This window comes from Haliotis cracherodii, unplaced genomic scaffold (assembly GCF_022045235.1).
Source record: "Haliotis cracherodii isolate W230 unplaced genomic scaffold, xgHalCrac1.p SCAF_8, whole genome shotgun sequence".
Classification (NCBI taxonomy): Eukaryota; Metazoa; Mollusca; class Gastropoda; order Lepetellida; family Haliotidae; genus Haliotis; species Haliotis cracherodii.
The window spans coordinates 6,561,801-6,633,212 of NW_027266341.1; the positions used below are offsets into that span (position 1 = coordinate 6,561,801).

The window sequence follows — 71,412 nt, forward strand, 5'->3', positions numbered from 1 at the left end:
ACTAAAATTTAACAACTGTTTTTATCTGTAAAATATGTTCATTTTGCTCAGAGCCTAGATGTTAGTCCAGAGGTCAGGTGGACGTTCTAATCCACCAATCAGCGTCTTTATTCACTAATCAGCACCCTGATCCACCACCAATCAGCGTTGAGGCTTCTACATTTTCGGTTTGAGTGAGTAAAGCATTTGATTTGAGCATGTCAGAAGTCCAAAACTTGTCCTGAAGAGAAGAGACAAGATGTCAGCAATTTGTACATGTCTGATAGTTTTCATACATAACTAAACAAAAGCTTCCGCCAAATTTTAAGTAGACCGAAAAGGACCCTCGTCCTTTCGTCCTTTGTCTTTCGAAGGATATCGCCTGAGTAATGAGGTTTCAATGTGTAGTATTGCCGCGCTGAGTGGGTTACTGCATAAATTTTGAGAAACCGCTTTACGTTTATCTGACCCTTAATGTAAAATATTCTTATGAACAAAGTTTGTTTGGAAATATAGGATACGTTTTGATATTTTCAAGTTTTTGTATTGTTTTTTCTCGGTTTCTTGCAATTATTCGTATGCGACAGCGACAGCGTGAGAAACTGACTTTGCTCAGGCCTGAGAACAAGAGGGGCTATATAGGAATGGCAGGCTCGTTATTGAGGACATGCCAGCTACTACTCTGGAAGGTGATAAGCATCAGTTGTCGGCTCCAGTCGCAGATCGCGACTCAAGTGGAACATCGTCAACTGTGGATCAGGAGCCGTCAAGGTCAAAGGTCAAGCAAAATCATATCTGACATTGCAAGGAATACAGAAGATTTAATCAACAAACTGTCCGACATTGGCTTTGTTTCTTTTGTATCTGAACAAGACATTATTGTTTTATATGAAACATAGTCAATAGAAAGTAACTTTCGTGATATTTTTCCAGAATATAGACAATTTTTGTTTACCAGCAACAAAAAGGACCCAGTTCGGCAGGTATTCGGGAGGAATGCTTTTGATAAAATACTCACTGGTAAGATATTATATTGATGTTCGATACAGAGAACATGCTATTACTATTCTGTTGGATAAAAGTATATTTGGTTGCAGTTGAGCTACATTATGTGTGCTTACATATATCAAGCCGGAGAGACCGGCCTGGTGTTATAACAAAGATAGACAAAATGGGATAGAGATTTTGCTGTATTTTTGATGGAGTACACTGGAAGAGTACCCAGCTGTTTCTATCATTGTACTTGGATTTGTTTGTTTGTTTGTTTGTTGTTTAACTACACACTCAGCAATATTCCAGCTATATGACGGTGGTCTGTAAATAATCGAGTCTGGACCAGACAATCCAGTGGTCGACATCATGAGCATCGAATAACGCATTAGGGATACAATGACATTATCAACCAAGTCAGCGCGTCTGACCGACCTCTCCCGTTAGTTGCCCCTTACGACAAGCATAGTCGTCTAATACGTCAAGCATGGGTTGCTGAAGACAAGCATATTCTACCCCGGATCTTCACGGGTTATTAAAGATGTACCGATAGGGATTTCCATGACTGTAGCGCATTTAGACTTCGTGCTGTTTGGGTATTCCAGCTTTTTCAGTTTCGTTCTGTGGCGATCTTCGATTGAGTGTTTGATCATTTACATTGTTCGTAGGCATCGCAAGGCCACATAAACACGTCATACATCAATACTGGACTGAGAGAATACCTATTGTGGGACCGACCTAAGTTCTGCCTCAGACCTGCCCTTTCAGCTACATTGTAGTGAAAGATGCTGACGTAAAATCTTGAAGCCTCGATGTCCACGTGAATTGAACATCTGAGCGACGCTACAGGATATCACATAATTTGGGACAGTTGTCCCTCGATAAGTGAAAACCAAATGGAACACAATCCTTAAATGTGTCCCCTTCATGGACTGAAACAATAATTTGATCAGGTGTATGTGCTCTTGGTCAGATTGAATTGTGACATCGAATCATTCATAATTCAATAACATAAGTTTAAATAAGAATTAGATCTAACAAAAACTTTACATAATAAACTTAAACACGTTGTCATGACTAGAAGGACAAGATAGCGGAATGTTGATGATATTGTCTAAGAATAGCATCAATTTTATTTATCTATTTATTTATTTGTATATATATATATAGTAAACCTCTGATGATATGATAATCAACACAACAATTTTGTTCGAAGTCCAAGATATCCAGCTACTGTTGCCTCAAACCGGAAAAAACGCCTTCAGATAGGAAGTGCATAATTTATTTGTGTGGCGGTGAACGCTAACAGTATGTGAACATGGGCTCTCAGATAGGAATTGTTGTCATCAGGCTGAGCAAGTTATAGACACGTGTATATGATTTCTGGGACCGAGCGTAATCTGCCTTTAGATTTAATAAAGTAGCGACAAGCATAGTACTTTTCTTTTCCGATGATTGTGTAATCCTCAGGTCAAATGACCGGTTTATGCTTGTTATTGATAAGTGTAATCATCTGGATTCATCAAATGTCGATGTGTCATGCGGATATTGAAAGCGAACCGAACATTGAGGAAGCAAAACCACGCCTGCAAGACGGTGTTATTCAGTGAACAAAACACCGCAGCTATACCAAACGTCCTCGCTGTTAACACCAGCTACACCTTGGTGATGAGATTACTGGTTCTCACCCTCACTGTACATGTTCTGTTTGAGATATCATCAGGTGAGAGTATTTATCAGGTATATTATCTGAGCGACTTAGAAATTGTTGTGGATAAATGAGGGTAAAACAGATATCACGAGAGTGACAACGCTTTGTTCATTACTTTCAGGGACAGACCTCTGCTCAATAAGTGAGACTGATGTAGCCTGTCTTCCATGCTGGGTGATGTGTCCTGGACGGGAAGGGAAGTGCTTCAGATGCCCAGATGGATGCGGAGAAGGTTGCAGATCTACTTGTGGGGACAGGTGTCTACACGGAGCGTGCCATTACACAGACACTGCACAACTTCAGTGTTCTCATGGATGTAAAGAAGGGTGGGCAGGGATATCCTGTCAAGAAGGGTGTCCGCCCAACTGCGTTCTGTGTGATCAATTCAGTTCCACGTGTCTGTCGTGTGTGGATGGGTACCAAGGTGACAACTGTACCCACATCACACCTACAGAGGCTGAACACAGCCCAGGCACAGGGACCCCCACAAGTGAACACGAGACAACACAAGGTGAGACAGACAGCACAGACTCAACCATCACAGCCACCAGCAGTGTGAACTGTGTAAAAGAAGATCCGGCAACTGGAGCGACTTCCAACAGGAGTGAGGACAGAAATCTGAGATTGAACTGCAGTGACCAAAGTGATTCAAGTAGGTGCAATTACTTAACATTGATTTACATTTTACACGTGCATCTGGGAAAATAAGTACATAAATATGTTGTTATGTGTGCTGCATTACGAGGTTAGGGGCCTGCGGGTCATAGGAAACAGGATATTAATAGTATTTAATTAAAAAGTCCATAAACACGTTTGACATCAATCAATTTGACGGGTTAAGAGTCAGTCTGCCTGGAGAGCGGAAGGTCTGTGGTTTGATTACCAGTTGGGTCATACTAAATACATTAAATTTGTTTGTTGTTTAACGCTGCACTCAGCAATATTCCAGCTATATGACGCCGGTCTGTAAATAATCGAGTCTCGACCAGACAATGCAGTGATTGACATCATGTGCATCGATCTACGCAATTGAGATATGATGACTCTATACATGATTATATTCCAACAGGAACAACCGACCTATACCCTTCGCCTCTATGGCAGGGAATTAACATTGGCATCGGTCTGGCAGTTGCTGCGGTTCTTCTTCTAATCTGCGGTGCCATTGGATATAAACTGTACAAAGTGCACGGAAGTCTTAAACGGTAAATTGTTTCTGTTATATTGTCTCTTTTAATTCTGAGTGAGAGAGTGAGTGAAAGTTGTTCAACGCCGAAGTCATCAATAATTCAAGCATATTACGGCGGCATCTTCATAATTTGGACCAGGCAAACCAGTGACTGAATGCACGAGCCTCAGTCCACTCAGCACTCAGGGGTTAAAGGTTAAAGTCTACCCCGGAGTCTTGATGATGATATAAGAAAAAAAATCATCACAATTTGCTGGCATATGTACTATGCCAAAACATTAGGGGATATTTTGTTTTGAGGTGAAAGAACAGAAAATTACACCAATGTCTGGCAATGAAAGTAAGTGATTTATGTGGCAAGGGCCCGAGGAAATCAACTCCCAAACACAACAGTTTGTCATGAAGCACGTGACCTCGGACAGGAGGTGCAAGGGTTGGTATGACAGATTTACCATTGTTACCAATCATTAATAAAGCAACAACATTGATCATGTGACGTTTGCAACATGCTAAACGTTTATATCTTATGCATTTCCTACATGTAAACACAGCTTGCAACTGTCCAACTCCAAAGCTCATATGTCTTATAAACAAGTTCTATTGTTTCTTGTTTGACGCCGCACTCAGCTAAATGACGGCGCTCTGTAAATAATCGGGCGTTTTGCCGGTCTCTAAAGTCTGTCATTTAAGGGGGCGGTCGGGTAGCCTAGTGGTTAAAGCGTGAGTCGTCATGCCGAAGACCCGGGTTCGATTAATGGGTACAATGTGTGAAGCCCATTTCTGGTGTCCCCCACAGTGATATTGCTGTAATATTGCTAAAAGCGGCGTAAAACCATACTCACGCACTTACTGTCATTTCTCCTTACAGCGAACATGCGTTGCGTAATAAATGGACCTAATGAATAAATAATGGACCTTCAGACGTAGGTGATGCACAGAGCCACGAAAGGTTAACAGTCAAATTACTATCTCATCCTACTGGGTACCCATTCACTGCTGGTTGGACAGACATATTGCGAACATAGTCACTTGCCTAAGGAGACACCACATGTGTTACATGTGCTTCAGTTCGGCAGGAACGAAGCCCTAATAATCCTCAGTAGTCGAGCTACCGAACCAATAATTAGTTAATCCTTACATTTGCTTGTGTTTCAGAGACACTGAAGAGGCCATTGATCAACCAGTCCCTGCTCGACCGGTTCAGGTTGCCATTGTGGATGATGACAGGGAATCCGGAATATATTCCTACGTTGTTGTCAATGAAAATTGCTAGCAGGCAACATTCTCATTACCAGTTTGATCATCACAAGAAAAAATAGTAATAATGTTGATGTTCACGGGGCAGAAGTAAATAACTCAACAATAAACATGTCTGCTGTCGTCTTAAACTTCACCCCTGAGTTTTGTCTTCCGTCTCCACCCTGAGCTACCATCCGAGGGCAAAATCTAAACTCTTGGACATATCTGTAAATAATATTCCTTATTGGCGCAATGGATTGTTTTCACTTTATAAGTATTAAGCATGCATGCAGCTATCTTCGTTGATTAATCATCACCATATTTCGGGATTCTATTCTAAGTGGCGAGGACTATGGGCTCCTCAATTGTTTCCTAATATTTCACAAACCTGATATCAAAATGGAAGCAACTGGGAGCAATATTCGCAATATGAAGGGAAAGTCGAGACGGTTCGTTTGCCAGGGAATGGACACTGGTTGTTCTCTCGCGTTTGTTTTTTAACTGGAAGAAGGAAATAACTCCTTGCAATATATCTTTTTTTAAATACATGACTCGAAACGATTATTGATTTGTCTTCTTCGTTGTGTCCTTCTTATCAGAACACTTTCCGGGTGTGTTCAGATTCAGCTGTGTAATTAATACTGTCGGTCTACCGTCCGGGTAATTCCACATACATACATTTACATATTCAGGGTGGCCCAAAGTTGAGAAAAGCTGTAATTAATGCTAACAGCATTCATAAGGCTAAACAGTGGCTAAAACGACTTGAATACGGGTGTTTGCGTCGTAAATGAAGACATTATGAAAAATGTAATTCTTCTCTAGTAGCTTAAGGAGAACGCTTCACTTGTCTCTTGTATAAGCTGGATGCTGACATATTGAAAAATGGAATATTCTACGATCTTCCCATAAAGTTATAGAACTCAACGGAGTGTTATTGTACACCTCCGGCCCATATACAGTGGTTAAGGTCATGTCACATTTACAGTACAACACATATTTTAAGGACCCGTGAAGATTCTGGGGTAGAATAGGTCTTCAGCAACCCATGCTAGCCGTAAAAGGTGACTACGCTTGTCGTAAAAGGCGACTATCGGGATCGGGTAGTCAGGCTCGCTGACTTGGTTGATGCATGTCATCGATCCCACTTGCGTGGATCGATGCTCATGATTTCAATCACTGGATTGTCTGGGCCAGACTCGATTATTTTACAGACCGCCGTCATATAGCTGGAATATTGCTGAGTGCGGTGTTCAACAGCAAACAAACTAACAAAACATATTTTAAGAATCCCTTTTCCAACACGACATGACCTGATGTGTGTGCAAGGTTATGTGGAGTTTTATATTGCGAGAATGGGAGTTTTCTACAAAGGGGTTTCTGTAGACATTTGGCAAGTAAAGACCTCGGATAAACCTTTGTCTCAGCAGTCTTTATTCAAGTTAAAAGGAAATTCCTCTTCAACACTAAGACTCACCCTAAGAGGGTATATAAGTCCCACATCATTCAAAGTATTTTTATGCATGCCAGAATTTTAAAACGAAGTATTTTTGTCATTTTAATATAAGGCTTAACTGGTAAACTATCGCCAGTGACTGAAGGGTTGATATGAATCCTGCCAGGGTCCATGCAGGGAGAAAAGGTACTGTAAGTCCCCATGGTCCCTGGTGTGGTGATCTCCCTTTAGTTACTGACGATCTCTAGTCCATTTTTATATTGTGTTTTTTTTTCTACTTTTAGATGTTCCTCAGCTAGTTTTAAATCTTATCTGTGATATCTAGTTATCATACTGTCCTTCGATGACAGGTTTTTATAAAGTCTAATGTGTATATTTAATGTATAACTTCTCGTCACGGTATGGCTGAAATATTGCCGATGTGACGATAAATATTAACTCACTCACTCAACACTAAGACACAATATGCAGATGTTTAAGCAATTCTCATTTGACAATCTTCTGCCATTGTTTTAATATTGCACGATATTCTCACGGGCACGGTTGGTCCAGTAGTCTGAAGTGCAGAGTTGAGTACCTTTGGCGTGCACGAAACCTATGATCGTAACAATACAATTTAAATACGTGAGACGGGGGTGGGGATGGGTAACAATACAACTTAAGTACGTGAGACGGGGGTGGGGATGGGTAACAATACAACTTTATTACGTGAGGCGGGGGTGGGGATGGGTAACAATACAACTTCAGTACGTGAGACGGGGGTGGGGATGGGTAACAATACAACTTAAGTACGTGAGACGGGGGTGGGGATGGGTAACAATACAACTTTAGTATGTGAGACGGGGGTGGGGATTGGTAACAATACAACTTTATTACGTGATGCGGGGGTGGGGATGGGTAACAATACAACTTTAGTACGTGAGGCGGGGGTGGGGATGGGTAACAATACAACTTTAGTACGATAGACGGGGGTGGGGATGGGTAACAATACAACTTTAGTACGTGAGACGGGGGTGGGGATGGGTAAAAATACAACTTTAGTACGTTAGACGGGGGTGGGGATGGGTAACAATACAACTTTAGTACGTGGTGCGGGGGTGGGGATGGGTAACAATACAACTTTTGTACGTGGGGCGGGGGTGGGAATGGGTAACAATACAACTTTAGTACGTGAGACGGGGGTGGGGATGGGTAACAATACAACTTTAGTACGTGAGACAGGGGTGGAGATGGGTAACAATACAACTTTGGTACGTGAGACGGGTGGTGGGAATGGGTAACTATACAATTTAGTACATGAGGCGGGGATGGAATTCGCTTACAATACAAATATAGTACGTGAGGCGGGAGTATGGGGTGGGGATAAATACAATCGTAATACGGGGTGGAGATGGGTTAATAACATAAATGTAGCACGGGTTTTAAATACAAATGTAGTATGGGTCATCAAACATATGTAGTATGGGTAGTGATATGAATACAAATGTATGACGGATGGCAATATCAATATACCTATAGTACGGGTCAGACTCGCTGACTTGGTTGATGCATGTCATCGATCCCAATTGCCCTGATAGATGCTCATGATATCAATCACTGGATTGTCTGGTTCAAAGTCGATTATTTACAGATCGCCGTCATATATCTGAAATATTGTTGATTGCGGCATTAAACAATAAACCAACAACGTTAGTCGCCTCTTACGAACGGGATCAGGTGCGTCGTTTAAACAACAAACAAACAAACTCAAGGAAGTACGCCACACATATCGTCCTACATCACAACCTTGTCATTTCTATTTACTAAGATTTTGTGTACGACCTTTTATCAGACGTCTGCTCCCGTTCCCGAGGGCGCGGAAAAAGGAAATATTTTAAGTCAGACTCTTGTAACCAACAGTTTCTGTTCTTAAATGAATAACAAAAACCTACCCGATGGCCTGCATTATTCAGCATTTGCTTACGAATGTGTTAACATCATTATTGACTTTAGAAATAGTGTTTAAAAGTATCATGGTCAAATAATTCTTGTACACGCGCGCGTGCGTGCGTGCTTGTGTGCGTGCGTGCGTGAGTGTGTGTGTGTGTGCAAAATGAATAATTTAATGAACCCTTTTCGATCCAACTCTTTTTTATCCTCGTTGTGATTGACCCCGTGTGTTATACTTTCAATGTATATATGAAATAACACGTTGCGATCATCTCATAGTCTGTTAAAATTGGTATTGTTACTGTGCAACAGAAAACTATGAGATAAACATATTCGTGACAACAGTAGCTACAGTAAACTAAGGTTATAACGAACTCAAAGGGACAACTAATTAATGGTTCATTGACTGGAATGCTTGAGGGCATTGGAGTAAGTGTGTAGGAGTGAGTGAGTGAGTGGGGGCAATGCATGAGAGGGAAAAGTGGCTGTTTGAGTTTGGGTGAGTGAGTTGGAGAGTGGTTGTTTCAAAGTGGGAGAGTGAGCGAGAGGGGGAATGCATGAGAGGGAAGATTGAGTTTGGGTGAGAGGGGAGAGTTACTGAGAGGAGTGTGTGTGTGTGTGTGTGTGTGTGTGTGTGTGTGTGTGTGTGTGTGTGTGTGTGTGTGTGTGTGTGTGTGTGAGAGAGAGAGAGAGAGAGAGAGAGATCGGGATGAGAGAGTGGTTCCTTGAGTGTTCGGGAGTGAGTGAGAGGCGAGAGTGAGTGGTTGTTTGATTGTTGGGGAGTGAGTGAGATAGGAGAGTGACTGAGTGGTTGTTTGATTGTGGGGAGTGAGTGAGAGGGGGAGTGACTGAGTGGTTGTTTGATTGTGGGGAGTGAGTGAGAGGGGGAGTGACTGAGTGGTTGTTTGATTGTGGGGAGTGAGTGAGAGGGGGAGTGACTGAGTGGTTGTTTGAGTGTGGGGAGTAAGTGAGAGGGGGAGTGACTGAGTGGTTGTTTGAGTGTGGGGAGTGAGTGAGAGGGGGAGTGACTGAGTGGTTGTTTGAGTGTGGGGAGTAAGTGAGAGGGGACTGACTGAGTGGTTGTTTGAGTGTGGGGAGTGAGTGAGAGGGAGAGTGACTGAGTGGTTGTTTGAGTGTGGGGAGTAAGTGAGAGGGGACTGACTGAGTGGTTGTTTGAGTGTTGGGGAGTGAGTCAGAGGGGGACTGACTGAGTGGTTGTTTGAGTGTGGGGAGTAAGTGAGAGGGAGAGTGACTGAGTGGTTGTTTGAGTGTGGGGAGTGAGTGAGAGGGAGAGTGACTGAGTGGTTGTTTGAGTGTGGGGAGTGAGTGAGAGGGAAGTGACTGAGTGGTTGTTTGAGTGTGGGGAGTAAGTGAGAGGGAGAGTGACTGAGTGGTTGTTTGAGTGTGGGGAGTGAGTGAGAGGGGGACTGACTGAGTGGTTGTTTGAGTGTTGGGGAGTAAGTGAGAGGGGAGAGTGACTGAGTGGTTCTTTGAGTGTTGGGGAGTGAGTGAGAGGGGGAATGACTGAGTGGTTGTTTGATTGTTGGGGAGTGAGTGAGAGGGGGAGTGACTGAGTGGTTGTTTGAGTTTTGGGGAGTGAGTGAGAGGGGGAGTGACTGAGTGGTTGTTTGATTGTTGGGGAGTGAGTGAGAGGGGGAATGACTGAGTGGTTGTTTGATTGTTGGGGAGTGAGTGAGAGGGGGAGTGACTGAGTGGTTGTTTGAGTTTTGGGGAGTGAGTGAGAGGGGGAGTGACTGAGTGGTTGTTTGAGTGTTGGGGAGTGAGTGAGAGGGGGACTGACTGAGTGGTTGTTTAAGTGTTGGGGAGTGAGTGAGAGGGGGAGTGACTGAGTGGTTGTTTGAGTGTTGGGGAGTGAGTCATAGGGGAGAGTGACTGAGTGTTTGTTTGATTGTTGGATAGTGAGTGAGAGGGGGAGTGACTGAGTGGTTGTTTGAGTTTTGGGGAGTGAGTGAGAGGGGGAGTGACTGAGTGGTTGTTTGATTGTTGGGGAGTGAGTGAGAGGGGGAGTGACTGAGTGTTTGTTAGAGTGTGGGGGAGTGAGTGAGAGGGGAGATTGACTGAGTGTTTGTTTGAGTTTTGGGGAGTGAGTGAGAGGGGAGAGTGATTGAGTGTTTGTTTTAGTTTTGGGGAGTGAGTGAGAGGGGGAGTGACTGAGTGTTTGTTAGAGTGTGGGGGAGTGAGTGAGAGGGGAGATTGACTGAGTGTTTGTTTGAGTTTTGGGGAGTGAGTGAGAGGGGGAGTGACTGAATGTTTGTTTGATTGTTGGATAGTGAGTGAGAGGGGGATTGACTGAGTGGTTGTTTGAGTTTTGGGGAGTGAGTCAGAGGGGAGTGACTGAGTGGTTGTTTGATTGTTGGGAACTGAGTGAGGGGGAGAGTGACTGAGTGGTTGTTTGAGTTTTTGGGGAGTGAGTGAGAGGGGGAGTGACTGAGTGGTTGTTTGATTGTTGGGGAGTGAGTGAGAGGGGGAGTGACTGAGTGTTTGTTAGAGTGTGGGGGAGTGAGTGAGAGGGAGATTGACTGAGTGTTTGTTTGAGTTTTGGGGAGTGAGTGAGAGGGGAGAGTGATTGAGTGTTTCTCTGATTGTGGGGGAGTGAGTGAGCGGGGAGAGTGACTGAGTGTCTGTTTGAGTTTTGGGGAGTGAGTGAGAGGGGACTGACTGAGTGGTTGTTTGAGTGTGGGGAGTGAGTGAGAGGGGGAGTAACTGAGTGGTTGTTTGAGTGTGGGGGAGTGAGTCAGAGGGGAGAGTGACTGAGTGTTTGTTTGATTGTTGGAGAGTGAGTGAGAGGGGGACTGACTGAGTGGTTGTTTGATTGTTGGGGAGTGAGTGAGAGGGGAGTGTCTGAGTGGTTGTTTGAGTGTTGGGGAGTGAGTGAGATTGGAGAGTGACTGAGTGGTTGTTTGATTGTTGGGAAGTGAGTGAGAGGAGAGTGACTGAGTGGTTGTTTGATTGTTGGGGAGTGAGTGAGGGGGAGAGTGACTGAGTGGTTGTTTGATTGTTGGGGAGTGAGTGAGAGGGGGACTGACTGAGTGGTTGTTTGATTGTTGGGGAGTGAGTGAGAGGGGGAGTGATTGAGTGGTTGTTTGATTGTTGGGGAGTGAGTGAGAGGAAATTGACTGAGTGGTTGTTTGATTGTTGGGGAGTGAGTGAGGGGGAGAGTGACTGAGTGGTTGTTTGATTGTTGGGGAGTGAGTGAGAGGGGGACTGACTGAGTGGTTGTTTGATTGTTGGGGAGTGAGTGAGAGGGGGAGTGATTGAGTGATTGTTTGATTGTTGGGGAGTGAGTGAGAGGAAATTGACTGAGTGGTTGTTTGATTGTTGGAGAGTGAGTGAGAGGGGGAGTGACTGAGTGTTTGTTTGATTGTTGGGGAGTGAGTGAGAGGGGGAGTGAGTGAGTGGTTGTTTGATTGTTGGAGAGTGAGTGAGAGGGGGAGTGACTGAGTGATTGTTTGAGTGTGGGGAATAAGTGAGAGGAGAGTGACTGAGTGGTTGTTTGATTGTTGAGGAGTGAGTGAGAGGCGAGTGACTGAGTGGTTGTTTGATTGTTGAGGAGTGAGTGAGAGGGGAGAGTGACTGAGTGTTTGTTTGATTTTTGGGGAGTGAGTGAGAGGCGAGAGTGACTGAGTGTTTGTTTGATTGTTGAGGAGTGAGTGAGAGGGAAGAGTTACTGAGTGTTTGTTTGATTGTTGGGGAGTGAGTGAGAGGGGAGAGTGACTGAGTGGTGGTTTGATTGTTGGGGAGTGAGTCAGAGGGGAGAGTGACTGAGTGGTTGTTTGAGCGTTGGGGAGTGAGTGAAGGGGGGGGGTTGAGTGAGAGGTTGTTTGAGTGTTGGGGAGTGAGAGGGGAGAGTGAGTGAGTATTTGTTTGAGTGTTGGGGAGTGAGTGAGCGGGGAGAGTGACTGAGTGTTTGTTTGATTGTTGGGGAGTGAGTGAGAGGGGGAGTGACTGAGTGGTTATTTGAGTGTTGGGGAGTGAGTGAGAGGGGAGAGTGACTGACTGGTTATTTGAGTGTTGGGGAGTGAGTGAGAGGGGAGAGTGACTGAGTGGTTGTTTGATTTTTGGGGAGTGAGTGAGAGGGGAGAGTGACTGAGTGGTTGTTTGATTGTTGAGGAGTGAGAGGGGAGAGTGACTGAGTGGTTGTTTGATTGTTGGGGAGTGAGTGAGAGGCGAGAGTGACTGAGTGGTTGTTTGATTGTTGAGGAGTGAGTGAGAGGGGAGAGTGACTGAGTGTTTGTTTGATTGTTTGGGAGTGAGAGGGGAGTGACTGAGTGGTTATTTGAGTGTTGGGGAGTGAGTGAGAGGGGAGAGTGACTGAGAGTTTGTTTCTGGGGGAGTGAGTCTGAGGGGGAGTGACTGAGTGGTTGTTTGAGTGTTGGGGAGTGTGTGAGAGGGGAGAGTGACTGAGTGGTTGTTTGATTGTTTGGGAGTGAGTGAGAGGCGAGAGTGACTGAGTGTTTGTTTGAGTGTTGGGGAGTGAGTGAGAGGGGGAGTGAGTGAGAGGTTGTTCGAGTGTTGGGGAGTGAGGGAGAGGGGAGAGTGAGTGAGTGTTTATTTGAGTTTTGGGGAGTGAGTTTACTTGTGTTCAAATGAGCTCCAGATTCTCAGTATCATGTTTGTGTCCCAGTAGGGATTTGAGGGCACAACAGAGACTAAGTACACACGGTTTGTCGTAAGGGTCCGCCAAAGTGTATCTGTTGTACACTGTATACAGTGAAACCCCGTTAGTCCGGAAACTTCGTCTTCTGTATGAATTTTAGAAACGACTGTCACAACTGAAACGATGGGTTAATCCGGAAAGGTCGATGAAGGATAAAGGCCTTTTTTGATTGACAGGATGTGCAAAATTTTAGAATATATCAAATCGTGTAGAAATTGTTGTGCAAGTTATCGCATGTGTTCATATGAATGAGAACTAGACTTTTGTCATTTCAAACCACTGTCTGTTTGGGGCAGCACAACATGCATAGATAAGGATAAAATGTGTCATTCTAATTGTCTTACACTTGAACGTGAGCAAGTCTTTCACCAAAGCTTACTTCATAAGAGATTAGATAAACTGTAAGTAACGTTCAACTTGGGTTACAGGCCTAAGATTTTCTTTTCGAGTTCGACAAATCGGCCTTTTTCACACATTATATCCATATTTATTTATTTGATCTAATCTCATTAACATCAGATCTCTGCGTGAAGATATGACATTTCAATAGGAGGTCAGGTTAGTCTGTCCTACAGACCCTGAAACAAATATATCCAATATAGCTCTTGTAAGCCTATAATATTTGGCAAGTTACTGCAGTATCCCGAATCAAGAGAATCTCTGGGCTCCTTTTTATTATATTTCAAAACTAAAATTTAACAACTGTTTTTATCTGTAAAATATGTTCATTTTGCTCAGAGCCTAGATGTTAGTCCAGAGGTCAGGTGGACGTTCTAATCCACCAATCAGCGTCTTTATTCACTAATCAGCACCCTGATCCACCACCAATCAGCGTTGAGGCTTCTCCATTTTCGGTTTGAGTGAGTAAAGCATTGGATTTGAGCATGTCAGAAGTCCAAAACTTGTCCTGAAGAGAAGAGACAAGATGTCAGCAATTTGTACATGTCTGATAGTTTTCATACATAACTAAACAAAAGCTTCCGCCAAATTTTAAGTAGACCGAAAAGGACCCTCGTCCTTTCGTCCTTTGTCTTTCGAAGGATATCGCCTGAGTAATGAGGTTTCAATGTGTAGTATTGCCGCGCTGAGTGGGTTACTGCATAAATTTTGAGAAACCGCTTTACGTTTATCTGACCCTTAATGTAAAATATTCTTATGAACAAAGTTTGTTTGGAAATATAGGATACGTTTTGATATTTTCAAGTTTTTGTATTGTTTTTTTCTCGGTTTCTTGCAATTATTCGTAATAAGCGACAGCGTGAGAAACTGACTTTGCTCAGGCCTGAGAACAAGAGGGGCTATATAAGAATGGCAGGTTCGTTATTGAGGACATGCCAGGCACTACTCTGGAAGGTGATGAGCATCAGTTGTCGGCTCCAGTCGCAGATCGCGACTCAAGTGGAACATCGTCAAGTGTGGATCAGGAGCGGGTGCTGCCGTCAAGGTCAAAGGTCAAGCAAAATCATATCTGACATTGCAAGGAATACAGAAGATTTAATCAACAAACTGTCCGACATTGGCTTTGTTTCTTTTGTATCTGAACAAGACATTATTGTTTTATATGAAACATAGTCAATAGAAAGTAACTTTCGTGATATTTTTCCAGAATATAAACAATTTTTGTTTACCAGCAACAAAAAGGACCCAGTTCGGCAGGTATTCGGGAGGAATGCTTTTGATAAAATACTCACTGGTAAGATATTATATTGATGTTCGATACAGAGAACATGCTATTACTATTCTGTTGGATAAAAGTATATTTGGTTGCAGTTGAGCTACATTATGTGTGCTTACATATATCAAGCCGGAGAGACCGGCCTGGTGTTATAACAAAGATAGACAAAATGGGATAGAGATTTTGCTGTATTTTTGATGGAGTACACTGGAAGAGTACCCAGCTGTTTCTATCATTGTACTTGGATTTGTTTGTTTGTTTGTTTGTTGTTTAACTACACACTCAGCAATATTCCAGCTATATGACGGTGGTCTGTAAATAATCGAGTCTGGACCAGACAATCCAGTGGTCGACATCATGAGCATCTAATAACGCATAAGGGATACAATGACATTATCAACCAAGTCAGCGCGTCTGACCGACCTCTCCCGTTAGTTGCCCCTTACGACAAGCATAGTCGTCTAATACGTCAAGCATGGGTTGCTGAAGACAAGCATATTCTACCCCGGATCTTCACGGATTATTAAAGATGTACCGATAGGGATTTCCATGACTGTAGCGCATTTAGACTTCGTGCTGTTTGGGTATTCCAGCTTTTTCAGTTTCGTTCTGTGGCGATCTTCGATTGAGTGTTTGATCATTTACATTGTTCGTAGGCATCGCAAGGCCACATAAACACGTCATACATCAATACTGGACTGAGAGAATACCTATTGTGGGACCGACCTCAGTTCTGCCTCAGACCTGCCCTTTCAGCTACATTGTAGTGAAAGATGCTGACGTAAAATCATGAAGCCTCGATGTCCACGTGAATTGAACATCTGAGCGACGCTACAGGATATCACATAATTTGGGACAGTTGTCCCTCGATAAGTGAAAACCAAATGGAACACAATCCTTAAATGTGTCCACTTCATGGACTGAAACAATAATTTGATCAGGTGTATGTGCTCTTGGTCAGATTGAATTGTGACATCGAATCATTCATAATTCAATAACATAAGTTTAAATAAGAATTAGATCTAACAAAAACTTTACATAATAAACTTAAACACGTTGTCATGACTAGAAGGACAAGATAGCGGAATGTTGATGATATTGTCTAAGAATAGCGTCAGTCTTATTTATCTATTTGTATATATATATAGTAAACCTCTGATGATATGATAATCAACACAACAATTTTGTTCGAAGTCCAAGATATCCAGCTACTGTTGCCTCAAACCGGAAAAAACGCCTTCAGATAGGAAGTGCATAATTTATTTGTGTGGCGGTGAACGCTAACAGTATGTGAACATGGGCTCTCAGATAGGAATTGTTGTCATCAGGCTGAGCAAGTTATAGACACGTGTATATGCTTTCTGGGACCGAGCGTAATCTGCCTTTAGATTTAATAAAGTAGCGACAAGCATAGTACTTTTCTTTTCCGATGATTGTGTAATCCTCAGTTCAAATGACCGGTTTATGCTTGTTATTGATAATTGTAATCATCTGGATTCATCAAATGTCGATGTGTCATGCGGATATTGAAAGCGAACCGAACATTGAGGAAGCAAAACCACGGCTGCAAGACTGTGTTATTCAGTGAACAAAACACCGCAGCTATACCAAACGTCCTCGCTGTTTACTCCAGCTTCACCTTGGTGATGAGATTACTGGTTCTCACCTTCGCTGTTCTCTTTGAGATATCATCAGGTGAGAGTATTTATCAGGTATATTATCTGAGCGACTTAGAAATTGTTGTGGATAAATGAGGGTAAAACAGATATCACGAGAGTGACAACGCCTTGTTCATTACTTTCAGGGACAGACCTGTGCTCAATAAATGAGACTGATGTAGCCTGTCATCCATGCTCGGTGATGTGTCCTGGACGGGAAGAGATGTGCTTCAGATGCCCAGATGGATGCGGAGAAGGTTGCAGCTCTACTTGTGGGGATAGGTGTCTACACGGAGCGTGTCATCACACAGATTCTGCACAACTTCAGTGTTCTCATGGATGTAAAGAAGGGTGGGCAGGGATATTCTGTCAAGAAGGGTGTCCGCCCAACTGCGCTCTGTGTGATCAATTCAGTTCCACGTGTCTGTCGTGTGTGGAGGGGTACCAAGGTGACAGATGTACCCACATCACACCTACAGAGGCTGAACACAGCCCAGGCACAGGGACCCCCACAAGTGAGCACGAGATAACACAAGGTGAGACAGACAGCACAGACTCAACCATCACAGCCACCAGCAGTGTGAACTGTGTAAAAGAAGATCCGGCAACTGGAGCGACTTCCAACAGGAGTGAGGACAGAAATCTGAGATTGAACTGCAGTGACCAAAGTGATTCAAGTAGGTGCAATTACTTAACATTGATTTACATTTTACACGTGCATCTGGGAAAATAAGTACATAAATATGTTGTTATGTGTGCTGCATTACGAGATTAGGGGCCTGCGGGTCATAGGAAAAAGGATATTAATAGTATTTAATTAAAAAGCCCATAAACACGTTTGACATCAATCAATTTGACGGGTTAAGAGTCAGTCTGCCTTGAGAGCGGAAGGTCTGTGGTTTGATTCCCAGTTGGGTCATACTAAATACATTCAATTTTTGTTGTTTAACGCTGCACTCAGCAATATTCCAGCTATACGACGGCGGTCTGTAAACAAACGAGTCTCGACCAGACAATGCAGTGATTGACATCATGAGCATCGATCTACGCAATTGAGATATGATGACTCTATACATGATTATATTCCAACAGGAACAACAGACCTACACCCTTCGCCTCTATGGCAGGGAATTAACATTGGCATCGGTCTGGCAGTTGCTGCGGTTCTTCTTCTAATCTGCGGTGCTATTGGATATAAACTGTACAAAGTGCACGGAAACCTTAAACGGTAAATTGTTTCTGTTATATTGTCTCTTTTAATTCTGAGTGAGAGAGTGAGTGAAAGTTTTTCAACGCCGAAGTCATCAATAATTCAAGCATATTACGGCGGCATGTCCATAATTTGGACCAGGCAAACCAGTGACTGAATGCACGAGCATCAGTCCACTCAGCACCTGAGGTTAAAGGTTAAAGTCTACCCCGGAGTCTCGATGATGATATCAGAAAAAAATCATCACAATTTGCCGGCATATGTACTATGCCAAAACATTAGGGGATATTTTGTTTTGAGGTGAAAGAACAGAAAATTACACCAATGTCTGGCAATGAAAGTAAGTGATTTATGTAGCAAGGGCCCGAGGAAATCAACTCCCAAACACAACAGTTTGTCATGAAGCACGTGACCTCGGACAGGAGGTGCAAGGGTTGGTATGACAGATTTACCATAGTTACCAATCATTAATAAAGCAACAACATTGATCATGCGACGTTTGCAACATGCTAAACGTTTATATCTTATGCATTCCCTACATGTAAATACAGCTTGCAACTGCCCAACTCCAAAGTTCACATGTCTAATAAACAAGTTCTATTGTTTCTTGTTTGACGCCGCACTCAGCTAAATGACGGCGCTCTGTAAATAATCGGGCGTTTTGCCGGTCTCTAAAGTCTGTCATTTAAGGGGGCGGTCGGGTAGCCTAGTGGTTAAAGCGTGAGTCGTCATGCCGAAGACCCGGGTTCGATTAATGGGTACAATGTGTGAAGCCCATTTCTGGTGTCCCCCACAGTGATATTGCTGTAATATTGCTAAAAGCGGCGTAAAACCATACTCACGCACTTACTGTCATTTCTCCTTACAGCGAACATGCGTTGCGTAATAAATGGACCTAATGAATAAATAATGGACCTTCAGACGTAGGTGATGCACAGAGCCACGAAAGGTTAACAGTCAAATTACTATCTCATCCTACTGGGTACCCATTCACTGCTGGTTGGACAGACATATTGCGAACATAGTCACTTGCCTAAGGAGACACCACATGTGTTACATGTGCTTCAGTTCGGCAGGAACGAAGCCCTAATAATCCTCAGTAGTCGAGCTGCCGAACCAATAATTAGTTAATCCTAACATTTGCTTGTGTTTCAGAGACACTGAAGAGGCCATTGATCAACCAGTCCCTGCTCGACCGGTTCAGGTTGCCATTGTGGATGATGACAGGGAATCCGGAATATATTCCTACGTTGTTGTCAATGAAAATTGCTAGCAGGCAACATTCTCATTACCAGTTTGATCATCACAAGAAAAAATAGTAATAATGTTGATGTTCACGGGGCAGAAGTAAATAACTCAACAATAAACATGTCTGCTGTCGTCTTAAACTTCACCCCTGAGTTTTGTCTTCCGTCTCCACCCTGAGCTACCATCCGAGGGCAAAATCTAAACTCTTGGACATATCTGTAAATAATATTCCTTATTGGCGCAATGGATTGTTTTCACTTTATAAGTATTAAGCATGCATGCAGCTATCTTCGTTGATTAATCATCACCATATTTCGGGATTCTATTCTAAGTGGCGAGGACTATGGGCTCCTCAATTGTTTCCTAATATTTCACAAACCTGATATCAAAATGGAAGCAACTGGGAGCAATATTCGCAATATGAAGGGAAAGTCGAGACGGTTCGTTTGCCAGGGAATGGACACTGGTTGTTCTCTCGCGTTTGTTTTTTAACTGGAAGAAGGAAATAACTCCTTGCAATATATCTTTTTTTAAATACATGACTCGAAACGATTATTGATTTGTCTTCTTCGTTGTGTCCTTCTTATCAGAACACTTTCCGGGTGTGTTCAGATTCAGCTGTGTAATTAATACTGTCGGTCTACCGTCCGGGTAATTCCACATACATACATTTACATATTCAGGGTGGCCCAAAGTTGAGAAAAGCTGTAATTAATGCTAACAGCATTCATAAGGCTAAACAGTGGCTAAAACGACTTGAATACGGGTGTTTGCGTCGTAAATGAAGACATTATGAAAAATGTAATTCTTCTCTAGTAGTTTAAGGAGAACGCTTCACTTGTCTCTTGTATAAGCTGGATGCTGACATATTGAAAAATGGAATATTCTACGATCTTCCCATAAAGTTATAGAACTCAACGGAGTGTTATTGTACACCTCCGGCCCATATACAGTGGTTAAGGTCATGTCACATTTACAGTACAACACATATTTTAAGGACCCGTGAAGATTCTGGGGTAGAATAGGTCTTCAGCAACCCATGCTTGCCGTAAAAGGTGACTACGCTTGTCGTAAAAGGCGACTAACGGGATCGGGTAGTCAGGCTCGCTGACTTGGTTGATGCATGTCATCGATCCCACTTGCGTGGATCGATGCTCATGATTTCAATCACTGGATTGTCTGGGCCAGACTCGATTATTTTACAGACCGCCGTCATATAGCTGGAATATTGCTGAGTGCGGTGTTCAACAGCAAACAAACTAACAAAACATATTTTAAGAATCCCTTTTCCAACACGACATGACCTGATGTGTGTGCAAGGTTATGTGGAGTTTTATATTGCGAGAATGGGAGTTTTCTACAAAGGGGTTTCTGTAGACATTTGGCAAGTAAAGACCTCGGATAAACCTTTGTCTCAGCAGTCTTTATTCAAGTTAAAAGGAAATTCCTCTTCAAAACTAAGACTCACCCTAAGAGGGTATATAAGTCCCACATCATTCAAAGTATTTTTATGCATGCCAGAATTTTAAAACGAAGTATTTTTGTCATTTTAATATAAGGCTTAACTGGTAAACTATCGCCAGTGACTGAAGGGTTGATATGAATCCTGCCAGGGTCCATGCAGGGAGAAAAGGTACTGTAAGTCCCCATGGTCCCTGGTGTGGTGATCTCCCTTTAGTTACTGACGATCTCTAGTCCATTTTTATATTGTGTTTTTTTTTCTACTTTTAGATGTTCCTCAGCTAGTTTTAAATCTTATCTGTGATATCTAGTTATCATACTGTCCTTCGATGACAGGTTTTTATAAAGTCTAATGTGTATATTTAATGTATAACTTCTCGTCACGGTATGGCTGAAATATTGCCGATGTGACGATAAATATTAACTCACTCACTCAACACTAAGACACAATATGCAGATGTTTAAGCAATTCTCATTTGACAATCTTCTGCCATTGTTTTAATATTGCACGATATTCTCACGGGCACGGTTGGTCCAGTAGTCTGAAGTGCAGAGTTGAGTACCTTTGGCGTGCACGAAACCTATGATCGTAACAATACAATTTAAATACGTGAGACGGGGGTGGGGATGGGTAACAATACAACTTAAGTACGTGAGACGGGGGTGGGGATGGGTAACAATACAACTGTTGTACGTGAGGCGGGGGTGGGGATGGGTAACAATACAACTTAAGTACGTGAGACAGGGGTGGGGATGGGTAACAATACAACTGTAGTACGTGAGACGGGGGTGGGGATGGGTAACAATACAACTTTAGTACGTGAGACGGGGGTGGGGATTGGTAACAATACAACTGTAGTACGTGAGACGGGGTGGGGATGGGTAACAATACAACTTTAGTACGTGAGACGGGGGTGGGGATGGGTAACAATACAACTTTAGTACGTGAGACGGGGGTGGGGATGGGTAACAATACAACTGTAGTACGTGAGGCGGGGGTGGGGATGGGTAACAATACAACTTTAGTACGTGAGACGGGGGTGGGGATGGGTAACAATACAACTTTAGTACGTGAGGCGGGGGTGGGGATGGGTAACAATACAACTGTAGTACGTGAGGCGGGGGTGGGGATGGGTAACAATACAACTTTTGTACGTGAGGCAGGGGTGGGGATGGGTAACAATACAACTTTAGTACGTGAGACGGGGGTGGGGATGGGTAACAATACAACTTTAGTACGTGAGACGGGGGTGGGGATGGGTAACAATACAACTGTAGTACGTGAGACGGGGGTGGGGATGGGTAACAATACAACTTTAGTACGTGAGACGGGGGTGGGGATGGGTAACAATACAACTGTAGTACGTGAGACGGGGGTGGGGATGGGTAACAATACAACTTTAGTACGTGAGACGGGGGTGGGGATGGGTAACAATACAACTTCAGTACGTGAGACGGGGGTGGGAATGGGTAACAATACAACTTTAGTACGTGAGGCGTGGATCGATGCTCATGATATCAATCACTGGATTGTCTGGTTCAGACTCGATTATTTACAGACCGCCGTCATACATCTGAAATATTGTTGATTGCGGCATTAAACAATAAACCAACAACGTTAGTCGTCTTTACGAACGGGATCAGGTGCGGCGTTTAAACAACAAACAAACAAACTCAAGGAAGTACACCACACATATCGTCCTACATCACCACCTTGTCATTTCTATTTACTCAGATTTTGTTACGACCTTTTATCAGACGTCTGCTCCCGTTCCCGAGGGCGCGGAAAAGGGAAATATTTTAAGTCAGACTCTTGTAACCAACAGTTTCTGTTCTTAAATGAATAACAAAAACCTACCCGATGGCCTGCATTATTCAGCATTTGCTTACGAATGTGTTAACATCATTATTGACTTTAGAAATAGTGTTTAAAAGTATCATGGTCAGTTAATTCTTGTACACGCGCGCGTGCGTGCGTGCGTGTGTGTGTGTGTGTGTGTGTGTGCAAAATTAATAATTTAATGAACCCTTTTTGATCCAACTCGTTTTTATCCTCGTTGTGATTGACCCCGTGTGTTATACTTTCAATGTATATATGAAATAACACGTTGCGATCATCTCATAGTCTGTTAAAATTGGTATTGTTACTGTGCAACAGAAAACTATGAGATAAACATATTCGTGACAACAGTAGCTACAGTAAACTACGGTTATAACGAACTCAAAGGGACAACTAATTAATGGTTCATTGACTGGAATGCTTGAGGGCATTGGAGTAAGTGTGTAGGAGTGAGTGAGTGAGTGAGTGGGGGCAATGCATGAGAGGGAAAAGTGGCTGTTTGAGTTTGAGTGAGTGAGTTGGAGAGTGGTTGTTTCAGTGTGGGAGAGTGAGCGAGAAGGGGGATGCATGAGAGGGAAGATTGAGTTTGAGGGGGGAGTGAGAGAGTGGTTGTTTGAGTTTGGGTGAGAGAGGAGAGTGAGTGAGAGGAGTGTGTGTGTGTGTGTGTGTGTGTGTGTGTGTGTGTGTGTGTGTGTGTGTGTGTGTGTGTGTGTGTGTGTGTGTGTGTGTGTGTGTGTGTGTGTGTGTGTATGTGTGTGTGAGAGTAAGTGAGAGGGGAAGTGACTGAGTGGTTGTTTGATTGTTGGGGAGTGAGTGAGGGGGAGAGTGACTGAGTGGTTGTTTGAGTGTGGGGAGTAAGTGAGAGGGGGACTGACTGAGTGGTTGTTTGATTGTTGGGGAGTGAGTGAGGGGGAGAGTGACTGAGTGGTTGTTTGAGTGTGGGGAGTAAGTGAGAGGGAGAGTGACTGAGTGGTTGTTTGAGTGTGGGGAGTAAGTGAGAGGGGGACTGACTGAGTGGTTGTTTGAGTGTGGGGAGTGAGTGAGAGGGGGACTGACTGAGTGGTTGTTTGATTGTTGGGGAGTGAGTGAGAGGGGGACTGACTGAGTGGTTGTTTGAGTGTGGGGAGTAAGTGAGAGGGGAAGTGACTGAGTGTTTGTTTGAGTGTGGGGAGTGAGTGAGAGGGAAGTGACTGAGTGGTTGTTTGAGTGTGGGGAGTAAGTGAGAGGGGGACTGAATGAGTGGTTGTTTGAGTGTGGGGAGTGAGTGAGAGGGGAAGTGACTGAGTGGTTGTTTGAGTGTGGGGAGTGAGTGAGAGGGGAAGTGACTGAGTGGTTGTTTGAGTGTGGGGAGTAAGTGAGAGAGGAAGTGACTGAGTGGTTGTTTGAGTGTGGGGAGTGAGTGAGAGGGGGACTGACTGAGTGGTTGTTTGAGTGTGGGGAGTGAGTGAGAGGGGAAGTGACTGAGTGGCTGTTTGAGTGTGGGGAGTGAGTGAGAGAGGAAGTGACTGAGTGGTTGTTTGAGTGTGGGGAGTGAGTTAGAGGGAAGTGACTGAGTGGTTGTTTGAGTGTGGGGAGTAAGTGAGAGGGGAAGTGACTGAGTGGTTGTTTGAGTGTGGGGAGTGAGTGAGAGGGGGACTGACTGAGTGGTTGTTTGAGTGTGGGGAGTGAGTGAGAGGGGAAGTGACTGAGTGGTTGTTTGATTGTTGGGGAGTGAGTGAGGGGGAGAGTGACTGAGTGGTTGTTTGAGTGTGGGGAGTGAGTGAGAGGGGAAGTGACTGAGTGGTTGTTTGAGTGTGGGGAGTGAGTGAGAGGGGGACTGACTGAGTGGTTGTTTGAGTGTGGGGAGTGAGTGAGAGGGGAAGTGACTGAGTGGTTGTTTGAGTGTGGGGAGTAAGTGAGAGGGAGAGTGACTGAGTGGTTGTTTGAGTGTGGGGAGTAAGTGAGAGGGGAAGTGACTGAGTGGTTGTTTGAGTGTGGGGAGTGAGTGAGAGGGGAAGTGACTGAGTGGTTGTTTGAGTGTGGGGAGTGAGTGAGAGGGGAAGTGACTGAGTGGTTGTTTGAGTGTGGGGAGTGAGTGAGAGGGGGACTGACTGAGTGGTTGTTTGAGTGTGGGGAGTGAGTGAGAGGGGGACTGACTGAGTGGTTGTTTGAGTGTGGGGAGTGAGTGAGACTGGGACTGACTGAGTGGTTGTTTGAGTGTGGGGAGTGAGTGAGAGGGGAAGTGACTGAGTGGTTGTTTGAGTGTGGGGAGTAAGTGAGAGGGGAAGTGACTGAGTGGTTGTTTGAGTGTGGGGGAGTGAGTGAGAGGGGGACTGACTGAGTTGTTGTTTGATTGTTGGGGAGTGAGTGAGGGGGAGAGTGACTGAGTGGTTGTTTGAGTGTGGGGAGTGAGTGAGAGGGGGACTGACTGAGTGGTTGTTTGATTGTTGGGGAGTGAGTGAGGGGGAGAGTGACTGAGTGGTTGTTTGAGTGTGGGGAGTGAGTGAGAGGGGGACTGACTGAGTGGTTGTTTGATTGTTGGGGAGTGAGTGAGGGGGAGAGTGACTGAGTGGTTGTTTGAGTGTGGGGAGTAAGTGAGAGGGGGACTGACTGAGTGGTTGTTTGATTGTTGGGGAGTGAGTGAGGGGGAGAGTGACTGAGTGGTTGTTTGAGTGTGGGGAGTGAGTGAGACGGGGACTGACTGAGTGGTTGTTTGAGTGTGGGGAGTGAGTGAGAGGGGGATTGACTGAGTGGTTGTTTGAGTGTGGGGAGTGAGTGAGAGGGGAAGTGACTGAGTGGTTGTTTGAGTGTGGGGAGTAAGTGAGAGGGGGACTGACTGAGTGGTTGTTTGAGTGTGGGGAGTGAGTGAGAGGGGAAGTGACTGAGTGGTTGTTTGAGTGTGGGGAGTGAGTGAGAGGGGAAGTGACTGAGTGGTTGTTTGAGTGTGGGGAGTAAGTGAGAGGGGGACTGACTGAGTGGTTGTTTGAGTGTGGGGAGTGAGTGAGAGGGGAAGTGACTGAGTGGTTGTTTGAGTGTGGGGAGTGAGTGAGAGGGGAAGTGACTGAGTGGTTGTTTGATTGTGGGGAGTAAGTGAGAGGGGAAGTGACTGAGTGGTTGTTTGAGTGTGGGGAGTGAGTGAGAGGGGAAGTGACTGAGTGGTTGTTTGAGTGTGGGGAGTGAGTGAGAGGGGAAGTGACTGAGTGGTTGTTTGAGTGTGGGGAGTGAGTGAGAGGGGGACTGACTGAGTGGTTGTTTGAGTGTGGGGAGTGAGTGAGAGGGGGACTGACTGAGTGGTTGTTTGAGTGTGGGGAGTGAGTGAGACTGGGACTGACTGAGTGGTTGTTTGAGTGTGGGGAGTGAGTGAGAGGGGAAGTGACTGAGTGGTTGTTTGAGTGTGGGGAGTAAGTGAGAGGGGAAGTGACTGAGTGGTTGTTTGAGTGTGGGGGAGTGAGTGAGAGGGGGACTGACTGAGTTGTTGTTTGATTGTTGGGGAGTGAGTGAGGGGGAGAGTGACTGAGTGGTTGTTTGAGTGTGGGGAGTGAGTGAGAGGGGGACTGACTGAGTGGTTGTTTGATTGTTGGGGAGTGAGTGAGGGGGAGAGTGACTGAGTGGTTGTTTGAGTGTGGGGAGTGAGTGAGAGGGGGACTGACTGAGTGGTTGTTTGATTGTTGGGGAGTGAGTGAGGGGGAGAGTGACTGAGTGGTTGTTTGAGTGTGGGGAGTAAGTGAGAGGGGGACTGACTGAGTGGTTGTTTGATTGTTGGGGAGTGAGTGAGGGGGAGAGTGACTGAGTGGTTGTTTGAATGTGGGGAGTGAGTGAGAGGGGGACTGACTGAGTGGTTGTTTGATTGTTGGGGAGTGAGTGAGGGGGAGAGTGACTGAGTGGTTGTTTGAGTGTGGGGAGTAAGTGAGAGGGGGACTGACTGAGTGGTTGTTTGAGTGTGGGGAGTGAGTGAGAGGGGAAGTGACTGAGTGGTTGTTTGAGTGTGGGGAGTAAGTGAGAGGGGAAGTGACTGAGTGGTTGTTTGAGTGTGGGGAGTAAGTGAGAGGGGGACTGACTGAGTGGTTGTTTGAGTGTGGGGAGTGAGTGAGAGGGGAAGTGACTGAGTGGTTGTTTGAGTGTGGGGAGTAAGTGAGAGGGGACTGACTGAGTGGTTGTTTGAGTGTGGGGAGTGAGTGAGAGGGGAAGTGACTGAGTGGTTGTTTGAGTGTTGGGGAGTAAGTGAGAGGGGAAGTGACTGAGTGGTTGTTTGATTGTTGGGGAGTGAGTGAGAGGAGAGTGACTGAGTGGTTGTTTGAGTGTGGGGAGTAAGTGAGAGGGGAAGTGACTGAGTGGTTGTTTGAGTGTGGGGAGTGAGTGAGAGGGAAGTGACTGAGTGGTTGTTTGAGTGTGGGGAGTGAGTGAGGGGGAGAGTGACTGAGTGGTTGTTTGAGTGTGGGGAGTAAGTGAGAGGGGGACTGACTGAGTGGTTGTTTGATTGTTGGGGAGTGAGTGAGGGGGAGAGTGACTGAGTGGTTGTTTGAGTGTGGGGAGTGAGTGAGAGGGGGACTGACTGAGTGGTTGTTTGATTGTTGGGGAGTGAGTGAGGGGGAGAGTGACTGAGTGGTTGTTTGAGTGTGGGGAGTAAGTGAGAGGGGGACTGACTGAGTGGTTGTTTGAGTGTGGGGAGTGAGTGAGAGGGGAAGTGACTGAGTGGTTGTTTGAAGATGGGGAGTGAGTGAGAGGGGAAGTGACTGAGTGGTTGTTTGAGTGTGGGGAGTGAGTTAGAGGGAAGTGACTGAGTGGTTGTTTGAGTGTGGGGAGTAAGTGAGAGGGGGACTGACTGAGTGGTTGTTTGAGTGTTGGGGAGTAAGTGAGAGGGGAAGTGACTGAGTGGTTGTTTGAGTGTTGGGGAGTGAGTGAGAGGGGAGTGACTGAGTGGTTGTTTGAGTGTGGGGAGTAAGTGAGAGGGGAAGTGACTGAGTGGTTGTTTGAGTGTGGGGAGTGAGTGAGAGGGGAGAGTGACTGAGTGTTTGTTTGATTGTTGGAGAGTGAGTGAGGGGGGACTGACTGAGTGGTTGTTTGATTGTTGAGGAGTGAGTCAGAGGGGAGAGTGACTGAGTGTTTGTTTGATTGTTGGAGAGTGAGTGAGAGGGGGACTGACTGAGTGTTTGTTTGTTTGTTGTTTAACTACACACTCAGCAATATTTCAGCTATATGACGGTGGTCTGTAAATAATCGAGTCTGGACCAGACAATCCAGTGGTCGACATCATGAGCATCGAATAACGCATTTGGGATAGAATGACATGTATCAACCAAGTCAGCGCGTCTGACCGACCTCTCCCGTTAGTTGCCCCTTACGATAAGCATAGGCGCCTTTTACGTCAAGCATGGGTTGCTGAAGACGTATTCTACCCCGGATCTTCACGGGTCCTTTGTACATGAACAGTAGAATCGGTGTGACGCGGGACTATGTGGAGAACGATGTTATTCACCATGTTGAAACTTTAAGTAATAATTACTTAGTAGATTTTTGTACACAATTTGAGATGGAAAGATATTCTTGTGATAAATTTCTAAAGAACTTTGGAAAAACTCTTTGGAAATGTGTTCAATTCTGAACATACATATTGTGAATGGAAGATTTGGAACGGACTATCAAATCGGTGACTGTACATTTATTAGGCATTTTGTGAGTGAGTGAGTTGGGTTTAACGCCGCTTTTAACAGTATTCCAGTTATATCACGGCGTGTCAGCTTAATATGGGAGGAAAGCCCGAAGTGATGCAGGTCTCAGACGTTTACCACTTCGGTGAAACCCACGAGCACGGGTATGGTGCTGACAAACCTAGAAACATAATTGTGGCGAACCGGGATTCGAACCCACAATCACAGGTTTCTGGCGAGCCCAAGGGACACAACTCTGCACAACGAATTGCGGCGCCTTAGACGACTGGGCCACCAGTGCCCCCTATTAGGCATTAAGGCTGTAGTGTGATAATTTTTTGTTTAGCATCGAGTGATGATAATGATGAATGTGATTGTAAAACAGATAAACGGTGCCATTATTTAAATGCGTTCAGAAGAAACTAAAGATAACCCATAACTTATTAAGTAAAGTAAGTTTGCAATGAGCACAGATAACTGTGTGAAATCAAGAAGGACCAGTTTGCACAATGTTTAAGGAGAGACCTAGAAAATGCAGCAGCGGTAGACTTAAAACGTTTCTGGGACATCATAAAACGTATGTCTTGACGACCGCAACGACCCAACCCTATTGATATACAAGACTGGGGGGACTATTTCTCGTCGCAGAATTCTGAACCAATGGGTATTCAGGATAATCTTGGTGGGGTGTAGGACATGGTGACATGTCAAGGTTATGTGCAAGAACTGACAATTGACATATTAGAATCCCAAATCACCAATTCCGAACTTTCTGAAAGCATCAGTGCCAAGAATCATAATAAATCACCTGGCCTTGACGACATCTGTGGAAGCAATTGTACATACATGGTTTGCGTGCTATTTACAGTAATGTATAGGCTTGTGTTCGTTCAAACAATTGAGTATCTGGTATATTTGTTGCTTCATGGGTGTGGGGTGGTGAGGTGAAATGGGGTTTAACGTCGCGTCCAAGATTATTGCACTTATATAGCGACGTGCATGCACGTGTATGTATGTGTGAGGCAGCTTGTACTAGTCCGGACTAATGCCGATTTATAGTGCTAGCTCACTGAAATACCATGCCGCAGTTTAACATGAATACCCCACTCAGACTCAGTATATTGACTCCGAGCCGACCAGTCCTTGTTTTAGCCCCTTAATGCCGAGCGCCAGACAGGGTAACAACAAGTACCATCTTTTAACGTCTTTTGGTATGACGCCGCCGGGGATCGAACCCCGGACCTTCCGCTCTCCGGGCGGACGCTCTGCCACTTGACCACGGAGGCGGTCATGGGTGTGAGGCAAGGGTGTTATGCTTTGCTGAAACAAAAATAGTTGTTTATCAAAAATAGGGGAGGTTTATCACGTTATGAAAAAATGGTATTATGATGGACATGCGTATGAAGTAGTTACTGGATACAGTTATCTGGGCTTGTATTTTAGTAATAGATTATTCGATATTCATATATTTCGATCAAATTTCGTATTTAGGTACAATGTATATTAGGACTCAACCGAATAGGTTTTTTCACCATCATGGCAATATAATCGAGGCATCTGATTGAAATTTAGTTAAAGGGATATTTAGATATGTTTTTGCACACAAAGCACATTTTATTACAATACCAACGGAATGGAGTCCTCTGATTGGTCGAAATTGAAATAGTTAGCCCTATTTAAGACTATTTTACCATACAAATAAGTGCTCTTTATGAAACTAGGTGTGTGTGATCAGCACAACATACAGTAATACAACCTCATTCAGAAATCCAGGGTGGTCTCAAAGTCGCCATTTTTTAATTTACAGGTCTCAAACATCGAAATGAGTAAATATAAATTTATGAATTAATTCCTTTTGAAAACCCTAGTTAATATCATTTCATTAGATTATTAGTTCATTGTACCCCCGCACAGAGCACTTATGCACAGTGAATGCTGCGCTTTACAAATGCATAAATTATTATTATTATTATTATTATTATTATTATTATTATTATTATTATTATTATTATTATTATTATTGTATCAGCGTGTCCGCTAGTCCGCAGAAAATAACTTTCCGAACAATTCCTTCCAAACTAATTGACTGATTTCAATTAAACTTTGTACACGTGGCCACTTCAACATGTTGGTGGGGACATTGTAATTGTTTGGTTTTCATTTGGACGGACTTATGTCTTTTATTACTTCGTCATTTCAATTTGTCTGGACAACTTCTAAACTACTACATCGATTTCTTTCAAATATGTACGTAGGTGTACAACATACCTTCATTAATTACCCACAGGACAGTTCTAGTTAGCTTTATTTTTATCCATACATGCAAGATGTCCGAAAGGTTTATGTGTGGTATTGCCATCCGTCTTTGTACGGCGTGCGTCATCCGTCATGCGAAATCTATTCACAATCCAATACGATTTATTCATAAAATATGTCGAAAGATAGCATTTACAGCTCACTTGGTACGAAGTTCTGTTCAACTTGTGAGCTTATGTCAGCTCCCCAAGAAGATCGAATAGTCGGTTCCTAACTGACATGAAATACTCTACAGGCCGTATGCCTAATGTTCTTTTTCGCTATTTTCAATCAACAATGGTCTTACTACAAGTTATGATAAACTGCTATGGAAAAGGTACAGACTTCATATCCGAAATATATAAACATTAAGTGGCTATATTTGACTCGTTAAAATAGTATTACATGAAGAGTATTTTTTACATTAAGGGTTGTAACAAGAGTTAACCCGCAACCCTTAATGTATTTCTTTTTACAGACTAATTTTTACATTAAGGGTTGAAACAATGCTGTCCTCCACAACATCAAGCAGACAGGAATTGATCGAACTGGTCTGGTCAAAGCGGCGGTAAAATCTATCCCACACACTCATTCATTGTATATTCGAGAAACTACTTATCCTCAGGATCTAAACTATTAGAACTGTGGCCATTTAATAAACGTCTAGGTTCTTGATTGACAGGGATTGACATTACGATCATCGATCCATGCAATCGGGATACAAGTGACATACACCAACCAAGTCAGCTAGCCTGACCACCCGATCCCGTTAGTCGCCTCTTATGACAAGCATAGTCGTCTTACGTCAAGCATGGGTTGCTGAAGACAAGCATATTCTACCATCACGGATCATTAAAGATGTACCGATAGGGATTTCCATTACTGTAGCGCATTTAGACTACGTGCTGAGTAGGTATTCCAGCTTTTTCAGTTTCGTTCTGTGGCGATCTTCGATTGAGTGTTTAGTCATTTACATTGTTCGTAGGCATCGCAAGGCCACATAAACACGTCATACATCACTATTGTCGGACCGACCTCAGTTCTGCCTCTGACCTGCCCTCTTAGATGCGTTGTAGTGAAAGAGGCTGACGTAAAATCATGAAGCCTCGATGTCCACGTGAATTGTACACCTGGGCCACGCTGCAGGATATCACATAATTTGGGACTCTTGTCCCTCAATAAGTGAAAACGAAATGGAACACAATCCTTAAATGTGTCCCCTTCATGGACTGAAACAATAATTTGATCAGGGAAGCAGTAACAATATGTATGTGCTCTTGGTCAGATTGAATTGTGACATCGAATCATTCATAATTCAATGACATTAGATTTAAATAAGAATTAGATATAACAAAAACTTGACATAATAAACTTAAACAGGTTGTCATGACTAGGACAAGATAGCGGAATGTTGTTGGTATTGTCCAAGAATAGCGTCAATCTTGTTAACGATGTTATATATAGACCCGTGAAGATTCCGGGGTAGAATAGGTCTTCAGCAACCGATGCTTGCCGGTAAAAGGCGGCTATGCTTGTCGTAAAAGGCGACTAACGGGATCGGATGGTCAGGCTCGTTCCAATTGCGTGGATCGATGCTCATGATATCAATCACTGGATTGTCTGGTCGAGACTCGATTATTTAGACCGCCGTCATATAGCTGGAATATTGCTGAGTGCGGCGTAAAACAACAAACCAACCAACTAACCAATATATATATTACCCCTCTGATGATATGATGATTTACCCCTCTGATGATATGATGATCAACACAACAATTTTCTTCGAAGTCCAAGATATCCAGCTACTGTTGCCCCAAACCGGAAAAAAACGCCTTCAGATAGGAAGTGCATATATATTTGTGTGGCGGTGAACGCTAACAGTATGTGAACATGGGCTCTCAGATAGGAATTGTTGTCATCAGGCTGAGCAAGTTATAGACACGTGTATATGCTTTCTGGGACCGAGCGTAATCTGCATTTAGATTTAATAAAGTAGCGCCAAGCATAGTACTTTTCTTTTCCGATGATTGTGTAATCCTCAGTTCAAATGACCGGTTTATGCTTGTTATTGATAATTGTAATCCTCTGGATTCATCAAATGTCGATGTGTCATGCGGATATTGAAAGCGAACCGAACATTGAGGAAGCAAAACCACGGCTGCAAGACGGTGTTATTCAGTGAACAAAATATCGCAGCTATACCAAACGTCCTCGCTGTTTACTCCAGCTTCACCTTCGTAATGAGATTACTGGTTCTCACCTTCGCTGTTCTCTTTGAGATATCATCAGGTGAGAGTATTTATCAGGTATATTATCTGAGCGACTTAGAAATTGTTGTGGATAAATGAGGGTAAAACAGAATTAACGAGAGTGACAACGCCTTGTTCATTACTTTCAGGGACAGACCTGTGCTCAATAAGTGAGACTGTTGTAGCCTGTCATCCATGCTCGGTGATGTGTCCTGGACGGGAAGAGATGTGCTTCAGATGCCCAGATGGATGCGGAGGAGATTGCAGCTCTACATGTGGGGATAGGTGTCTAAACGGAGCGTGTCATTACACAGACGCTGCACAACTTCAGTGTTCTCAAGGATGTAAAGAAGGGTGGGCAGGGATATCCTGTCAAGAAGGGTGTCCGCCCAACTGCGTTCTGTGTGATCAATTCAGGTCCACGTGTCGGTCGTGTGTGGAGGGGTACCAAGGTGACAGATGTACCCACATCACACCTACAGAGGCTGAACACAGCCCAGGCACAGGGACCCCCACAAGTGAACACGAGACAACACAAGGTGAGACAGAGAGCACAGACTCAACCATCACAGCGACCAGCAGTGTGAACTGTGTAAAAGAAGATCCGGCAACTGGAGCGACTTCCAACAGGAGTGAGGACAGAAATCTGAGATTGAACTGCAGTGACCAAAGTGATTCAAGTAGGTGCAATTATTTAACATTGATTTACATTTTACACGTGCATCTGGGAAAATAAGTACATAAATATGTTGTTATGGGTGCTGCATTACGAGATTAGGGGCCTGTGGGTCATAAGAAACAGGATATTAATAGTATTTAATTAAAAAGCCCATAAACACGTTTGACATCAATCAATTTGACGGGTTAAGAGTCAATCTGCCTGGAGAGCAGAAGGTCTGTGGTTTGATTCCCAGTTGGGTCATACTAAATACATTAAATTTGTTTGTTGTCTAACGCTGCACTCAGCAATATTCCAGCTATATGACGTCGGTCTGTAAATAATCGAGTCTCGACCAGACAATGCAGTGATTGACATCATGAGCATCGATCTACGCAATTGAGATATGATGACTCTATACATGATTATATTCCAACAGGAACAACAGACCTATACCCTTCGTCTCTATGGCAGGGAATTAACATTGGCATCGGTCTGGCAGTTGCTGCGGTTCTTCTTCTAATCTGCGGTGCTATTGGATATAAACTGTACAAAGTGCACGGAAGTCTTAAACGGTAAATTGTTTCTGTTATATTGTCTCTTTTAATTCTGAGTGAGAGAGTGAGTGAAAGTTGTTCAACGCCGAAGTCATCAATAATTCAAGCATATTACTGCGGCATGTTTATAATTTGGACCAGGCAAACCAGTGACTGAATGCACGAGCATCAGTCCACTCAGCACTTGAGGTTAAAGGTTAAAGTCTACCCCGGAGTCTCGATGATGATATAAGAAAAAAATCATCACAATTTGCCGGCATATGTACTATGCCAAAACATTAGGGGATATTTTGTTTTGAGGTGAAAGAACAGAAAATTACACCAATGTCTGGCAATGAAAGTAAGTGATTTATGTGGCAAGGGCCCGAGGAAATCAACTCCCAAACACAACAGTTTGTCATGAAGCACGTGACATCGGACAGGAGGTGCAAGGGTTGGTATGACAGATTTACCATAGTTACCAATCATTAATAAAGCAACAACATTGATCATGCGACGTTTGCAACATGCTAAACGTTTATATCTTACATGTAAATACAGCTTGCAACTGCCCAACTCCAAAGTTCACATGTCTAATAAACAAGTTCTATTGTTTCTTGTTTGACGCCGCACTCAGCTAAATGACGGCGCTCTGTAAATAATCGGGCGTTTTGCCGGTCTCTAAAGTCTGTCATTTAAGGGGGCGGTCGGGTAGCCTAGTGGTTAAAGCGTGAGTCGTCATGCCGAAGACCCGGGTTCGATTAATGGGTACAATGTGTGAAGCCCATTTCTGGTGTCCCCCACAGTGATATTGCTGGAATATTGCTAAAAGCGGCGTAAAACCATACTCACGCACTCACTGTCATTTCTCCTTACAGCGAACATGCGTTGCGTAATAAATGGACCTAATGAATAAATAATGGACCTTCAGACGTAGGTGATGCACAGAGCCACGAAAGGTTAACAGTCAAATTACTATCTCATCCTACTGGGTACCCATTCACTGCTGGTTGGACAGACATATTGCGAACATAGTCACTTGCCTAAGGAGACACCACATGTGTTACATGTGCTTCAGTTCGGCAGGAACGAAGCCCTAATAATCCTCAGTAGTCGAGCTGCCGAACCAATAATTAGTTAATCCTTACATTTGCTTGTGTTTCAGAGACACTGAAGAGGCCATTGATCAACCAGTCCCTGCTCGACCGGTTCAGGTTGCCATTGTGGATGATGACAGGGAATCCGGAATATATTCCTACGTTGTTGTCAAGGAAAATTGATAGCAGGCAACATTCTCATTACCAGTTTGATCATCACAAGAAAAAATAGTAATAATGTTGATGTTCACGGGGCAGAAGTAAATAACTCAACAATAAACATGTCTGCTGTCGTCTTAAACTTCACCCCTGAGTTTTGTCTTCCGTCTCCACCCTGAGCTACCATCCGAGGGCAAAATCTAAACTCTTGGACATATCTGTAAATAATATTCCTTATTGGCGCAATGGATTGTTTTCACTTTATAAGTATTAAGCATGCATGCAGCTATCTTCGTTGATTAATCATCACCATATTTCGGGATTCTATTCTAAGTGGCGAGGACTATGGGCTCCTCAATTGTTTCCTAATATTTCACAAACCTGATATCAAAATGGAAGCAACTGGGAGCAATATTCGCAATATGAAGGGAAAGTCGAGACGGTTCGTTTGCCAGGGAATGGACACTGGTTGTTCTCTCGCGTTTGTTTTTTAACTGGAAGAAGGAAATAACTCCTTGCAATATATCTTTTTTTAAATACATGACTCGAAACGATTATTGATTTGTCTTCTTCGTTGTGTCCTTCTTATCAGAACACTTTCCGGGTGTGTTCAGATTCAGCTGTGTAATTAATACTGTCGGTCTACCGTCCGGGTAATTCCACATACATACATTTACATATTCAGGGTGGCCCAAAGTTGAGAAAAGCTGTAATTAATGCTAACAGCATTCATAAGGCTAAACAGTGGCTAAAACGACTTGAATACGGGTGTTTGCGTCGTAAATGAAGACATTATGAAAAATGTAATTCTTCTCTAGTAGCTTAAGGAGAACGCTTCACTTGTCTCTTGTATAAGCTGGATGCTGACATATTGAAAAATGGAATATTCTACGATCTTCCCATAAAGTTATAGAACTCAACGGAGTGTTATTGTACACCTCCGGCCCATATACAGTGGTTAAGGTCATGTCACATTTACAGTACAACACATATTTTAAGGACCCGTGAAGATTCTGGGGTAGAATAGGTCTTCAGCAACCCATGCTTGCCGTAAAAGGTGACTACGCTTGTCGTAAAAGGCGACTAACGGGATCGGGTAGTCAGGCTCGCTGACTTGGTTGATGCATGTCATCGATCCCACTTGCGTGGATCGATGCTCATGATTTCAATCACTGGATTGTCTGGGCCAGACTCGATTATTTTACAGACCGCCGTCATATAGCTGGAATATTGCTGAGTGCGGTGTTCAACAGCAAACAAACTAACAAAACATATTTTAAGAATCCCTTTTCCAACACGACATGACCTGATGTGTGTGCAAGGTTATGTGGAGTTTTATATTGCGAGAATGGGAGTTTTCTACAAAGGGGTTTCTGTAGACATTTGGCAAGTAAAGACCTCGGATAAACCTTTGTCTCAGCAGTCTTTATTCAAGTTAAAAGGAAATTCCTCTTCAACACTAAGACTCACCCTAAGAGGGTATATAAGTCCCACATCATTCAAAGTATTTTTATGCATGCCAGAATTTTAAAACGAAGTATTTTTGTCATTTTAATATAAGGCTTAACTGGTAAACTATCGCCAGTGACTGAAGGGTTGATATGAATCCTGCCAGGGTCCATGCAGGGAGAAAAGGTACTGTAAGTCCCCATGGTCCCTGGTGTGGTGATCTCCCTTTAGTTACTGACGATCTCTAGTCCATTTTTATATTGTGTTTTTTTTTCTACTTTTAGATGTTCCTCAGCTAGTTTTAAATCTTATCTGTGATATCTAGTTATCATACTGTCCTTCGATGACAGGTTTTTATAAAGTCTAATGTGTATATTTAATGTATAACTTCTCGTCATGGTATGGCTGAAATATTGCCGATGTGACGATAAATATTAACTCACTCACTCAACACTAAGACACAATATGCAGATGTTTAAGCAATTCTCATTTGACAATCTTCTGCCATTGTTTTAATATTGCACGATATTCTCACGGGCACGGTTGGTCCAGTAGTCTGAAGTGCAGAGTTGAGTACCTTTGGCGTGCACGAAACCTATGATCGTAACAATACAATTTAAATACGTGAGACGGGGGTGGGGATGGGTAACAATACAACTTAAGTACGTGAGACGGGGGTGGGGATGGGTAACAATACAACTTTATTACGTGAGGCGGGGGTGGGGATGGGTAACAATACAACTTCAGTACGTGAGACGGGGGTGGGGATGGGTAACAATACAACTGTAGTACGTGAGACGGGGGTGGGGATGGGTAACAATACAACTTTAGTACGTGATGCGGGGGTGGGGATGGGTAACAATACAACTTTAGTACGTGAGGCGGGGATGGGGATGGGTAACAATACAACTTTAGTACGTGAGGCGTGGATCGATGCTCATGATATCAATCACTGGATTGTCTGGTTCAGACTCGATTATTTACAGACCGCCGTCATACATCTGAAATATTGTTGATTGCGGCATTAAACAATAAACCAACAACGTTAGTCGTCTTTACGAACGGGATCAGGTGCGGCGTTTAAACAACAAACAAACAAACTCAAGGAAGTACACCACACATATCGTCCTACATCACCACCTTGTCATTTCTATTTACTCAGATTTTGTTACGACCTTTTATCAGACGTCTGCTCCCGTTCCCGAGGGCGCGGAAAAGGGAAATATTTTAAGTCAGACTCTTGTAACCAACAGTTTCTGTTCTTAAATGAATAACAAAAACCTACCCGATGGCCTGCATTATTCAGCATTTGCTTACGAATGTGTTAACATCATTATTGACTTTAGAAATAGTGTTTAAAAGTATCATGGTCAGTTAATTCTTGTACACGCGCGCGTGCGTGCGTGCGTGTGTGTGTGTGTGTGTGTGTGTGCAAAATTAATAATTTAATGAACCCTTTTTGATCCAACTCGTTTTTATCCTCGTTGTGATTGACCCCGTGTGTTATACTTTCAATGTATATATGAAATAACACGTTGCGATCATCTCATAGTCTGTTAAAATTGGTATTGTTACTGTGCAACAGAAAACTATGAGATGAACATATTCGTGACAACAGTAGCTACAGTAAACTACGGTTATAACGAACTCAAAGGGACAACTAATTAATGGTTCATTGACTGGAATGCTTGAGGGCATTGGAGTAAGTGTGGAGGAGTGAGTGAGTGAGTGGGGGCAATGCATGAGAGGGAAAAGTGGCTGTTTGAGTTTGGGTGAGTGAGTTGGAGAGTGGTTGTTTCAGTGTGGGAGAGTGAGCGAGAAGGGGGATGCATGAGAGGGAAGATTGAGTTTGAGGGGAGAGTGAGCGAGAAGGGAAGGGGGATGCATGAGAGGGAAGATTGAGTTTGAGGGGAGAGTGAGCGAGAAGGGGGATGCATGAGAGGGAAGATTGAGTTTGAGGGGAGAGTGAGCGAGAAGGGGGATGCATGAGAGGGAAGATTGAGTTTGAGGGGAGAGTGAGCGAGAAGGGGGATGCATGAGAGGGAAGATTGAGTTTGAGGGGAGAGTGAGCGAGAAGGGGGATGCATGAGAGGGAAGATTGAGTTTGAGGGGAGAGTGAGCGAGAAGGGGGATGCATGAGAGGGAAGATTGAGTTTGAGGGGAGAGTGAGCGAGAAGGGGGATGCATGAGAGGGAAGATTGAGTTTGAGGGGAGAGTGAGCGAGAGGGGGATGCATGAGAGGGAAGATTGAGTTTGAGGGGAGAGTGAGCGAGAAGGGGGATGCATGAGAGGGAAGATTGAGTTTGAGGGGAGAGTGAGCGAGAGGGGGATGCATGAGAGGGAAGATTGAGTTTGAGGGGAGAGTGAGCGAGAAGGGAAGGGGGATGCATGAGAGGGAAGATTGAGTTTGAGGGGAGAGTGAGAGAGTGGTTGTTTGAGTTTGGGTGAGAGAGGAGAGTGAGTGAGAGGAGTGTGTGTGTGTGTGTGTGTGTGTGTGTGTGTGTGTGTGTGTGTGTGTGTGTGTGTGTGTGTGTGTGTGTGTGTGTGTGTGTGTGTGTGAGAGAGAGAGAGGGGGAGTGACTGAGCGTTTGTTTGAGTTTTGGGGAGTGAGTGAGAGGGGGAGTGACTGAGTGGTTGTTTGATTGTTGGGGAGTGAGTGAGAGGGGGACTGACTGAGTGGTTGTTTGATTGTTGGAGAGTGAGTGAGAGGGGGAGTGACTGAGTGGTTGTTTGATTGTTGGAGAGTGAGTGAGAGGGGGAGTGACTGAGTGGTTGTTTGATTGTTGGAGAGTGAGAGAGAGGGGGAGTGACTGAGTGGTTGTTTGATTGTTGGAGAGTGAGAGAGAGGGGACTGACTGAGTGGTTGTTTGAGTTTGGGGAGTGAGTGAGAGGGGAGAGTGACTAAGTGGTTGTTTGATTGTTGGAGAGTGAGTGAGAGGGGGACTGACTGAGTGTTTGTTTGAGTTTGGGGAGTGAGTGAGAGGGGAGAGTGACTGAGTGTTTGTTTGAGTTTGGGGAGTAAGTGAGAGGGGAGAGTGACTAAGTGGTTGTTTGATTGTTGGAGAGTGAGTGAGAGGGGGACTGACTGAGTGTTTGTTTGAGTTTGGGGAGTGAGTGAGAGGGGAGAGTGACTGAGTGTTTGTTTGATTGTTGGAGAGTGAGTGAGAGGGGAGAGTGACTGAGTGTTTGTTTGTTTGTTGTTTAACTACACACTCAGCAATATTTCAGCTATATGACGGTGGTCTGTAAATAATCGAGTCTGGACCAGACAATCCAGTGGTCGACATCATGAGCATCGAATAACGCATTTGGGATAATATGACATGTATCAACCAAGTCAGCGCGTCTGACCGACCTCTCTCGTTAGTTGCCCCTTACGATAAGCATAGGCGCCTTTTACGTCAAGCATGGGTTGCTGAAGACCTATTCTACCCTGGATCTTCACGGGTCCTTTGTACATAAACAGTAGAATCAGTGTGACGCGGGACTATGTGGAGAACGATGTTATTCACCATGTTGAAACTTTAAGTAATAATTACTTAGTAGATTTTTGTACACAATTTGAGATGGAAAGATATTCTTGTGATAAATTACTAAAGAACTTTGGAAAAACTCTTTGGAAATGTGTTCAATTCTGAACATACATATTGTGAATGGAAGATTTGGAACGGACTATCAAATCGGTGACTGTACATTTATTAGGCATTTTGTGAGTGAGTGAGTTGGGTTAAACGCCGCTTTTAACAGTATTCCAGTTATATCACGGCGTGTCAGCTTAATGTGGGAGGAAAGCCCGAAGTGATGCAGGTCTCAGACGTTTACCACTTCGGTGAAACCCACGAGCACGGGTATGGTGCTGACAAACCTAGAAACATAATTGTGGCGAACCGGGATTCGAACCCACAATCATAGGTTTCTGGCGTGCCCAAGGGACACAACTCTGCACAGCGAATCGCGGCGCCTTAGACGACTGGGCCACCAGTGCCCCCTATTAGGCATTAAGGCTGTAGTGTGATAATTTTTTGTTTAGCATCGAGTGATGATAATGATGAATGTGATTGTAAAACAGATAAACGGTGCCATTATTTAAATGCGTTCAGAAGAAACTAAAGATAACCCATAACTTATTAAGTAAAGTAAGTTTGCAATGAGCACAGATAACTGTGTGAAATCAAGAAGGACCAGTTTGCACAATGTTTAAGGAGAGACCTAGAAAATGCAGCAGCGGTAGACTTTAAACGTTTCTGGGACATCATAAAACGTATGTCTTGACGACCGCAACGACCCAACCCTATTGATATACAAGACTGGGGGGACTATTTCTCGTCGCAGAATTCTGAACCAATGTGTATTCAGGATAATCTTGGTGAGGTGTAGGACATGGTGACATGTCAAGGCTATGTGCAAGAACTGACAATTGACATATTAGAATCCCAAATCACCAATTCCGAACTTTCTGAAAGCATCAGTGCCAAGAACCATAATAAATCACCTGCCCTTGACGACATCTGTGGAAGCAATTGTACATACATGGTTTGAGTGCTATTTACAGTAATGTATAGGCTTGTGTTCGTTCAAACAATTGAGTATCTGGTATATTTGTTGCTTCATGGGTGTGGGGTGGTGAGGTGAAATGGGGTTTAACGTCGCGTCCAAGATTATTGCACTTATATAGCGACGTGCATGCACGTGTATGTATGTGTGAGGCAGCTTGTACTAGTCCGGACTAATGCCGATTTATAGTGCTAGCTCACTGAAATACCATGCCGCAGTTTAACATGAATACCCCACTCAGACTCAGTATATTGACTCCGAGCCGACCAGTCCTTGTTTTAGCCCCTTAATGCCGAGCGCCAGACAGGGTAACAACAAGTTCCATCTTTTAACGTCTTTTGGTATGACGCGGCCGGGGATCGAACCCCGGACCTTCCGCTCTCCGGGCGGACGCTCTGCCACTTGACCACGGAGGCGGTCATGGGTGTGAGGCAAGGGTGTTATGCTTTGCTGAAACAAAAATAGTTGTTTATCAAAAATAGGGGAGGTTTATCACGTTATGAAAAAATGGTATTATGATGGACATGCGTATGAAGTAGTTACTGGATACAGTTATCTTGGCTTGTATTTTAGTAATAGATTATTCGATATTCAGAGATTTCGTTCAAATTTCGTATTTAGGTACAATGTATATTAGGACTCAACCGAATAGGTTTTTTCACCATCATGGCAATATAATCGAGGCATCTGATTGAAATTTAGTTAAAGGGATATTAAGATATGTTTTTGCACACAAAGCACATTTTATTACAATACCAACGGAATGGAGTCCTCTGATTGGTCGAAATTGAAATAGTTAGCCCTATTTAAGACTATTTTACCATACAAATAAGTGCTCTTTATGAAACTAGGTGTGTGTGATCAGCACAACATACAGTAATACAACCTCATTCAGAAATCCAGGGTGGTCTCCAAGTCGCCATTTTTTAATTTACAGGTCTCAAACATCGAAATGAGTAAATATATATTTATGAATTCCTTTTGAAAACCCTAGTTAATATCATTTCATTAAATTATTAGTTCATTGTACCCCCGCACAGAGCACTTATGCACAGTGAATGCTGCGCTATACAAATGCATAAATTATTATTATTATTATTGTTGTTATTATTATTATTATTATTATTATTATTATTGTATCAGCGTGTCCGCTAGTCCGCAGAAAATAACTTTCCGAACAATTCCTTCCAAACTAATTGACTGATTTCAATTAAACTTTGTACACGTGGCCACTTCAACATGTTGGTGGGGACATTGTAATTGTTTGGTTTTCATTTGGACGGACTTATGTCTTTTATTACTTCGTCATTTCAATTTGTCTGGACAACTTCTAAACTACTACATCGATTTATTTCAAATATGTACGTAGGTGTACAACATACCTTCATTAATTACCCACAGGACAGTTCTAGTTAGCTTTATTTTTATCCATACATGCAAGATGTCCGAAAGGCTTATGTGTGGTATTGCCATCCGTCTTTGTACGGCGTGCGTCATCCGTCATGCGAAATCTATTCACAATCCAATAGGATTTATTCATAAAATATGTCGAAAGATAGCATTTACAGCTCACTTGGTACGAAGTTCTGTTCAACTTGTGAGCTTATGTCAGCTCCCCAAGAAGATCGAATAGTCGGTTCCTAACTGACATGAAATACTCTACAGGCCGTATGCCTAATGTTCTTTTTCGCTATTTTCAATCAACAATGGTCTTACTACAAGATATGATAAACTGCTATGGAAAAGGTACAGACTTCATATCCGAAATATATAAACATTAAGTGGCTATATTTGACTCGTTAAAATAGTATTACATGAAGAGTATTTTTTACATTAAGGGTTGTAACAAGAGTTAACCCGCAACCCTTAATGTATTTCTTTTTACATTAAGAGTGATTTTTACATTAAGGGTTGAAACAATGCTGTCCTCCACAACATCAAGCTGACAGGAATTGATAGAACTGGTCTGGTCAAAGCGGCGGTAAAATCTATCCCACACACTCATTCGTTGTATATTCGAGAAACTACTTATCCTCAGGATCTAAACTATTAGAACTGTGGCCATTTAATAAACGTCTAGGTTCTTGATTGACAGGGATTGACATTACGATCATCGATCCATGCAATCGGGATACAAGTGACATACACCAACCAAGTCAGCTAGCCTGACCACCCGATCCCGTTAGTCGCCTCTTATGACAAGCATAGTCGTCTCACGTCAAGCATGGGTTGCTGAAGACAAGCATATTCTACCATCACGGATCATTAAAGATGTACCGATAGGGATTTCCATTACTGTAGCGCATTTAGACTACGTGCTGAGTAGGTATTCCAGCTTTTTCAGTTTCGTTCTGTGGCGATCTTCGATTGAGTGTTTAGTCATTTACATTGTTCGTAGGCATCGCAAGGCCACATAAACACGTCATACATCACTATTGTCGGACCGACCTCAGTTCTGCCTCTGACCTGCCCTCTTAGATCCGTTGTAGTGAAAGAGGCTGACGTAAAATCATGAAGCCTCGATGTCCACGTGAATTGAACACCTGGGCCACGCTGCAGGATATCACATAATTTGGGACTCTTGTCCCTCAATAAGTGAAAACGAAATGGAACACAATCCTTAAATGTGTCCCCTTCATGGACTGAAACAATAATTTGATCAGGGAAGCAGTAACAATATGTATGTGCTCTTGGTCAGATTGAATTGTGACATCGAATCATTCATAATTCAATGACATTAGATTTAAATAAGAATTAGATATAACAAAAACTTGACATAATAAACTTAAACAGGTTGTCATGACTAGGACAAGATAGCGGAATGTTGTTGGTATTGTCCAAGAATAGCGTCAATCTTGTTAACGATATTATATATAGACCCGTGAAGATTCCGGGGTAGAATAGGTCTTCAGCAACCGATGCTTGCCGGTAAAAGGCGACTATGCTTGTCGTAAAAGGCGACTAACGGGATCGGATGGTCAGGCTCGTTCCAATTGCGTGGATCGATGCTCATGATATCAATCACTGGATTGTCTGGTCGAGACTCGATTATTTACAGACCGCCGTCATATAGCTGGAATATTGCTGAGTGCGGCGTAAAACAACAAACCAACCAACTAACCAATATATATATTACCCCTCTGATGATATGATGATTTACCCCTCTGATGATATGATGATCAACACAACAATTTTCTTCGAAGTCCAAGATATCCAGCTACTGTTGCCCCAAACCGGAAAAAAACGCCTTCAGATAGGAAGTGCATATATATTTGTGTGGCGGTGAACGCTAACAGTATGTGAACATGGGCTCTCAGATAGGAATTGTTGTCATCAGGCTGAGCAAGTTATAGACACGTGTATATGCTTTCTGGGATCGAGCGTAATCTGCATTTAGATTTAATAAAGTAGCGCCAAGCATAGTACTTTTCTTTTCCGATGATTGTGTAATCCTCAGTTCAAATGACCGGTTTATGCTTGTTATTGATAATTGTAATCCTCTGGATTCATCAAATGTCGATGTGTCATGCGGATATTGAAAGCGAACCGAACATTGAGGAAGCAAAACCACGGCTGCAAGACGGTGTTATTCAGTGAACAAAACATCGCAGCTATACCAAACGTCCTCGCTGTTTACTCCAGCTTCACCTTCGTAATGAGATTACTGGTTCTCACCTTCGCTGTTCTGTTTGAGATATCATCAGGTGAGAGTATTTATCAGGTATATTATCTGAGCGACTTAGAAATTGTTGTGGATAAATGAGGGTAAAACAGAATTAACGCGAGTGACAACGCTTTGTTCATTACTTTCAGGGACAGACCTCTGCTCAATAAGTGAGACTGTTGTAGTCTGTCATTCATGCTCGGTGATGTGTCCTGGACGGGAAGAGATGTGCTTCAGATGCCCAGATGGATGCGGAGGAGATTGCAGCTCTACATGTGGGGATAGGTGTCTAAACGGAGCGTGTCATTACACAGACGCTGCACAACTTCAGTGTTCTCAAGGATGTAAAGAAGGGTTGGCAGGGATATTCTGTCAAGAAGGGTGTCCGCCCAACTGCGTTCTGTGTGATCAATTCAGTTCCACGTGTCTGTCGTGTGTGGAGGGGTACCAAGGTGACAGATGTACCCACATCACACCTACAGAGGCTGAACACAGCCCAGGCATAGGGACCCCCACAAGTGAACACGAGACAACACAAGGTGAGACAGACAGCACAGACTCAACCATCACAGCCAACAGTAGTGTGAACTGTGTAAAAGAAGATCCGGCAACTGGAGAGACTTCCAACAGGAGTGAGGACAGAAATCTGAGATTGAACTGCAGTGACCAAAGTGATTCAAGTAGGTGCAATTACTTAACATTGATTTACATTTTACACGTGCATCTGGGAAAATAAGTACATAAATATGTTGTTATGTGTGCTGCATTACGAGGTTAGGGGCCTGTGGGTCATAGGAAACAGGATATTAATAGTATTTAATTAAAAAGCCCATAAACACGTTTGACATCAATCAATTTGACGGGTTAAGAGTCAGTCTGTCTGGAGAGCGGAAGGTCTGTGGTTTGATTCCCAGTTGGGTCATACTAAATACATTAAATTTGTTTGTTGTTTAACGCTGCACTCAGCAATATTCCAGCTATATGACGGCGGTCTGTAAACAAACGAGTCTCGACCAGACAATGCAGTGATTGACATCATGAGCATCGATCTACGCAATTGAGATATGATGACTCTATACATGATTATATTCCAACAGGAACAACAGACCTACACCCTTTGCCTCTATGGCAGGGAATTAACATTGGCATCGGTCTGGCAGTTGCTGTGGTTCTTCTTCTAATCTGCGGTGCCATTAGTTATAAACCTGTACAAAGTGCACGGAAACCTTAAACGGTAACTTGTTTCTGTTATATTGTCTCTTTTAATTCTGAGTGAGAGAGTGAGTGAAAGTTGTTCAACGCCGAAGTCATCAATAATTCAAGCATATTACGGCGGCATGTTTATAATTTGGACCAGGCAAACCAGTGACTGAATGCATGAACCTCAGTCCACTCAGCACCTGAGGTTAAAGGTTAAATTCTACCCCGGAGTCTCGATGATGATATAAGAAAAAAATCATCACAATTTGCTGGCATATGTACTATGCCAAAACATTAGGGGATATTTTGTTTTGAGGTGAAAGAACAGAAAATTACACCAATGTCTGGCAATGAAAGTAAGTGATTTATGTGGCAAGGGCCCGAGGAAATCAACTCCCAAACACAACAGTTTGTCATGAAGCACGTGACATCGGACAGGAGGTGCAAGGGTTGGTATGACAGATTTACCATTGTTACCAATCATTAATAAAGCAACAACATTGATCATGCGACGTTTGCAACATGCTAAACGTTTATATCTTATGCATTCCCTACATGTAAATACAGCTTGCAACTGCCCAACTCCAAAGTTCACATGTCTAATAAACAAGTTCTATTGTTTCTTGTTTGACGCCGCACTCAGGTAAATGACGGCGCTCTGTAAATAATCGGGCGTTTTGCCGGTCTCTAAAGTCTGTCATTTAAGGGGGCGGTCGGGTAGCCTAGTGGTTAAAGCGTGAGTCGTCATGCCGAAGACCCGGGTTCGATTAATGGGTACAATGTGTGAAGCCCATTTCTGGTGTCCCCCACAGTGATATTGCTGTAATATTGCTAAAAGCGGCGTAAAACCATACTCACGCACTCACTGTCATTTCTCCTTACAGCGAACATGCGTTGCGTAATAAATGGACCTAATGAATAAATAATGGACCTTCAGACGTAGGTGATGCACAGAGCCACGAAAGGTTAACAGTCAAATTACTATCTCATCCTACTGGGTACCCATTCACTGCTGGTTGGACAGACATATTGCGAACATAGTCACTTGCCTAAGGAGACACCACATGTGTTACATGTGCTTCAGTTCGGCAGGAACGAAGCCCTAATAATCCTCAGTAGTCGAGCTGCCGAACCAATAATTAGTTAATCCTTACATTTGCTTGTGTTTCAGAGACACTGAAGAGGCCATTGATCAACCAGTCCCTGCTCGACCGGTTCAGGTTGCCATTGTGGATGATGACAGGGAATCCGGAATATATTCCTACGTTGTTGTCAAGGAAAATTGCTAGCAGGCAACATTCTCATTACCAGTTTCATCATCACAAGAAAAAATAGTAATAATGTTGATGTTCACGGGGAAGAAGTAAATAACTCAACAATAAACATGTCTGCTGTCGTCTTAAACTTCACCCCTGAGTTTTGTCTTCCGTCTCCACCCTGAGCTACCATCCGAGGGCAAAATCTAAACTCTTGGACATATCTGTAAATAATATTCCTTATTGGCGCAATGGATTGTTTTCACTTTATAAGTATTAAGCATGCATGCAGCTATCTTCGTTGATTAATCATCACCATATTTCGGGATTCTATTCTAAGTGGCGAGGACTATGGGCTCCTCAATTGTTTCCTAATATTTCACAAACCTGATATCAAAATGGAAGCAACTGGGAGCAATATTCGCAATATGAAGGGAAAGTCGAGACGGTTCGTTTGCCAGGGAATGGACACTGGTTGTTCTCTCGCGTTTGTTTTTTAACTGGAAGAAGGAAATAACTCCTTGCAATATATCTTTTTTTAAATACATGACTCGAAACGATTATTGATTTGTCTTCTTCGTTGTGTCCTTCTTATCAGAACACTTTCCGGGTGTGTTCAGATTCAGCTGTGTAATTAATACTGTCGGTCTACCGTCCGGGTAATTCCACATACATACATTTACATATTCAGGGTGGCCCAAAGTTGAGAAAAGCTGTAATTAATGCTAACAGCATTCATAAGGCTAAACAGTGGCTAAAACGACTTGAATACGGGTGTTTGCGTCGTAAATGAAGACATTATGAAAAATGTAATTCTTCTCTAGTAGCTTAAGGAGAACGCTTCACTTGTCTCTTGTATAAGCTGGATGCTGACATATTGAAAAATGGAATATTCTACGATCTTCCCATAAAGTTATAGAACTCAACGGAGTGTTATTGTACACCTCCGGCCCATATACAGTGGTTAAGGTCATGTCACATTTACAGTACAACACATATTTTAAGGACCCGTGAAGATTCTGGGGTAGAATAGGTCTTCAGCAACCCATGCTTGCCGTAAAAGGTGACTACGCTTGTCGTAAAAGGCGACTAACGGGATCGGGTAGTCAGGCTCGCTGACTTGGTTGATGCATGTCATCGATCCCACTTGCGTGGATCGATGCTCATGATTTCAATCACTGGATTGTCTGGGCCAGACTCTATTATTTTACAGACCGCCGTCATATAGCTGGAATATTGCTGAGTGCGGTGTTCAACAGCAAACAAACTAACAAAACATATTTTAAGAATCCCTTTTCCAACACGACATGACTTGATGTGTGTGCAAGGTTATGTGGAGTTTTATATTGCGAGAATGGGAGTTTTCTACAAAGGGGTTTCTGTAGACATTTGGCAAGTAAAGACCTCGGATAAACCTTTGTCTCAGCAGTCTTTATTCAAGTTAAAAGGAAATTCCTCTTCAACACTAATACTCACCCTAAGAGGGTATATAAGTCCCACATCATTCAAAGTATTTTTATGCATGCCAGAATTTTAAAACGAAGTATTTTTGTCATTTTAATATAAAGCTTAACTGGTAAACTATCGCCAGTGACTGAAGGGTTGATATGAATCCTGCCAGAGAAAAGGTACTGTAAGTCCCCATGGTCCCTGGTGTGGTGATCTCCCTTTAGTTACTGACGATCTCTAGTCCATTTTTATATTGTGTTTTTTTTTCTACTTTTAGATGTTCCTCAGCTAGTTTTAAATCTTATCTGTGATATCTAGTTATCATACTGTCCTTCGATGACAGGTTTTTATAAAGTCTAATGTGTATATTTAATGTATAACTTCTCGTCACGGTATGGCTGAAATATTGCCGATGTGACGATAAATATTAACTCACTCACTCAACACTAAGACACAATATGCAGATGTTTAAGCAATTCTCATTTGACAATCTTCTGCCATTGTTTTAATATTGCACGATATTCTCACGGGCACGGTTGGTCCAGTAGTCTGAAGTGCAGAGTTGAGTACCTTTGGCGTGCACGAAACCTATGATCGTAACAATACAATTTAAATACGTGAGACGGGGGTTGGGATGGGTAACAATACAACTTAAGTACGTGAGACGGGGGTGGGGATGGGTAACAATACAACTTTTGTACGTGAGGCAGGGGTGGGGATGGGTAACAATACAACTGTAGTACGTGAGACGGGGGTGGGGATGGGTAACAATACAACTTTAGTACGTGAGACGGGGGTGGGGATGGGTAACAATACAACTTTAGTACGTGAGACGGGGGTGGGAATGGGTAACAATACAACTTTAGTACGTGAGGCGTGGATCGATGCTCATGATATCAATCACTGGATTGTCTGGTTCAGACTCGATTATTTACAGACCGCCGTCATACATCTGAAATATTGTTGATTGTGGCATTAAACAATAAACCAACAACGTTAGTCGTCTTTACGAACGGGATCAGGTGCGGCGTTTAAACAACAAACAAACAAACTCAAGGAAGTACACCACACATATCGTCCTACATCACCACCTTGTCATTTCTATTTACTCAGATTTTGTTACGACCTTTTATCAGACGTCTGCTCCCGTTCCCGAGGGCGCGGAAAAGGGAAATATTTTAAGTCAGACTCTTGTAACCAACAGTTTCTGTTCTTAAATGAATAACAAAAACCTACCCGATGGCCTGCATTATTCAGCATTTGCTTACGAATGTGTTAACATCATTATTGACTTTAGAAATAGTGTTTAAAAGTATCATGGTCAGTTAATTCTTGTACACGCGCGCGTGCGTGCGTGCGTGTGTGTGTGTGTGTGTGCAAAATTAATAATTTAATGAACCCTTTTTGATCCAACTCGTTTTTATCCTCGTTGTGATTGACCCCGTGTGTTATACTTTCAATGTATATATGAAATAACACGTTGCGATCATCTCATAGTCTGTTAAAATTGGTATTGTTACTGTGCAACAGAAAACTATGAGATAAACATATTCGTGACAACAGTAGCTATAGTAAACTACGGTTATAACGAACTCAAAGGGACAACTAATTAATGGTTCATTGACTGGAATGCTTGAGGGCATTGGAGTAAGTGTGGAGGAGTGAGTGAGTGAGTGGGGGCAATGCATGAGAGGGAAAAGTGGCTGTTTGAGTTTGGGTGAGTGAGTTGGAGAGTGGTTGTTTCAGTGTGGGAGAGTGAGCGAGAAGGGGGATGCATGAGAGGGAAGATTGAGTTTGAGGGGGGAGTGAGAGAGTGGTTGTTTGAGTTTGGGTGAGAGGGGAGAGTGAGTGAGAGGAGTGTGTGTGTGTGTGTGTGTTGTGTGTGTGTGTGTGTGTGTGTGTGTGTGTGTGTGTGTGTGTGTGTGTGTGTGTGTGTGTGTGTGTGTGTGAGTGAGTGAGAGGGGGACTGACTGAGTGGTTGTTTGAGTGTGGGGAGTAAGTGAGAGGGGAGAGTGACTAAGTGGTTGTTTGAGCGTTGGGGAGTAAGTGAGAGGGGAGAGTGACTGAGTGGTTGTTTGATTGTGGGGAGTAAGTGAGAGGGGAGAGTGACTGAGTGGTTGTTTGATTGTGGGGGAGTAAGTGAGAGGGGGACTGACTGAGTGGTTGTTTGATTGTGGGGGAGTAAGTGAGAGGGGAGACTGACTGAGTGGTTGTTTGATTGTGGGGGAGTAAGTGAGAGGGGAGAGTGACTGAGTGGTTGTTTGATTGTGGGGGAGTAAGTGAGAGGGGAGAGTGACTGAGTGGTTGTTTGATTGTGGGGGAGTAAGTGAGAGGGGAGAGTGACTGATTGTTTGTTTGAGTGTGGGGGAGTGAGTGAGAGGGGGACTGACTGAGTGTTTGTTTGATTGTGGGGGAGTAAGTGAGAGGGGGACTGACTGAGTGGTTGTTTGAGTGTGGGGGAGTAAGTGAGAGGGGAGAGTGACTGAGTGGTTGTTTGAGTGTGGGGAGTAAGTGAGAGGGGGAGTGAGTGAGTGGTTGTTTGAGTGTGGGGAGTAAGTGAGAGGGGGAGTGAGTGAGTGGTTGTTTGATTGTGGCGGAGTAAGTGAGAGGGGAGAGTGACTGAGTGGTTGTTTGAGCGTTGGGGAGTAAGTGAGAGGGGGAGTGAGTGAGTGGTTGTTTGAGTGTGGGGAGTAAGTGAGAGGGGGAGTGACTGAGTGGTTGTTTGAGTGTGGGGGAGTAAGTGAGAGGGGAGAGTGACTGAGTGGTTGTTTGATTATGGGGGACTAAGTGAGAGGGGAGAGTGACTGAGTGTTTGTTTGAGTGTGGGGGAGTGAGTGAGAGGGGAGAGTGACTGAGTGGTTGTTTGATTGTGGGGGAGTAAGTGAGAGGGGGAGTGACTGAGTGGTTGTTTGAGTGTGGGGAGTAAGTGAGAGGGGAGAGTGACTGAGTGGTTGTTTGAGTGTGGGGAGTAAGTGAGAGGGGGACTGACTGAGTGGTTGTTTGAGTGTGGGGGAGTGAGTGAGAGGGGGACTGACTGAGTGTTTGTTTGATTGTGGGGGAGTAAGTGAGAGGGGAGAGTGACTGAGTGGTTGTTTGATTGAGGGGGAGTAAGTGAGAGGGGGACTAACTGAGTGGTTGTTTGATTGTGGGGGAGTAAGTGAGAGGGGAGAGTGACTGAGTGGTTGTTTGAGTGTGGGGGAGTAAGTGAGAGGGGGAGTGACTGAGTGGTTGTTTGATTGTGGGGGAGTAAGTGAGAGGGGAGAGTGACTGAGTGGTTGTTTGATTGTGGGGGAGTAAGTGAGAGGGGAGAGTGACTGAGTGGTTGTTTGATTGAGGGGGAGTAAGTGAGAGGGGGACTAACTGAGTGGTTGTTTGATTGTGGGGGAGTAAGTGAGAGGGGAGAGTGACTGAGCGGTTGTTTGAGTGTGGGGGAGTGAGTGAGAGGGGAGAGTGACTGAGTGGTTGTTTGAGTGTGGGGGAGTGAGTGAGAGGGGGACTGACTGAGTGGTTGTTTGATTGTGGGGGAGTAAGTGAGAGGGGAGAGTGACTGAGTGGTTGTTTGATTGAGGGGGAGTAAGTGAGAGGGGGACTAACTGAGTGGTTGTTTGATTGTGGGGGAGTAAGTGAGAGGGGAGAGTGACTGAGCGGTTGTTTGAGTGTGGGGGAGTAAGTGAGAGGGGAGAGTGACTGAGTGGTTGTTTGAGTGTGGGGGAGTAAGTGAGAGGGGGACTGACTGAGTGGTTGTTTGATTGTGGGGGAGTAAGTGAGAGGGGAGAGTGACTGAGTGGTTGTTTGATTGAGGGGGAGTAAGTGAGAGGGGGACTAACTGAGTGGTTGTTTGATTGTGGGGGAGTAAGTGAGAGGGGAGAGTGACTGAGCGGTTGTTTGAGTGTGGGGGAGTGAGTGAGAGGGGAGAGTGACTGAGTGGTTGTTTGAGTGTGGGGGAGTAAGTGAGAGGGGGACTGACTGAGTGGTTGTTTGATTGTGGGGGAGTAAGTGAGAGGGGAGAGTGACTGAGTGGTTGTTTGATTGAGGGGGAGTAAGTGAGAGGGGGACTAACTGAGTGGTTGTTTGATTGTGGGGGAGTAAGTGAGAGGGGAGAGTGACTGAGCGGTTGTTTGAGTGTGGGGGAGTGAGTGAGAGGGGAGAGTGACTGAGTGGTTGTTTGAGTGTGGGGGAGTGAGTGAGAGGGGAGAGTGACTGAGTGGTTGTTTGAGTGTGGGGGAGTGAGTGAGAGGGGAGAGTGACTGAGTGGTTGTTTGAGCATTGGGGAGTAAGTGAGAGGGGGAGTGAGTGAGTGGTTGTTTGATTGTGGGGGAGTAAGTGAGAGGGGGACTGACTGAGTGGTTGTTTGAGTGTGGGGAGTAAGTGAGAGGGGAGAGTGACTGAGTGGTTGTTTGATTGTGGGTGAGTAAGTGAGAGGGGGACTGACTGAGTGGTTGTTTGATTGTGGGGGAGTAAGTGAGAGGGGGACTGACTGAGTGGTTGTTTGATTGTGGGGGAGTAAGTGAGAGGGGAGAGTGACTGAGTGGTTGTTTGAGTGTGGGGGAGTAAGTGAGAGGGGAGAGTGACTGAGTGGTTGTTTGATTGTGGGGGAGTAAGTGAGAGGGGGACTGACTGAGTGGTTGTTTGATTGTGGGGGAGTAAGTGAGAGGGGAGAGTGACTGAGTGGTTGTTTGAGTGTGGGGGAGTGAGTGAGAGGGGAGAGTGACTGAGTGGTTGTTTGAGCGTTGGGGAGTAAGTGAGAGGGGGAGTGAGTGAGTGGTTGTTTGATTGTGGGGGAGTAAGTGAGAGGGGAGAGTGACTGAGTGTTTGTTTGAGTGTGGGGGAGTAAGTGAGAGGGGGAGTGACTGAGTGGTTGTTTGATTGTGGGGGAGTAAGTGAGAGGGGAGAGTGACTGAGTGTTTGTTTGAGTGTGGGGGAGTGAGTGAGAGGGGAGAGTGACTGAGTGGTTGTTTGAGTGTGGGGAGTAAGTGAGATGGGGAATGACTGAGTGTTTGTTTGATTGTGGGGGAGTAAGTGAGAGGGGGACTGACTGAGTGTTTGTTTGAGTGTGGGGGAGTAAGTGAGAGGGGAGAGTGACTGAGTGGTTGTTTGAGCGTTGGGGAGTAAGTGAGAGGGGGAGTGACTGAGTGTTTGTTTGAGTGTGGGGGAGTAAGTGAGAGGGGGAGTGACTGAGTGGTTGTTTGAGCGTTGGGGAGTAAGTGAGAGGGGTAGTGAGTGAGTGGTTGTTTGATTGTGGGGGAGTAAGTGAGAGGGGAGACTGACTGAGTGGTTGTTTGAGTGTGGGGGAGTAAGTGAGAGGGGGAGTGACTGAGTGGTTGTTTGAGCGTTGGGGAGTAAGTGAGAGGGGAGTTAGTGAGTGGTTGTTTGATTGTGGGGGAGTAAGTGAGAGGGGGACTGACTGAGTGGTTGTTTGAGTGTGGGGAGTAAGTGAGAGGGGAGAGTGACTGAGTGGTTGTTTGATTGTGGGGGAGTAAGTGAGAGGGGAGAGTGACTGAGTGGTTGTTTGAGTGTGGGGGAGTAAGTGAGAGGGGAGAGTGACTGAGTGGTTGTTTGAGTGTTTGGGAGTGAGTGAGAGGGGAGAGTGACTGAGTGGTTGTTTGATTGTGGGGGAGTAAGTGAGAGGGGGAGTGACTGAGTGGTTGTTTGAGCGTTGGGGAGTAAGTGAGAGGGGAGTTAGTGAGTGGTTGTTTGATTGTGGGGGAGTAAGTGAGAGGGGGACTGACTGAGTGGTTGTTTGAGTGTGGGGAGTAAGTGAGAGGGGAGAGTGACTGAGTGGTTGTTTGATTGTGGGGGAGTAAGTGAGAGGGGAGAGTGACTGAGTGGTTGTTTGAGTGTGGGGGAGTAAGTGAGAGGGGAGAGTGACTGAGTGGTTGTTTGAGTGTTTGGGAGTGAGTGAGAGGGGAGAGTGACTGAGTGGTTGTTTGATTGTGGGGGAGTAAGTGAGAGGGGGACTGACTGAGTGGTTGTTTGATTGTGGGGGAGTAAGTGAGAGGGGAGAGTGACTGAGTGGTTGTTTGAGTGTGGGGGAGTGAGTGAGAGGGGAGAGTGACTGAGTGGTTGTTTGAGTGTTTGGGAGTGAGTGAGAGGGGAGAGTGACTGAGTGGTTGTTTGATTGTGGGGGAGTAAGTGAGAGGGGGACTGACTGAGTGGTTGTTTGAGTGTGGGGAGTAAGTGAGAGGGGAGAGTGACTGAGTGGTTGTTTGATTGTGGGGGAGTAAGTGAGAGGGGGACTGACTGAGTGGTTGTTTGATTGTGGGGGAGTAAGTGAGAGGGGGACTGACTGAGTGGTTGTTTGATTGTGGGGGAGTAAGTGAGAGGGGAGAGTGACTGAGTGGTTGTTTGAGTGTGGGGAGTAAGTGAGAGGGGAGAGTGACTGAGTGGTTGTTTGATTGTGGGGGAGTAAGTGAGAGGGGAGAGTGACTGAGTGGTTGTTTGAGTGTGGGGGAGTAAGTGAGAGGGGAGAGTGACTAAGTGGTTGTTTGATTGTGGGGGAGTAAGTGAGAGGGGAGAGTGACTGAGTGGTTGTTTGATTGTGGGGGAGTAAGTGAGAGGGGAGAGTGACTGAGTGGTTGTTTGAGTGTGGGGGAGTGAGTGAGAGGGGAGAGTGACTGAGTGGTTGTTTGAGCGTTGGGGAGTAAGTGAGAGGGGGAGTGAGTGAGTGGTTGTTTGATTGTGGGGGAGTAAGTGAGAGGGGAGAGTGACTGAGTGTTTGTTTGAGTGTGGGGGAGTAAGTGAGAGGGGGAGTGACTGAGTGGTTGTTTGATTGTGGGGGAGTAAGTGAGAGGGGAGAGTGACTGAGTGTTTGTTTGAGTGTGGGGGAGTGAGTGAGAGGGGAGAGTGACTGAGTGTTTGTTTGAGTGTGGGGAGTAAGTGAGAGGGGAGAGTGACTGAGTGGTTGTTTGAGTGTGGGGAGTAAGTGAGATGGGGAATGACTGAGTGTTTGTTTGATTGTGGGGGAGTAAGTGAGAGGGGGACTGACTGAGTGTTTGTTTGAGTGTGGGGGAGTAAGTGAGAGGGGAGAGTGACTGAGTGGTTGTTTGAGCGTTGGGGAGTAAGTGAGAGGGGGACTGACTGAGTGTTTGTTTGAGTGTGGGGGAGTAAGTGAGAGGGGGAGTGACTGAGTGGTTGTTTGAGCGTTGGGGAGTAAGTGAGAGGGGGAGTGAGTGAGTGGTTGTTTGATTGTGGGGGAGTAAGTGAGAGGGGAGACTGACTGAGTGGTTGTTTGAGTGTGGGGGAGTAAGTGAGAGGGGGAGTGACTGAGTGGTTGTTTGAGCGTTGGGGAGTAAGTGAGAGGGGGAGTTAGTGAGTGGTTGTTTGATTGTGGGGGAGTAAGTGAGAGGGGGACTGACTGAGTGGTTGTTAGAGTGTGGGGGAGTAAGTGAGAGGGGGAGTGACTGAGTGGTTGTTTGAGCGTTGGGGAGTAAGTGAGAGGGGGACTGACTGAGTGGTTGTTTGAGTGTGGGGGAGTAAGTGAGAGGGGAGACTGACTGAGTGGTTGTTTGATTGTGGGGGAGTAAGTGAGAGGGGAGAGTGACTGAGTGGTTGTTTGATTGTGGGGGAGTAAGTGAGAGGGGAGAGTGACTGAGTGGTTGTTTGATTGTGGGGGAGTAAGTGAGAGGGGAGAGTGACTGAGTGGTTGTTTGAGTGTGGGGGAGTAAGTGAGAGGGGGAGTGACTGAATGGTTGTTTGAGTGTGGGGGAGTAAGTGAGAGGGGGACTGACAGTGGTTGTTTGATTGTGGGGGAGTGAGTGAGAGGGGGACTGACTGAGTGGTTGTTTGATTGTGGGGGAGTGAGTGAGAGGGGAGAGTGACTGAGTGGTTATTTGAGTGTTGGGGAGTGAGTCAGAGGGGAGAGTGACTGAGTGTTTGTTTGATTGTTGGAGAGTGAGTGAGAGGGGAGAGTGACTGAGTGGTTATTTGAGTGTTGGGGAGTGAGTCAGAGGGGAGAGTGACTGAGGGTTTGTTTGATTGTTGGAGAGTGAGTGAGAGGGGGGCTGACTGAGTGGTTGTTTGAGTGTTGGGGAGTGAGTGAGAGGGGAGAGTGACTGAGTGTTTGTTTGATTGTTAGAGAGTGAGTGAGAGGGGGACTGACTGAGTGTTTGTTTGTTTGTTGTTTAACTACACACTCAGCAATATTTCAGCTATATGACGGTGGTCTGTAAATAATCGAGTCTGGACCAGACAATCCAGTGGTCGACATCATGAGCATCGAATAACGCATTTGGGATACAATGACATGTATCAACCAAGTCAGCGCGTCTGACCGACCTCTCCCGTTAGTTGCCCCTTACGATAAGCATAGGCTCCTTTTACGTCAAGCATGGGTTGCTGAAGACCTATTCTACCCCGGATCTTCACGGGTCCTTTGTACATGAACAGTAGAATCGGTGTGACGCGGGACTATGTGGAGAACGATGTTATTCACCATGTTGAAACTTTAAGTAATAATTACTTAGTAGATTTTTGTACACAATTTGAGATGGAAAGATATTCTTGTGATAAATTACTAAAGAACTTTGGAAAAACTCTTTGGAAATGTGTTCAATTCTGAACATACATATTGTGAATGGAAGATTTGGAACGGACTATCAAATCGGTGACTGTACATTTATTAGGCATTTTGTGAGTGAGTGAGTTGGGTTTAACGCCGCTTTTAACAGTATTCCAGTTATATCACGGCGTGTCAGCTTAATATGGGAGGAAAGCCCGAAGTGATGCAGGTCTCAGACGTTTACCACTTCGGTGAAACCCACGAGCACGGGTATGGTGCTGACAAACCTAGAAACATAATTGTGGCGAACCGGGATTCGAACCCACAATCACAGGTTTCTGGCGAGCCCAAGGGACACAACTTTGCACAGCGAATTGCGGCGCCTTAGACGACTGGGCCACCAGTGCCCCCTATTAGGCATTAAGGCTGTAGTGTGATAATTTTTTGTTTAGCATCGAGTGATGATAATGATGAATGTGATTGTAAAACAGATAAACGGTGCCATTATTTAAATGCGTTCAGAAGAAACTAAAGATAACCCATAACTTATTAAGTAAAGTAAGTTTGCAATGAGCACAGATAACTGTGTGAAATCAAGAAGGACCAGTTTGCACAATGTTTAAGGAGAGACCTAGAAAATGCAGCAGCGGTAGACTTAAAACGTTACTGGGACATCATAAAACGTATGTCTTGACGACCGCAACGACCCAACCCTATTGATATACAAGACTGGGGGGACTATTTCTCGTCGCAGAATTCTGAACCAATGGGTATTCAGGATAATCTTGGTGAGGTGTAGGACATGGTGACATGTCAAGGTTATGTGCAAGAACTGACAATTGACATATTAGAATCCCAAATCACCAATTCCGAACTTTCTGAAAGCATCAGTGCCAAGAATCATAATAAATCACCTGGCCTTGACGACATCTGTGGAAGCAATTGTACATACATGGTTTGTGTGCTATTTACAGTAATGTATAGGCTTGTGTTCGTTCAAACAATTGAGTATCTGGTATATTTGTTGCTTCATGGGTGTGGGGTGGTGAGGTGAAATGGGGTTTAACGTCGCGTCCAAGATTATTGCACTTATATAGCGACGTGCATGCACGTGTATGTATGTGTGTGGCTGCTTGTACTAGTCCGGACTGATGCCGATTTATAGTGCTAGCTCACTGAAATACCATGCCGCAGTTTAACATGAATACCCCACTCAGACTCAGTATATTGACTCCGAGCCGACCAGCCCTTGTTTTAGCCCCTTAATGCCGAGCGCCAGACAGGGTAACAACAAGTACCATCTTTTAACGTCTTTTGGTATGACGCGGCCGGGGATCGAACCCCGGACCTTCCGCTCTCCGGGCGGACGCTCTACCACTTGACCACGGAGGCGGTCATGGGTGTGAGGCAAGGGTGTTATGCTTTGCTGAAACAAAAATAGTTGTTTATCAAAAATAGGGGAGGTTTATCACGTTATGAAAAAATGGTATTATGATGGACATGCGTATGAAGTAGTTACTGGATACAGTTATCTGGGCTTGTATTTTAGTAATAGATTATTCGATATTCATATATTTCGATCAAATTTCGTATTTAGGTACAATGTATATTAGGACTCAACCGAATAGGTTTTTTCACCATCATGGCAATATAATCGAGGCATCTGATTGAAATTTAGTTAAAGGGATATTTAGATATGTTTTTGCACACAAAGCACATTTTATTACAATACCAACGGAATGGAGTCCTCTGATTGGTCGAAATTGAAATAGTTAGCCCTATTTAAGACTATTTTACCATACAAATAAGTGCTCTTTATGAAACTAGGTGTGTGTGATCAGCACAACATACAGTAATACAACCTCATTCAGAAATCCAGGGTGGTCTCAAAGTCGCCATTTTTTAATTTACAGGTCTCAAACATCGAAATGAGTAAATATAAATTTATGAATTAATTCCTTTTGAAAACCCTAGTTAATATCATTTCATTAGATTATTAGTTCATTGTACCCCCGCACAGAGCACTTATGCACAGTGAATGCTGCGCTTTACAAATGCATAAATTATTATCATTATTATTATTATTATTATTATTATTATTATTATTATTATTATTATTATTGTATCAGCGTGTCCGCTAGTCCGCAGAAAATAACTTTCCGAACAATTCCTTCCAAACTAATTGACTGATTTCAATTAAACTTTGTACACGTGGCCACTTCAACATGTTGGTGGGGACATTGTAATTGTTTGGTTTTCATTTGGACGGACTTATGTCTTTTATTACTTCGTCATTTCAATTTGTCTGGACAACTTCTAAACTACTACATCGATTTCTTTCAAATATGTACGTAGGTGTACAACATACCTTCATTAATTACCCACAGGACAGTTCTAGTTAGCTTTATTTTTATCCATACATGCAAGATGTCCGAAAGGCTTATGTGTGGTATTGCCATCCGTCTTTGTACGGCGTGCGTCATCCGTCATGCGAAATCTATTCACAATCCAATACGATTTATTCATAAAATATGTCGAAAGATAGCATTTACAGCTCACTTGGTACGAAGTTCTGTTCAACTTGTGAGCTTATGTCAGCTCCCCAAGAAGATCGAATAGTCGGTTCCTAACTGACATGAAATACTCTACAGGCCGTATGCCTAATGTTCTTTTTCGCTATTTTCAATCAACAATGGTCTTACTACAAGTTATGATAAACTGCTATGGAAAAGGTACAGACTTCATATCCGAAATATATAAACATTAAGTGGCTATATTTGACTCGTTAAAATAGTATTACATGAAGAGTATTTTTTACATTAAGGGTTGTAACAAGAGTTAACCCGCAACCCTTAATGTATTTCTTTTTACAGACTAATTTTTACATTAAGGGTTGAAACAATGCTGTCCTCCACAACATCAAGCTGACAGGAATTGATAGAACTGGTCTGGTCAAAGCGGCGGTAAAATCTATCCCACACACTCATTCGTTGTATATTCGAGAAACTACTTATCCTCAGGATCTAAACTATTAGAACTGTGGCCATTTAATAAACGTCTAGGTTCTTGATTGACAGGGATTGACATTACGATCATCGATCCATGCAATCGGGATACAAGTGACATACACCAACCAAGTCAGCGAACCTGACCACCCGATCCCGTTAGTCGCCTCTTATGACAAGCATAGTCGTCTCTTACGTCAAGCATGGGTTGCTGAAGACAAGCATATTCTACCATCACGGATCATTAAAGATGTACCGATAGGGATTTCCATTACTGTAGCGCATTTAGACTACGTGCTGAGTAGGTATTCCAGCTTTTTCAGTTTCGTTCTGTGGCGATCTTCGATTGAGTGTTTAGTCATTTACATTGTTCGTAGGCATCGCAAGGCCACATAAACACGTCATACATCACTATTGTCGGACCGACCTCAGTTCTGCCTCTGACCTGCCCTCTTAGATCCGTTGTAGTGAAAGAGGCTGACGTAAAATCATGAAGCCTCGATGTCCACGTGAATTGAACACCTGGGCCACGCTGCAGGATATCACATAATTTGGGACTCTTGTCCCTCAATAAGTGAAAACGAAATGGAACACAATCCTTAAATGTGTCCCCTTCATGGACTGAAACAATAATTTGATCAGGGAAGCAGTAACAATATGTATGTGCTCTTGGTCAGATTGAATTGTGACATCGAATCATTCATAATTCAATGACATTAGATTTAAATAAGAATTAGATATAACAAAAACTTGACATAATAAACTTAAACAGGTTGTCATGACTAGGACAAGATAGCGGAATGTTGTTGGTATTGTCCAAGAATAGCGTCAATCTTGTTAACGATATTATATATAGACCCGTGAAGATTCCGGGGTAGAATAGGTCTTCAGCAACCGATGCTTGCCGGTAAAAGGCGACTATGCTTGTCGTAAAAGGCGACTAACGGGATCGGATGGTCAGGCTCGTTCCAATTGCGTGGATCGATGCTCATGATATCAATCACTGGATTGTCTGGTCGAGACTCGATTATTTACAGACCGCCGTCATATAGCTGGAATATTGCTGAGTGCGGCGTAAAACAACAAACCAACCAACTAACCAATATATGATATGATGATTTACCCCTCTGATGATATGATGATCAACACAACAATTTTCTTCGAAGTCCAAGATATCCAGCTACTGTTGCCCCAAACCGGAAAAAAACGCCTTCAGATAGGAAGTGCATATATATTTGTGTGGCGGTGAACGCTAACAATATGTGAACATGGGCTCTCAGATAGGAATTGTTGTCATCAGGCTGAGCAAGTTATAGACACGTGTATATGCTTTCTGGGACCGAGCGTAATCTGCATTTAGATTTAATAAAGTAGCGCCAAGCATAGTACTTTTCTTTTCCGATGATTGTGTAATCCTCAGTTCAAATGACCGGTTTATGCTTGTTATTGATAATTGTAATCCTCTGGATTCATCAAATGTCGATGTGTCATGCGGATATTGAAAGCGAAACGAACATTGAGGAAGCAAAACCACGGCTGCAAGACGGTGTTATTCAGTGAACAAAACATCGCAGCTATACCAAACGTCCTCGCTGTTTACTCCAGCTTCACCTTCGTAATGAGATTACTGGTTCTCACCTTCGCTGTTCTGTTTGAGATATCATCAGGTGAGAGTATTTATCAGGTATATTATCTGAGCGACTTAGAAATTGTTGTGGATAAATGAGGGTAAAACAGAATTAACGAGAGTGACAACGCTTTGTTCATTACTTTCAGGGACAGACTTCTGCTCAATAAGTGAGACTGTTGTAGTCTGTCATCCATGCTCGGTGATGTGTCCTGGACGGGAAGAGAAGTGCTTCAGATGCCCAGATGAATGCGGAGAAGGTTGCAGATCTACTTGTGGGGACAGGTGTCTACACGGAGCGTGTCATTACACAGACAATGCACAACTTCAGTGTTCTCAAGGATGTAAAGAAGGATGGGCAGGGATATCCTGTCAAGAAGGGTGTCCGCCCAACTGCGTTCTGTGTGATCAATTCAGTTCCACGTGTCGGTCGTGTGTGGAGGGGTACCAAGGTGACAGATGTACCCACATCACACCTACAGAGGCTGAACACAGCCCAGGCACAGGGACCCCCACAAGTGAGCACGAGATAACACAAGGTGAGACAGAGAGCACAGAATCAACCATCACAGCCACCAGCAATGTGAACTGTGTAAAAGAAGATCCGGCAACTGGAGCGACTTCCAACAGGAGTGAGGACAGAAATCTGAGATTGAACTGCAGTGACCAAAGTGATTCAAGTAGGTGCAATTACTTAACATTGATTTACATTTTACACGTGCATCTGGGAAAATAAGTACATAAATATGTTGTTATGTGTGCTGCATTACGAGATTAGGGGCCTGTGGGTCATAGGAAACAGGATATTAATAGTATTTAATTAAAAAGTCCATAAACACGTTTGACATCAATCAATTTGACGGGTTAAGAGTCAGTCTGCCTGGAGAGCGGAAGGTCTGTGGTTTGATTCCCAGTTGGGTCATACTAAATACATTAAATTTGTTTGTTGTTTAACGCTGCACTCAGCAATATTCCAGCTATATGACGGCGGTCTGTAAATAATCGAGTCTCGACCAGACAATGCAGTGATTGACATCATGAGCATCGATCTACGCAATTGAGATATGATGACTCTATACATGATTATATTCCAACAGGAACAACAGACCTACACCCTTTGCCTCTATGGCAGGGAATTAACATTGGCATCGGTCTGGCAGTTGCTGTGGTTCTTCTTCTAATCTGCGGTGCCATTAGATATAAACCTGTACAAAGTGCACGGAAACCTTAAACGGTAACTTGTTTCTGTTATATTGTCTCTTTTAATTCTGAGTGAGAGAGTGAGTGAAAGTTTTTCAACGCCGAAGTCATTAATAATTCAAGCATATTACTGCGGCATGTTTATAATTTGGACCAGGCAAACCAGTGACTGATTGCATGAGAATCAGTCCACTCAGCACTTGAGGTTAAAGGTTAAAGTCTACCCCGGAGTCTCAATGATGATATCAGAAAAAAATCATCACAATTTGCCGGCATATGTACTATGCCAAAACATTAGGGGATATTTTGTTTTGAGGTGAAAGAACAGAAAATTACACCAATGTCTGGCAATGAAAGTAAGTGATTTATGTGGCAAGGCCCCGAGGAAATCAACTCCCAAACACAACAGTTTGTCATGAAGCACGTGACCTCGGACAGGGGGTGCAAGGGTTGGTATGACAGATTCACCATTGTTACCAATCATTAATAAAGCAACAACATTGATCATGCGACGTTTGCAACATGCTAAACGTTTATATCTTATGCATTCCCTACATGTAAATACAGCTTGCAACTGCCCAACTCCAAAGTTCACATGTCTAATAAACAAGTTCTATTGTTTCTTGTTTGACGCTGCACTGAGCTAAATGACGGCGCTCTGTAAATAATCGGGCGTTTTGCCGGTCTCTAAAGTCTGTCATTTAAGGGGGCGGTCGGGTAGCCTAGTGGTTAAAGCGTGAGTCGTCATGCCGAAGACCCGGGTTCGATTAATGGGTACAATGTGGGAAGCCCATTTCTGGAGTCCCCCGCAGTGATATTGCTGGAATATTGCTAAAAGCGGCGTAAAACCATACTCACGCACTCACGCACTCACTGTCTTTTCTCCTTACAGCGAACATGCGTTGCGTAATAAAAGTTCATGGACCTTCAGACGTAGGTGATGCACAGAGCCACGAAAGGTTAACAGTCAAATTACTATCTCATCCTACTGGGTACCCATTCACTGCTGGTTGGACAGACATATTGCGAACATAGTCACTTGCCTAAGGAGACACCACATGTGTCACATGTGCTTCAGTTCGGCAGGAACGAAGCCCTAATAATCCCCAGTAGTCGAGCTGCTGAACCAATAATTAGTTAATCCTAACATTTGCTTGTGTTTCAGAGACACTGAAGAGGCCATTGATCAACCAGTCCCAGCTCGCCCAAGTCAGGTTGCCATTGTGGATGAGGACAGGGAATCAAGAATATATTCCTACGTTGTTGTCAAGGGAAATTGCTAGCAGGCAACATTCTCATTACCAGTTTGATCATCACAAGAAAAAATAGTAATAATGTTGATGTTCACGGGGCAGAAGTAAATAACTCAACAATAAACATGGCTGCTGTCGTCTAAAACTTCACCCCTGAGTTTTGTCTTCCGTCTCCACCCTGAGCTACCATCCGAGGGCAAAATCTAAACTCTTGGACATATCTGTAAATAATATTCCTTATTGGCGCAATGGATTGTTTTCACTTTATAAGTATTAAGCATACATGCAGCTTTCTTCGTTGATTAATCATCACCATATTTCGGGATTCTATTCTAAGTGGCGAGGACTATGGGCTCCTCAATTGTTTCCTAATATTTCACAAACCTGATATCAAAATGGAAGCAACTGGGAGCAATATTCGCAATATGAAGGGAAAGTCGAGACGGTTCGTTTGCCAGGGAATGGACACTGGTTGTTCTCTCGCGTTTGTTTTTTAACTGGAAGAAGGAAATAACTCCTTGCAATATATCTTTTTTTAAATACATGACTCGAAACGATTATTGATTTGTCTTCTTCGTTGTGTCCTTATTATCAGAACACTTTCCGGGTGTGTTCAGATTCAGCTGTGTAATTAATACTGTCGGTCTACCGTCCGGGTAATTCCACATACATGCATTTACATATTCAGGTTGGCCCAAAGTTGAGAAAAGCTGTAATTAATGCTAACAGCATTCATAAGGCTAAACAGTGGCTAAAACGACTTGAATACGGGTGTTTGCATCGTAAATGAAAAAATTATGAAAAATGTAATTCTTCTCTAGTAGCTTAAGGAGAACGCTTCACTTGTCTCTTGTATCAGCTGGATGCTGACATATTGAAAAATGGAATATTCTACGATCTTCCCCTAAAGTAATAGAACTCAGCGGAGTGTTATTGTACACCTCCGGCCCGTATACAGTGGTTAAGGTCATGTCACATTTACAGTACAACACATATTTTAAGGACCCGTGAAGATTCCGGGGTAGAATAGGTCTTCAGCAACCCATGCTTGCCGTAAAAGGTGACTATGCTTGTCGTAAAAGGCGACTAACGGGATCGGGTAGTCAGGCTTGCTGACTTGGTTGATGCATGTCATCGATCCCACTTGCGTGGATCGATGCTCATGATGTCAATCACTGGATTGTCTGGGCCAGACTCGATTATTTTACAGACCGCCGTCATATAGCTGGAATATTGCTCAGTGCTGTGTTCAACAGCAAACAAACTAACAAAATTATTTTAAGAATCCCTTTTTCTACACGTCATGACCTGATGTGTGTGCAAGGTTATGTAGAGTTTTATATTGCGAGAATGGGAGTTTTCCACAAAGGAGTTTCTGTAGACATTTGGCAAGTAAAGACCTCGGATAAACCTTTGTCTCAGCAGTCTTTATTCAAGTTAAAAGGAAATTCCTCTTCAACACTAAGACTCACCCTAAGAGGGTATGTAAGTCCCACATCATTCAAAGTATTTTTATGCATGCCAGAAATTTAAAACGTAGTATTTTTGTCATTTTAATATAAGGCTTAACTGGTAAACTATCGCCAGTGACTGAAGAGTTGATATGAATCCTGTCAGGGTCCATGCAGGGAGAAAAGGTACTGTAAGTCCCCATGGTCCCAGAATGGTGATCTCCCTTTAGTTACTGACGATCTCTAGCCCATTTTTATATTGTGTTGTTCACTTATTTTTTCTACTTTTAGATGTTCCTCAGCTAGTTTTAAATCTTATCTGTGATATCTAGTTATCATACTGTCCTTCGATGACAGGTTTTCATAAAGTCTAAATATGTGTATATTTAATGTATAACTTCTCGTCACGGTATGGCTGAAATATAGCCGATGTGACGATAAATATTAACTCACTCACTCAACACTAAGACACAATATGCAGATGTTTAAGCAATTCTCATTTGACAATCTTCTGCCATTGTTTTAATATTGCACGATATTCTCACGTGCACGGTTGGTCCAGTAGTCTGAAGTGCAGAGTTGAGTACCTTTGGCGTGCACGAAACCTATGATCGTAACAATACAATTTAAATACGTGAGACGGGGGTGGGGATGGGTAACAATACAACTTAAGTACGTGAGACAGGGGTGGGGATGGGTAACAATACAACTTTAGTACGTGAGACGGGGGTGGGGATGGGTAACAATACAACTTTAGTACATGAGACGATGGTGGGGATGGGTAACAATACAACTTTAGTACGTGAGGCGGGGGTGGGGATGGGTAACAATACAACTTTAGTACGTGAGACGGGGGTGGGGATGGTTAACAATACCATTTTAGTACGTGAGACGGGGCTGGGGATGGGTAACAATACAACTTTAGTACGTGAGACGAGGATGGGGATGGGTAACAATACAACTTTAGTAAGTGAGACGGGGGTGGGGGTGGGTAACAATACAACTGTAGTACGTGAGACGGGGGTGGGGGTGGGTAACAATACAACTTTAGTACGTGAGGCGGGGGTGGGGATGGGTAACAATACAACTTTAGTACGTGAGACGGGGGTGGGGATGGTTAACAATACCATTTTAGTACGTGAGACGGGGCTGGGGATGGGTAACAATACAACTTTAGTACGTGAGACGAGGATGGGGATGGGTAACAATACAACTTTAGTAAGTGAGACGGGGGTGGGGATGGGTAACAATACAACTTTAGTATGTGAGACGGGGGTGGGGATGGGTAACAATACAACTTTAGTACGTGAGACGGGGGTGGGGATGGGTAACAATACAACTTTAGTACGTGAGACGGGGCTGGGGATAGGTAACAATACAACTTTAGTAGGTGAGACGGGGGTGGAGATGGGTAACAATACAACTTTAGTACGTGAGACGGGGTGGGGATGGGTAACAATACCATTTTAGTACGTGAGACGGGGCTGGGGATGGGTAACAATACAACTTTAGTACGTGAGACGAGGATGGGGATGGGTAACAATACAACTTTAGTAAGTGAGACGGGGGTGGGGATGGGTAACAATACAACTTTAGTACGTGAGACGGGGGTGGGGATGGGTAACAATACAACTTTAGTACGTGAGACGGGGGTGGGGATGGGTAACAATACAACTTTAGTACGTGAGACGGGGGTGGGGGTGGGTAACAATACAACTTTAGTACGTAAGGCGGGGTTGGGGGTGGGTAACAATACAACTTTAGTACGTGAGGCGGGGGTGGGGATGGGTAACAATACAACTTTAGTACGTGAGGCGGGGATGGGGATGGGTAACAATACAACATTAGTACGTGAGGTGGGGATGGGGATGGTAACAATACAACATTAGTACGTGAGGTGGGGATGGGGATGGGTAACAATACAACATTAGTACGTGAAGCGGGGGTGGGGATGGGTAACAATACAACTTTAGTACGTTAGACGGGGGTGGAGATGGGTAACAATACAACTTTAGTACATGAAACGGGTGGTGGGAATGGGTAACTATACAATTTAGTACATGAGGCAGGGATGGAATTCGCTTACAATACAAATATAGTACGTGAGGCGGGAGTATGGGGTGGGGATAAATACAATCGTAATACGGGGTGGAGATGGGTTAATAACATAAATGTAGCACGGGTTTTAAATACAAATGTAGTATGGGTCATCAAACATACGTAGTATGGGTAGTGATATGAATACAAATGTATGACGGATGGCAATATCAATATACCTATAGTACGGGTCAGACTCGCTGACTTGGTTGATGCATGTCATCGATCCCAATTGCGCGGATAGATGCTCATGATATCAATCACTGGATTGTCTGGTTCAAAGTCGATTATTTACATATCGCCGTATTTCATATATCTGAAATATTGTTGATTGCGGCATTAAACAATAAACCAACAACGTTAGTCGCCTTTACGAACGGGATCAGGTGCGGCGTTTAAACAACAAACAAACAAACTCAAGGAAGTACACCACACATATCGTCCTACATCACAACCTTGTCATTTCTATTTACTCAGATTTTGTGTACGACCTTTTATCAGACGTCTGCTCCCGTTCCCGAGGGCGCGGAAAAAGGAAATATTTTAAGTCAGACTCTTGTAACCAACAGTTTCTGTTCTTAAATGAATAACAAAAACCTACCCGATGACCTGTGTGTGTGTGTGTGTGAGAGAGAGAGAGAGAGAGATCGGGATGAGAGAGTGGTTCCTTGAGTGTTCGGGAGTGAGTGAGAGGGGGAGTGACTGAGCGTTTGTTTGAGTTTGGGGGACTGAGTGAGAGGGGAGAGTGACTGAGGGTTTGTTTGATTGTTGGAGAGTGAGTGAGAGGGGGGCTGACTGAGTGGTTGTTTGAGTGTTGGGGAGTGAGTGAGAGGGGGAGTGACTGAGTGGTTGTTAGAGTGTGGCGGAGTGAGTGAGAGGGGAGAGTGATTGAGTGTTTCTCCGATTGTGGGGGAGTGAGCGAGAGGGGAGTGTCTGAGTGGTTGTTTGATTGTTGGGGAGTGAGTGAGAGGGGAGAGTGACTGAGTGGTTGTTTGATTGTTGGGGAGTGAGTGAGAGGAAAGTGACTGAGTGGTTGTTTGATTGTTGGGGAGTGAGTGAGGGGGAGAGTGACTGAGTGGTTGTTTGATTGTTGGGGAGTGAATGAGAGGGGGACTGACTGAGTGGTTGTTTGATTGTTGGGGAGTGAGTGAGAGGAGAGTGACTGAGTGGTTGTTTGATTGTTGGGGAGTGAGTGAGAGGAGAGAGTGACTGAGTGGTTGTTTGATTGTTGGGGAGTGAGTGAGAGGGGGAGTGACTGAGTGTTTGTTTGAGTGTTGGGAGTGAGTGAGAGGGGGAGTGACTGAGTGTTTGTTTGAGTGTTGGGGAGTGAGTCTGAGGGAGAGTGACTGAGTGGTTGTTTGAGTGTTGAGGAGTGAGTGAGAGGGGGAGTGACTGAGTGTTTGTTTGAGTGTTGGGAGTGAGTGAGAGGGGAGAGTGACTGAGTGGTTGTTTGATTGTTGGGGAGTGAGTGAGAGGGGAGAGTGACTGAGTGGTTGTTTGAGTGTTGGGGAGTGAGTGAGAGGGGAGAGTGACTGAGTGGTTCCTTGAGTGTTGGGGAGTGAGTGAGAGGCGAGAGTGACTGAGTGGTTGTTTGAGTGTTGGGGAGCGAGTGAGAGGGGAGAGTGAGTAAGTGTTTGAGTGTTGGGGAGTGAGTGAGAGGGGAGTGACTGAGTGGTTGTTTGAGTGTTGGGGAGTAAGTGAGAGAGGAGATTGACTGAGTGTTTGTTTGATTGTGGGGGAGTGAGTCTGAGGGGGAGTGACTGAGTGGTGGTTTGAGTGTTGGGAGTGAGTGAGAGGGGAGAGTGACTGAGTGATTGTTTGAGTGTGGGGGAGTGATTGAGAGGGGAGAGTGACTGAGTGGTTGTTTGAGTGTTGGGGAGTGAGTGAGAGGGGAGAGTGACTGAGTGTTTGTTTGATTGTGGGGGAGTGAGTGAGAGGGGAGAGTGACTGAGTGGTTGTTTGAGTGTTCGGGAGTGAGTGAGAGGCGAGAGTGACTGAGTGGTTGTTTGAGTGTTCGGGAGTGAGTGAGAGGCGAGAGTGACTGAGTGGTTGTTTGAGTGTTGGGGAGTGAGTGAGAGGGGAGAGTGACTGAGTGTTTGTTTGATGGGGGGAGTGAGTGAGAGGGGAGAGTGACTGAGTGGTTGTTTGAGTGTTCGGGAGTGAGTGAGAGGCGAGAGTGACTGAGTGGTTGTTTGATTGTTGGGGAGTGAGTGAGAGGGGAGAGTGACTGAGTGTTTGTTTGAGTGTTGGGGAGTGAGTGAGAGGGGAGAGTGACTGAGTGGTTGTTTGAGCGTTGGGGAGTGAGTGAGAGGCGAGAGTGACTGAGTGGTTGTTTGAGTGTTCGGGAGTGAGTGAGAGGCGAGAGTGAGTAAGTGTTTGAGTGTTGGAGAGTGAGTGAGAGGGGAGTGACTGAGTGGTTGTTAGAGTGTTGGGGAGTGAGTGAGCGGGGAGAGTGACTGAGTGGTTGTTTGATTGTTGGGGAGTGAGTGAGACGGGGAGTGACTGAGTGGTTGTTTGAGTGTTGGGGAGTGAGTCTGAGGGAGAGTGACTGAGTGGTTGTTTGATTGTTGAGGGGTGAGTGAGAGGGGGAGTGACTGAGTGTTTGTTTGATTGTTGGGGAGTGAGTGAGAGGGGAGAGTGACTGAGTGGTTGTTTGAGTGTTCGGGAGTGAGTGAGAGGCGAGAGTGACTGAGTGGTTGTTTGAGTGTTGGGGAGTGAGTGAGAGGGGAGAGTGACTGAGTGGTTGTTTGAGTGTTGGGGAGTGAGTGAGAGGGGAGAGTGACTGAGTGGTTGTTAGAGTGTGGGGGAGTGAGTCAGAGGGGAGAGTGACTGAGTGGTTGTTTGAGTGTTGAGGAGTGAGTGAGAGGCGAGAGTGACTGAGTGGTTGTTTGATTGTTGAGGAGTGAGTGAGAGGCGAGAGTGACTGAGTGGTTGTTTGAGTGTTGAGGAGTGAGTGAGAGGGGGAGTGACTGAGTGGTTGTTTGAGTGTTGGGGAGTGAGTGAGAGGGGAGAGTGACTGAGTGGTTGTTTGAGTGTTGGGGAGTGAGTGACAGGGGAGAGTGACTGAGTGGTTATTTGAGTGTTGGGGAGTGAGTGAGAGGGGGAGTGAGTGAGAGGTTGTTCGAGTGTTGGGGAGTGAGTGAGAGGCGAGAGTGACTGAGTGTTTATTTGAGTGTTGGGGAGTGGGTTTACTTGTGTTCAAATGAGCTCCAGATTCTCAGTATCATGTTTGTGTCCCAGTAGAGATTTGAGGGCGGTGGTCTGTAAATAATCGAGTCTGGACCAGACAATCCAGTGGTCGACATCATGAGCATCGAATAACGCATTAGGGATACAATGACATTATCAACCAAGTCAGCGCGTCTGACCGACCTCTCCCGTTAGTTGCCCCTTACGACAAGCATAGTCGTCTAATACGTCAAGCATGGGTTGCTGAAGACAAGCATATTCTACCCCGGATCTTCACGGATTATTAAAGATGTACCGATAGGGATTTCCATTACTGTAGCGCATTTAGACTTCGTGCTGTTTGGGTATTCCAGCTTTTTCAGTTTCGTTCTGTGGCGATCTTCGATTGAGTGTTTGATCATTTACATTGTTCGTAGGCATCGCAAGGCCACATAAACACGTCATACATCAATACTGGACTGAGAGAATACCTATTGTGGGACCGACCTCAGTTCTGCCTCAGACCTGACCTTTCAGCTACATTGTAGTGAAAGATGCTGACGTAAAATGATGAAGCCTCGATGTACACGTGAATTGAACATCTGAGCGACGCTACAGGATATCACATAATTTGGGACAGTTGTCCCTCGATAAGTGA

General features: G+C 44.2%; 3 protein-coding genes and 2 pseudogenes across 3 annotated transcripts; all 5 read left to right on the plus strand.

The window, feature by feature from the left end:
- Positions 1 to 2,637: 2,637 nt before the first annotated feature.
- On the plus strand, positions 2,638 to 5,142 carry LOC139450467 (uncharacterized). The gene is made up of 5 exons (XM_071232175.1): positions 2,638 to 2,692; positions 2,802 to 3,332; positions 3,750 to 3,885; positions 4,231 to 4,302; positions 5,025 to 5,142. The coding sequence occupies exons 1-5, from the start codon at positions 2,638 to 2,640 to the stop codon at positions 5,140 to 5,142; spliced, it is 912 nt and encodes a 303-aa protein (XP_071088276.1).
- Positions 5,143 to 16,492: 11,350 nt separating this feature from the next.
- Positions 16,493 to 18,987, plus strand: LOC139450469 (multiple epidermal growth factor-like domains protein 10). The gene is made up of 5 exons (XM_071232177.1): positions 16,493 to 16,541; positions 16,651 to 17,181; positions 17,597 to 17,732; positions 18,076 to 18,147; positions 18,870 to 18,987. The coding sequence occupies exons 1-5, from the start codon at positions 16,493 to 16,495 to the stop codon at positions 18,985 to 18,987; spliced, it is 906 nt and encodes a 301-aa protein (XP_071088278.1).
- Positions 18,988 to 32,425: 13,438 nt separating this feature from the next.
- LOC139450466 (uncharacterized) lies at positions 32,426 to 34,908 on the plus strand. The gene is made up of 5 exons (XM_071232174.1): positions 32,426 to 32,474; positions 32,584 to 33,114; positions 33,532 to 33,667; positions 34,011 to 34,082; positions 34,794 to 34,908. The coding sequence occupies exons 1-5, from the start codon at positions 32,426 to 32,428 to the stop codon at positions 34,906 to 34,908; spliced, it is 903 nt and encodes a 300-aa protein (XP_071088275.1).
- A 9,634-nt stretch (positions 34,909 to 44,542) lies between these two features.
- Positions 44,543 to 47,040, plus strand: LOC139450465 (uncharacterized; annotated as a pseudogene).
- A 14,536-nt stretch (positions 47,041 to 61,576) lies between these two features.
- On the plus strand, positions 61,577 to 64,129 carry LOC139450463 (uncharacterized; annotated as a pseudogene).
- Positions 64,130 to 71,412: the final 7,283 nt, after the last annotated feature.

Coding starts and splice junctions, on each gene's coding strand:
- LOC139450467 (XM_071232175.1), top strand. CDS start 2,638: ATGAGATTACTGGTTCTCACCCTCACTGTACATGTTCTGTTTGAGATA. Junction 3,333..3,749: donor CAGTGACCAAAGTGATTCAA/GTAGGTGCAATT, acceptor ATATTCCAACAG/GAACAACCGACCTATACCCT. Junction 3,886..4,230: donor GTGCACGGAAGTCTTAAACG/GTAAATTGTTTC, acceptor TTATGTGGCAAG/GGCCCGAGGAAATCAACTCC.
- LOC139450469 (XM_071232177.1), top strand. CDS start 16,493: ATGAGATTACTGGTTCTCACCTTCGCTGTTCTCTTTGAGATATCATCA. Junction 16,542..16,650: donor TCTCTTTGAGATATCATCAG/GTGAGAGTATTT, acceptor CATTACTTTCAG/GGACAGACCTGTGCTCAATA. Junction 17,733..18,075: donor GTGCACGGAAACCTTAAACG/GTAAATTGTTTC, acceptor TTATGTAGCAAG/GGCCCGAGGAAATCAACTCC.
- LOC139450466 (XM_071232174.1), top strand. CDS start 32,426: ATGAGATTACTGGTTCTCACCTTCGCTGTTCTCTTTGAGATATCATCA. Junction 33,115..33,531: donor CAGTGACCAAAGTGATTCAA/GTAGGTGCAATT, acceptor ATATTCCAACAG/GAACAACAGACCTATACCCT. Junction 34,083..34,793: donor ATCGGACAGGAGGTGCAAGG/GTTGGTATGACA, acceptor CTTGTGTTTCAG/AGACACTGAAGAGGCCATTG.